Here is a 71,035-nt window from a genome sequence, read left to right on the forward strand (position 1 = left end):
CCTGGGCTGTCCCCGCATAGCCCTAAGCCAATCTGACTGAGGCCCCATGGGAACAGACACACACAGAGGACACGGGCTCTGAGCCAATGGAAGTAGAGGAGATGGAGATGCTAATGACTTCATTTTAATTTGATCACCTTTATAAAGACCCCGGGTCCAAACCACACTGCCCTGGGAGGTGCCCGGGGCTCAGCTTGTCACGAGGCTCACGGGAGGGTCTAGCCTGGGCACCGAGGGCTCCCCTCCATGCTGGCCTGGGAGCAAAGGGTGCGTTCTAGCCTGGGAAGCGGAAGGGGTCAGCGTTCCCAAGGGGACCCGTGGAGATCAAATCCTGATCAAACTCGAAGGACAAAGCAGGAGTCCCATAGGCTTCTGCGTAAGCCGAGGCAGAACATGGGCGGCGTCTCACCTTGCGGAGGCAAGAGTCACTGGTGGTTTTGGAGTGCAGCATGCACCGTGGGGCAGAGGCACTGGCTTTGGCCTCTGGGGAGGGCAGATGGCCGTGGGCAGTGACCTGGCGTATCTTACACGAGGAGGGGGGGAGGGGGAAGTAGCCTAAACACCTCCCGCAGGCGCCCCCTCCCCCAAGTCCCCACGGGTGGCGTCTCCCTGGGGCTGCACCTTCCACATACGGGTTTGCAGGATACATCCAGACCACAAACTTTCCACAAAGCAATGGGCTGACAAGGTGTGGGCCGTTTGTCAGCGAGAGGCAGAGACAAGGCGCTGACGTGTGTGAACAAAGTACCCGGAACGGCGCCGGTCTGGTGCGGCCACACTGAGGATTAGCGACAGTGACGGTAACAATTACCATCACGAATGACACTGGCTAAGGCCCCAACAGTCTCCCAACAAAAGGGAAGGCGCTCCACGCCCATTGGCCAGGACTCAATCGCGCGGCCATGCCTAGTCCGAGGACTGCTGGGAAATGTAGTTTTGTCCTGGTTAGAAATGTGTCCAACAAGAACTAAGTGCTCTGTTTACGTAAACAGGGCAATGGATTGAGCGAGATGTTGACCGCTCCATTCTTGGAGGCTAAACGAAGAAACCCTGAGACCCAGGACCAGTTTAAGGGCGGTGCGGAGGAAAGGCCCTGGTGAGACAGTACACAGAAAGCCTACACACAGCCCTGCTGGGCAGGAGGCAAGGGTGGATGATCAACCTAGGAAATAGGGAGGGAAAGCATCCTTAAACAGAGAAGAAAGCCACCCAGAGAAAAGACACAAGAAACAGGAAACAAATCGAAACAGTAGCAAGCATTAATCAGCTCTAGTCCTGGCTCTTTCAAAACGACCACCAAGCAGATATACCTCTTTTGTTGTTTTTTTGGTTGTGGGGCTTGAACTCTGGGCCCGGGCACTGTCCCTGTGCTCTTCAGCTCAAGGCTGGCGCTCTACCACTTGAGCCACGGCGCCACTTCTGGTTTTCTGGTGGTTTATTGGAGATAAGAGTCTCACAGTCGTTTCCTCCCCGGGCTGGCTTTGAACCGCGATCCTCAGAGCTCAGCCTTCTGAGTCGCTGGGATTACAGGTGTGAGCCACCGTGCCTGGCCCAGATCGAACTCTTAAGCAATGAGGAGGAAAGAAATAAAGAACAAAGGAGACAATGAAGAAAAGAGATGTCACTGAAATGTCACAAGGAGTTGAAAGGTTGTTTTATTTCTTTTTGGCAGGAAAAGCTCATATAACTATGTCACTTGATAAACCTCTTAAAATACAGAAATAGAAACGGGCAAACTGGACCCTAGAAGACATAGATAACAAGGACAAAAGGTGAGTTTTATGTTCTGTGGCTGTTATCTCAACGAAGGACAAAGATTCAGAAAGTCTCCTCCAAAGAGGCCGGGCAGAGCCCCTGGGCTGTGGAGGTAGAGCCAGGCGGTCTATGATGGCTGTCAAGGGGGACTTGATGGGTCATGGGGGAGGGTCTGGTGGGCATTGAGGGGAAGCGAAGGTTTCCCTTAGTTCTTGCTTACCACGTGGTGGTCTCTGCGTGGTCTTGGGCTTGCTGGGGGCAGTGGCAGCGTACGTGCGGCTCACTCTGCATCCAGGGTCCTCACGGGAGCCAGGCCAGCTGCCGGTGTTCACCGGACGATGAGTAAATGACTGGCTGGATGGACGGATGGATGAGGACACGAGGAGAGCTGGAATGGTTCCTGACTTGGGTGGAGTGGGCATCTCACTGCTGGGTGGCTGAGTGGGCAGGACACTGTGAGGTGATCGTGCGGGTCAGAGAGGCTGGCACGATTCCAAGCCCAGCACACAGCACACAGCAAAAGGGGTGGGGCCCTCCGTGCTGGCTGCGCGGGGGCCAGGGGCGCGAAGGTGTCTGGGAATGGGGTGCTGCAGCCCCAGGAACTGGCAGGTGGGAAGTGGAGACTCTGGTTGCGCGCGCTCTCTCTCCTCTCCCCCTCTCTCTGCTTGTGAAGTTGGGGGTCATTTGCTGGGAGGGAAGACCAGCAGTGGACCCAGAATGAGCAATACCCAAAGCGAGGGACCTTGGTGGGGGGCTGGTGGCGGTCACCCCTCGTCTGTCCCTGAAGTCCTGTGCTGGCTAGGGGGCTCTGGAGGGGTCTGGACTCTAGATTCTGGAAGAACCTCGAACGTCATCTAGGGACCTGTCTTCCCTGAGCCCTGGCTGTAGGACCCACGTGTTTGCTTTTCAGCCCCAGGAAGGGGCTCACACCCCCTCGCCAGCCTGCTGCCACTGTGGGCATTTCTCAGCGTGAGGAATGCCGCTGCCGCCTCCCCCTCCTCCTCCTTCTCCTCCTCCTCCTCCATCTTCTCCCCCTCCTCTTCTTCTCCCCCTCCTCCTCTTCTTCTTCTCTTCCTCTTCCTCCTCCTCCTCCCCGTCCTCCTCGTCCTCCTCGTCGTCGTCACCCTCCTCCTCCTCCATCTTCTACCCCTCCTCCTCTTCTTCTTCTCCCCCTCCTCCTCCTCCTCCTCCTCCTCCTCCTCCTCCTCCTCTTCTTCTTCTTCCTTCCTTCTTCTTCTTCTTCTTCTTCTTCTTCTTCTTCTTCTTCTTCTTCTTCTTCTTCTTCTTCTTCTTCTTCTTCTTCTTCTTCTTCTTCTTCTCCTTCTTCCTCTTCCTCTTCCTCTTCCTCTTCTTTCTTTTCTTCTTCTCTGCCCACCAAGTGCTCCCTCTGAGGTGGCCCAGCCAGGCCTCTCTCTATTCTCTGTGACGATTCCTCCAGCATCGGGGGCAGAGCCAGTACCCCCCCCCCCCCGCCCCTTCTCCTCTCTGTGTCCATCCACGTCTCCTCTTCTCGATGGGCGATGGGCGGGGGGGGGGGGGGGGAGCCTGCCACCGGGGCCGGCCTCACGTCGCACCAGCCACAAACCATAAAGCACTCTCCCAAGACTTTATGAGAGTCATTTTTCTCCTTCCATTTTCATATACAAATCTAATCTTTGGAGAACCTGCTCCCTTCTAACTCACATATTATGGGCTTTCATCAATAATAATATACGATCAATTACTCAAATGGAATTGATTGGTGGAGAGAGCCACATCTCCCCCGGTCAGTCTGTATCTAATTGGACGGAAGCCTGGCGATGGCGGTGACACTGGGCCTTGCCCGTGGCTCTGTGCTATCTACCTTTTAGCTGAGATTAAATTTAGGTACAATTTACTAATGTGAGTGTAAGAAAAACCCAAAAGGGCACTTTATATCCCAGCCCCACGATGACACCACCCTGGGATGCGATAAGCCACCGTCAGGGAGGAGGGACCGGAATGGCCTCTTGAGTTCATCTGAGCGTTCTTCTTCATTTGACCACACAGATCATTTTTTTTTGGTCACCAGAAAGCTGAGTTCCATAAATCCAATATCACCCAATTCAATAAAGACAATCTAAGCCTGTTTTGACCAGTCTGCCTCCCTCTCTCTCTCTCTCTCTGCTCAAACAAAACAACCATGAGGCATTACAAAGATGGTGGCGACACCATTTCTGGCAAAGCAGGGCTGGGAACTGTAGGCCGGGCCCAGGCTGCAGCCTCCTGAAGGACAGGGGTCATGGTTCCCGCCCTGGGCTTGGTGTCTACCACTGAGCAGCGTCTCCATCTCCACAACAGGTGTCCAGTGCCTGGAGTGCAGCTCACCACGACGGGAGGAGGAGGGCCTGGGCTGGAGCCCGGACAGCTCTGCTTGCTTCCTGGAGGAGGAGTTCTGGGAGAGCGGTGTTGGGGGAGAGGGTGAAGGAGGCAGGGATGGGGGATCTCAGGCATGAAGGAGGTGTGCGGGGAGGTAGGGGGCTGGCTGGCCGTCAGGTCAGGACTTCTGGAGAAAGCAGGATTGAACTAAGGACTCTTTGCTGGGCACTGGTTGTTCAAGTGGTAAAGCTCCAGCCTTGCACATAAAAAGCTAAGCATGTTAGGTGCCGGTGGCTCACGCCTGTCATCCTAGCTACTCAGGAGGCTGATCTGAGGATCGCAGTTCCAAGTCAGCCCAGGCAGGAAAGTCTGTGAAACTCTTATCTCCCATTAACCACCAAAAGCCAGAGGTGGAGCTATGGCTCTAAGAGGTAGCGTGCTCACCTTGAATAAAAAGGCTCAAGGACAGAACCCAGGCCCTGAGTTCAAACCCCATGAGCAACCAAAACCAAACCAAACCAAAAAAAGCTAAGAGTGCAAAGTTCTGAGTTCAAGCCCCAGGACTGCTACACACACACACACACACACACACACACACACACACACACACACACACAAAGGCCGGCCTCCCTCCCCTCCTGTTCTTCCTGCTCGGTGGCCGGCATGGAGCTGCCAGACAGAGAGGAAGGGGCGCGGGAGGGGCCCCCGCGTGACCTCCTGTGCTGCGGGCTCTGCGCGGAGGCCAGAGGCGCTGTGTCTGGCCTCCCTTTTGCGTTCCTGGTCCACCTGTGAGGGTGAGTCCCCGTGAATGGCCCAGCCCCCATCACCTGTCACCGTTTCTTGGGAGCTGGCAGGAAGGGGGTCCTGGGTGGGACGTGAAGATCGCTCCACACATGCCCAGCCCAGAGCACGGTTGCTTCTTGCTGTCTTCTGATCCTGTGGCCCCAGGTGAGGGGTGGCTCAGACGTGCATGGCCGGAGGGCTGGCTGGCTGGTGGGTTGGACGTGCGTGGCCCGAGCTGGCTGGTGGGTTGGGCATGTGTGGCCCCAGAGGGCTGGCCGGCCGGTGGGTTGGACATGCGTGGCCTGGGCTGGCTGGTGGGTTGGACATGCGTGGCCCAGTGGGCTGGCCAGTGGGTTGGGCGTGCGAGGCTCCAGTGGGCTGGCCGGCTGGTGGGTTGGACGTGCGTGGCTCGGCCGGGCTGGCCGGTGGGTTGGACGTGCGTGGCCCAGTGGGCTGGCCGGTGAGTTGGACGTGCGTGGCTTGGGCTGGCTGGCCGGCCGGTGGGTTGGACGTGTGAGGCCCCAGGGGGCTGGTGGAAGCCTGGAGCAGGCCTGTGCCTCGTCCTCGGAGTGCTCTCCCTGTCCCCACGGACCATGAGCGGTGTCCTGCGCTCAGCCTGGATGCAGCGAGGCCGGGACTGGCCAGCATGGACACAGAGGACGATGGCCCATGGTGGACGCCGCTCCGGCCCTTGCAGCCCAGCCGTGAGCTCCTCGCCAGGTCACCGGGGCAGCCGGCTGCCCGACTCACCGGCCGAGTCCCTGCGTTGATGCCCCCCACGCTAGCCCCCACTCCCCAGTGCTCCTGCTGCTCCTTAGTCCCTTCCAGCCCTTCCTTCCAGGGGAACCAGTCCCCCCTCCCTGCCTGGCAGGCCACCACAGGCGGCGGGAGGGGTCACCCCGGGAACAGCAGCTCCCCGGATTCCTTTTCTGAGAAGGGGAGCGCTGTGTGCGGTGCCCGTGTGTGAGGGTGCCCTGATAACCCGCCAGGAGCAGGAGGTGGGCCCTCAAGTGCCATCTGGGGGACATCGGGCTCCCTGGGGACAGAAAACACCCCTTGGGCCTCCAAACTCTCTTCTGTCAGGGCCAGCAGAGGGGTCCGGGGGTCCCTGGAGCGGCTGCCAGGCCCCCCTCCATGCTTTCCCTGGGTTCATGACCTGAAGGCGGTGTTACCCCGATTCCTGTGCTCAGCCCCAACCCCTGAGGATTCGGGGGGAGGAGAGATTGGCTCCATGTGGGACCCTGACCTCTAGGGTGGCCCCAGAGGGCTTGAGTTCTCTCCTTACGCGTGGATGGGCCAGGAAGGAGGCCCACCGGCGCCCAGCCGGCCAGCACCGTGACCTTGGCTTGCAGCCGGCCAAACTGCGACTTGAGGGGCCACTGTTCATGTGGCCAGCGGTGGCCCAGCTTGCTGGAGTGCAGGACTCCTGTGGCTAGCCAGGCCGATTCCCCGGGGGGGGGGTGGCTGCCACACTGGCCGTGCCCAGTCTCTAGGCCAGACCGCTCTGCACGGCATTTGCCCAGGGAGGGGCAGGAGGTCTGGGGGCGTCTTGCACACAGTGGCCGGTGCCCCTAGAAGAGCAGAGCAGCTGGGCACGGCCAGCAGCCTCTGCAGATGGGGTCTTGTTGTGCTGACCGAGACCTGAGAAGGGGCTTCCGGATCCCAGCCTTCTCCCCGTGATTCTCAGGTTGTGGCCAGGTGAGCAGGGGTGCAGGGTCCTGGCTCCCTGGCCCGACCGTGGGAACCCCCTTTCAGCCCTCCCTTGGCCCTCAGCCTAGGGTCTGGCCAGTGTGGGACCCTAACACAGACCCACGACTTCCAAAGCCACTTGGAACTCTGAGCCACTGACGTTCTAGGTTTGCTGATTCGGAGGCTGCTGGGTCAAGGCCTGGGCCTTCCCCTCCCCTCCCATACCCACTCCTGTTCTGCCTGGCACTCCCAAAACCGGCCCTGAACCAAGGCCTGTCTCTCGGGCTGCTTCTGTGGCAGGTTCCCCTGTATGTCTGGGTTGTGGCCGAGGAGCTGGTCCCTGATGGGCATCCGGACAGACAGAGCTGCTCCTCCTCCCGCCCAGGTGCGCAACTCACCAGGACCCACGGGAGAGTGGGGCTCCAGGGACCCCAGCTGGGGAAGACAGCCACGCAGACCTGTGGCTGACCTGTGGGTGGCAATGCGTCCTCAGGGGGCTGGGTGGATGTCCTAGCCTCAGCTATCCGGAAGGTGACCTTATTTAGAGCTATCATCTTTTTTTTTTTTGGGTCCGGTCATGGGGCATGAACTCTGGGCCTGGGCGCTGTCCCTCAGCTCTTCAGCTCAAGGCTAGTAGTGCTCTACCATTTGAGCCACAGCGCCACCTCCAGCTTTTTTCTTTTTGCTTATGTGGTGCTGAGGAATCGAACCCAGGGCCTCAGGCATGCAAGGCAAGCCCTCTACCACTGACCCACCTTCCCAGCCCTAGAGCTATCATCTTTACAGAGCAACTTAAGGTGACTTTATCCTGGATTTAGGGGTGTCCTCATGAAGAGAAGGGACAGACACACTTGGGGAGGAGGGTGGCTTAGACATCAAAGACAGAGATGGGAGTAATGTGGCCACAAGCAAGGGTTTGGACAGGCTGCAGAGGTTGGAAGGAGCTCAGGGCGGGGAAAGGCGCATTCCTGTGGCGTTAAGGCACCGTCTGTGCGACGCTAACACAGAACCCACCACACAGGCCGAGGGGGCCCGCCAGGAAAAATGGGGTCGGGGGCTCTTGTCGGGAGCTGGGGAACACTGTCTTTCTACCCCGAGGCGGCCATTTGCTAAGAGAGGAGGAAGACAGAAACCCCCCTTGCTCTAAACCCATCTGAGTGCCTGCCGCTCAATGGGGCGGGCACTAATTTGTTTGCTTTGCAATTCTCTCCCCTCAGTGGAGACAAATTGATTTATCTGTGGAAACGGCTGGGCTGGGAGGCGGCTGGCTTTGTCGGGTTCGTTGAGGGTGCGGGCAGGCCGGCAACCGCGCACTGTGCGGCCGAGGACTCCACTGTGACCCTTCCCAGGGCAAGAGCCAAGCTGTCCCCATGAGGTCTCTGCCGCCGTGCCCCCCGGGGGCCACCCCAGAGGTGCCCCAGGCCCAGGCCCTCCCCACCTGGCCGCCGGGCAGCTGGGCGCTGACTCGAGCAGCTGGAAACGCGGCTTGCGCCACCCTGACGGGCCTTGGACTTGGCACGTGCATGAGAGGACCTGAGGCCCCGCACACAGCAGGCCCTCCCAAACCTGGCTAGCAGGCCAGAGCTCGCTGTGTGCCCTCCCAAACCTGGCTAGCAGGCCAGAGCTCGGAGGGTCACCGCCTGCTCAGGCAAGCTCTGCCCAGCCAGGCCACCACCCTGATGAGGCCGCCCGGGGCCACGCCAGGCCCCGCTGACACCTCTCATTCAACCCAGCCTCCCGGGGCTTTGATTGTTTTTTGTTTTTTGGTTTTTTTTTTGGGTCCAGTCGTGGGCCTGAACTCTGGGCCTGGGCACTGTCCCTCAGCTCTTCAGCTCAAGGCTAGCGCTCTACCACTTGAGCCACAGCGCCACTTCTGGCTTTTTTCCTTTTTGCTTATGTGGTGCTGGGGAATCAAACCCAGGGCCTCAGGCATGCAAGGCAAGCGCTCTACCACTGAGCCACCTTCCCAGCCCTTTCCCGGGGCTTTGAGTAAGCACATGGCCCCTTCTGGGTTCTGAGATAGCTACCGGGCTGGCCAGGGACACCGGGAGCCACCAGCCCACGAGGGATTTAGACAAGAAAAGCAAAGGAGGGAAGGTCAGATGGCGGCCAAAGGAAGGGCGACGCAGAACTCCAGCCACGCTCCGCCCAGCCCGGGAGCCGCGCTGGCGTGCCGGGGGAAGCAGGCCCCTGGCTCAGACCTGAGGTCCAAGCAGTCCGTGGGGCAGTGGGCGCTGCAGGACTGTGCCCGACAGGTGGCCGATGGGCTCTGTGTGCCCTGCAGGGGTGGGGGGCACTCTGCCCGGGGCCGGACACGGGCTGCGCATGCGCTCACATCTTCAATGTCCTCCACCCGCCACCTGTCCCCTGGGTGGCGTTGTCAGCTAAGACCCAGCGCCTGGCAGGGGACGGGGTCAGAGCCCACACTGGAGCCTGGCTGGCCGGAGGGGAGGCGTGGCCCGCTGTGCGGGCCCAGGCAGGCTCCGAAGGAAAGCTCGCCGGAGACCACGGCCGAGCCCGTGTTGCAGAATTAATGCGAAAGATAAACAGAGCCTGGAGGCGGCACCCCACTCCCAAGCCGGGTCAGAGGTCGGGCCCTGAGGTGTGAGCAAGGCTCAGGGAGGAGGGTCAGATGTCCCTGGCCCAGACAGGCCGCCCCAGGGCGGCTCCAGCCCTGGCCGTGCGCGTGGGGAGCTGGGAGCAGGGAAAGGGGGGGCTGCACGGGTCTGAGCTTGTCCCTGTCACCCCCTCCCGGCCAGCGCCCCTTCCGCACCCGGGGCCTCTGCCCGACTGCCGCCTCCAGTGCCACAGCCCAGACAGGTGGTCGCCAGCCCGTGACCTGCAGCCCTCTGTTTCCGGGGTTCGCTGGGGGGCCCTGGCCGCTTAGGGTCACAGTGGGCTTTGCCTGACCTTTGCCCTCCTCTGGCTGTGTTCAGGGTTGGGATCCAGTGGTGACAAGATCTAGAGAGAGGGAGGCATTTGCCTGGATTGATAGCTGGGGCTTTGGCCAGGCCTCGAAGTCCCTGGACCCCATTTCTCAGCCACGAAGCCAGTGAGGAGGGGCGGGGCAGGGGGACGGGAGTGGGGGACAGAGGGACAAGTTGGGCTTTGTGTGTGATCTAAGCCGTCCACCTACCCCACATTCAAGGGGCCTTCAGCTCGCAAATGCCTTGGGCCAGACTTGGTGCCTTTCCTTCTTTTTATGTGTGTGCCTATCCTGGGGCTTGAACTCAGGGCCTGGGCACTGTCCCTGAGCTCTTTTCTGCTTAAGGCTGGTGCTCTGCCACTGGATCCTCAGCTCCACCTGCAGCTTTTTTTGGTAGCTAGCTGGAGGTAAGAGTCTATGGACTTTCTTGCCCGAGCTGGCTTTGAATCTCAGCCTCCTGAGTAGCTAGGATTACAGGCATGAGCCACGGGTGCCTGTCTTTTGTGTTGTCTTTGTTGCTGCTTCTGGGGCTTGAACTCAGGGCCTCATGATAATCCCTTGGTCTAGCTGCCGGTGGCTGGTGTTCTGCTACTTCAGCCATGCATCCAGACCAGCTGTTGGAACTCTCCTGCAAGCCTTTGGGAAGCTCTAGGCGTGCAGTTCTGGGGCATCCATGCGTGGAAGCAGGACTTCCCACAGGGTTTGCGGTTCTCTAATTTTAAGAAGATTTTGGCGTCTGATGCTTGTGCCCGCATGTCATGCAGGGGTCTGAGCTGGGCTTGGTTTCGCGTGTCCACAGCGTTTAGGAACACCTAATTAAGTTAAAGAGAGAGAAACACACACAGAGAGATTTGTGGTTCGAACTATACTGAGTAGAGATCAATTTAGGGAGATCAGACATCTTTACCTTCATGAAGCCCTGTCTCTCTCTGGCCCTGGGATATTTCTCTGTGTTGCAGGTCTTCTTGGAGCTTGCCAAATTGCTTAACGTCTTCTCCCACAGAGGCCATTCCAGACTGGCTGCGACGTGCTCTTCTCTCTGTTATTGCTACTGTAACAATTAGATTTTCTCTTTGTGGCTGGCTTAATCTGGTTTTTAAAAATATATTGATCTAGTGTTTAGAAATACTACTGATCTTTTTTCTGTCCTCATCACTTATCTGCAGACAATTTGGGTTTTCTACAAAGAAGAAGAAGAACAAAAACTTCCACCAAAATTATTTCAGAAAGAGAGAGAGAAGGTTCCAATAAAAAGACCCCTTGGGAAGGAGGGACTGCGACTAGATGAGGCAGGGGCTGCAAAGGGCACGGCCCGGGCCTGGCACTGTGACTCACTTCTGTAGTTCCAGAATTACAGGGGAGTGGAATTGGAGGCTTGTGGTAAGGGCCAGCGTTGCAATATATTCTGAGGGCCTCATTTCAACCAATAAAGCTGGATGTGGGGTGCTGGACTGTCATCCAGCTACCGTGCAAAAACTTCAACAGGAGAACTTCAGTTTAGGTTAAACGAAGCAGAAAGTGAACCCCTATCTCACAAACAACCAGAGCAAAAAAGGGCTGGGCAGTAGCTCCCCTGCCTCATGATCGCACAGGCTCTGAGTTCAAATCCCAGAAACAGTCCTGCCCAGCTTGTGCCGCCGCCCGGCTCTGTGCTCAGCTCTGTGCCGCCGCCCGGCTCTGTGCTCAGCTCTGTGCCGCCGCCCGGCTCTGTGCCGCTGCCCAGCTCTGTGCCGCCGCCCGGCTCTGTGCCTGGCTCTGTGCCACCACCCGGCTCTGTGCCCAGCTCTGTGCCACCACCCGGCTCTGTGCCCAGCTCTGCGCCACTGCCCGGCTCTGTGCCCGGCTCTGTGCCGCCGCCCGGCTCTGCGCTGCCGCCCTGGGAGGGTGACAGGTGCAGGCTTCTCCCTCAGAAACATACACAACCAGAATCTTGCTGAAGGAGTAAAAAGGCTCCTGCTGGGGAAGGGGCCCAGGCGCTGGTGTGAACGTGGCCCTGGCCAGCCACGAACGTGTCCCGGCCGCACACACAGCTGCCGCCTGCCCTCTTGGGAGGAGGAGGCCAGGGGGCGTGAGACCAGGCTGGGTGCAGAGCCCTTCCCATCCCAACCAGAGGTCTTCAGAAGGACTGGTGTTTCCAGCTCAGCCAGGGACAAGCAAGGTTTGTCACAGCAGAGATGGGGTGGCCGTACCTTAAAGAAAGCATCTAGCTAGCACCGGTGGCTCACGCCTGTAATCCTAGCTACTCAGGAGGCTGAGATCTGAGCATCATGGTTCAAAGCCAGCCTGGGCAGGAAACTCCGTGAGACTCCTATCTCTAATAAACCACTAGAAAACCGGAAGTGTCGCTGTGGCTTCAGCGATAGAGTGCTCGCCTTGAGCTGAAGAGTGCAAGGAAAACGCCCAGGCCCAGAGTTCAAGCCCCATGACCAACCTAAAAAAACAAAAAAAACAAAACAAAAAAAAGAAAAGAAAAAAAGAAAGCATCTATGGGCATCACATGTTGGAAGGGCCCTGTTCCCGGAGAACCCTCCCTGGGGGCCACACAAGGCAGAAGGAAGCTGACCCAAGAATGTAGAGACTCTGATGACATCGGAATTTAAATTCTTTCTGGACAAAAACGAAGATAAAAGTCAGGCAGCAGTCAGAAGACATCTGCAGCGAATGAAACACAAGATTCACACCCGGAATGAATGAGGGCCTCCGTCGGGGGAGCGCCAGAGGCCAGCAGCAAATGGACATAGGGCTGGTGGGGGGGCTGTGGGACAGGTGGGGGAGGGGGCAGGGATGGCCGTGCTGGGGGCAGGGCCTGCTGGGCCAGCTCCTGCTGAGACCCGAGCGGCACACCGGAGCGGAGCGGTGACAGGGAAACAGCGAAAGGCATTCTCCGTACAGGGCAGATAGGGCAGTGGAGGGGCTGGTGCCAGCCGGCGGCTCACGCTGCCATCCCAGCTACTCGGGAGGCTGAGATCCGAGGACCATGATTCAAGCCAGCCTGGGCAGGAAAAGCCATGAAGCTCTTATCTCCATTAAGCACCAGACAAACAGAAGTGGAGCTATGGCTCAAGTGAGTGCTAGCCTTGAATAAAAATGCTCAGGAACAGTTCCCAGGCCCTGAGTTCAAGCCTAGTACTGGCGTGCACACACACACACACACACACACACACACACACACACTATGCTCTTGAAACCCCAACTTAACCAATAAAGCCAGGCATGTTGGCACGCTTCTGACACCCAGCTCCTTGGGAAGCATAATCAGAAGAATTGCAGTCCAGGTCAGCCTGGGCAAACAACCTGACATCTTATTAGGAGAAAGATCGAGAGCACCAGAGGCATGGCTCAATCGAGGAGGCCCGCCTGGCACATGCAGAGCTCTACCTGCTGATCCCAGTGCGGGGTGGGGGGTGGGGGGCTTCCCTCACTCTGGTGGAGACAAGCATCACCAGGCTGCCCCCTGTGGCTCCTCAGGGTTCTGCTTATCGACTGGAGGTCTCTCTCTCTGGCCACAGGCTCCCGGGGCGTCTGCAGGACGAGCTGGGAGTGGGAGGAGAAGGGTTGAGCCAGGAACTTGAGGTCAGCCATTCCCAAACCCAGGGGCACTTGAGACCTGCTGGTGGCTGGGCCGGCGATGGGCCCCATTGGGACAGGGCGGGGCTGGAGGACTCTGGGGACTGTTCTGAGCCCCCCACCCTCAGATGTGTTCATCTTCTTCCCATGGTCAGAACGCCGTGGAAGACCTAAGAAGGGAGCATTTGCATCGGGTCTTGAAGGCTGGGTAAGAGGTTGCAAGACGGCAGGAAGATGGGCACTAATATTGTAGTAAAGAAGAGGGAGCGGCAGGAAGGGGCCCCACTAGCCGGGAGTCGGTGGCCAGGCCTCAGGGCTTAGCCAGCCAGCCCACCAGTCCCCACTCTCACAGGGGACGCAGGCATGTTCAGTCTGAGTGAGAGCCGGCTCCACGCACGCAGGCCGCACTCCGGGGTCTGGGCCTGCGCCCACCGAGGTGAGGCCCCTTCCAAGCCCTGCAGGGAACCAACAGCGGAACCACACGGAAACCCCGATGTGGGACCCTGACCGCCGTCGGCTTCTCAGAGGTGGACAGGGCTGGGAGGACAGCAGCGCACGCTCACCCTGCTACCATTCTGAGCCAAATCAATATGGAGACAGCCCAAGTCTAGACGCATAAACGTCAGACGATTAAACAAAAGGCAGCCCGCACAGGAAAAACACTTAACGGACAACTGGGGGGCTGATGAGCCTGTGAGTGGCTTCCAAGGATTTATGGGAGCTGAAGATGGTTTAACTAAGCCTGGAGCCCAGCCCCGAGGCCCACAGGGCTGAACATTCCCTGTGCCAGGGCTCATCGCCACCACAGACCTCCAGCCCCCCACCCCCAACACCGCACAGCAGGGCCTAGGAGGATCCTTGATTGTTCCTAGAGACACAGAGCAATATGTGGGTGTGGGGGGGGGGGAGGGGGCCCACGCCTAGCCACTCAGGAAGTTGAGATCTGAGGACCTAGGTTCAAATCCAGCCCAAGCAGGAAAGTCCATGAGACCCTTATCACCAATAAACCACCAAGAAAGCCGAAGTAGAGCTGTGGCTCAAGTAGTAGAGCACTGGCCTTGAGCAAAAAAGCTCAGGGACAGTGCCCAGGCCCTGAGTTCAAGCCCCAAACACTCCTTCCAGGCCATAAATAAAGGAAGTCTCAATGAATGTCAAAGAATGGCTACCAAGCTGACCACATTCTCTGCCCACAACAACAGCAAATTAGCATCCATAAAAAAAATCAGACCTGGGAGCCTGCAGATGCACTTATAATTAGTGCAGAAGTGATACAAGAGATTGCAAAGACTGGAGGCTCAGAAGGAGCCACTCCGGGAGGACAGATACACTCAGAAAATCTTGGTTCACGCTGGAAAAGAATTAAAATGGATGGATCTAGACAAACCCAAACAAAACAAGCCATGCCAATTAGGCTAGAGGGAAGGCCGGGCCTGAGGCTGAGCTCTGTCACCAGGGCTCTGGATCCTACCCCACTACTTCCCTCCAAATAAGGAAAGCAGTATACGAAGGGCACTTTAAGCAAAATGCCAGACTCTCTTCAGAGGAAGTGGACCTTGTATTCAAGAAATGGAATTTTTCCCAGAAAGAAAAAAGCCAGTGTGTGTGTGTGTGTGTGTGTGTGTGTGTGTGTGTGTGTGTGTGTGTGTGCTGATCCTGGGGTTTGAACTCAGGGCTTGAGCGCTGTCCTTGAGCTTTTCTGCTCATAAAAAGAGCTGTAGCTCCACTACTGGCTTTTAGTGTTAATTGGAGGTAAGAGTGTCACGGGCATTCCTGCCCAGCCTGGCTTCAAACCATGATCCTAGGACCTCAGCCCCCCGAGAAGCGAGGAGGACAGATGTGAGCCACGGGCACCTGCAAGGCCAGCATCGAAGGTAAACACAGCCACATTGTCAAAGAAAGAGGAACACTGGTATTTCACCAACGCCTCAGAGGGCAGAAAAGCAGCACACATTCCAACCGTGTGCAACTCAAACTTGGCCAAGTAGGGAACGCACTGAGGGCAGAGACGTGGGGGTCCAGCAAAAAGCCAAAGGAGGCAAATCCCACCACAGTTACAAGTCGCACCTCATCCCCGAAGCAAGGTACGGTTACACTTCAAAGGGTCCTGGACATAATTCGCTACATAGATCAAAGGAGAAAAAGCTTCACCTAACTTGTAACCTGTGTTTGTCAATAGGAGTTCATGATGAAAATTGTTCTCCAACAACTCACAACACTGGCAATGAAGGTGACAGTTGAAATGCATTGGAGACTCGTCACAAAACCAGATCAGAAGCTGGGCACAGCAGGGCACACCTATAATCCCGGCACTCAGGAGCTAGGTCCTGGGCTACTTGGAGAGGCCCTGTCTTGGAAAACCAAACCAAACCTCCCAGGATGAAGTTCTTGTGCACGTGACACAGTTCTGTGAGGTGGGCCTTTTCTTTTATTTTGTTGTGTGTTTCAGTGCCCATACTAGGGCTTGAACTCAGGGCTTCAAGCTCTCGCTTGGCTTTTTCTGCTGTTGAAATGTGACTTCCCCTCCCACCCCTGGGGGAGAGCTGGAAACCAGAGTTGGGGTTCCCAGGAACCCCAAGGCCGCCGGAGTCCAGCCCGCCACTCCACTGTCTGCTGGGCCCTCAGCCCTGCTGACGGCCAGCCCAGGGTGATGGGGTTCTGTAACCATGGCAACAGCAGATCGTGGGGGTTCTTCAGACTGACTGCAGATCCACGCTTCACAGGGCTGCCCACGAGGGTCAGAGCCAGGGCGGCCAGTGGCCGCTGGGAGAGCACCCTGGCTGGAAGGGAGAGCACCCTGGCTGGAAGGGGGGACAGGCCGGCAGGGTTAAGAGAACCACCCTGCCCACCTGTTCCGGGAACAACCTGTCTGCGGCATCGACCTGTGGCTGGGGAAGCCGCGGCCCCACCGGCTGCCCCACCCCCTCCCGGCTGTCGGTTCCTGGCAACCCCTGCTCTTCAGGCCTCTAAACCCCTGCCTAAGTTTAGAAGCTTTTCTGGGAAGAGAGAGAAGTGTGACCACCGGGCAATGCTGGGATGTCACCAGCCACCGCCTGCGCGCCATGCTGCGGATCCCTGGGGACACGCCATCCGTCCACCACCTCCACCTGCCGGCCCCATCCACCACCTCCGCCTGCCGGCCGGCCACCTCAGCGGCTCACGGTGGGAGCAGGGAGGGCGCGGGGTAACTCCGGAGGGAGAGGGGCGCAGCCTGGAGGGGGCACCTCCAGGCCCACACCCATGGGTGACACCAGATGGGGTGGGTGTGGCTGGGGCTGGGGGAACCAGCCCAGGTGGGCAGGGGCTCTGCAGTCCTCGATCCCCAGCCAGCCCCCTGGCTGCCCAGCTTCTCTGCAAACCAGAAAGCACACTTCTAGATGTCCGTCTAGCTGGCCATTCTGGTGTCCTGGGCCTAGGCCCTGGCCACGCCCAGCTCTGAGTCCTGGCCTGCCTGTTGCTGATCAGAGACAGACAGAGACAGAGTAGAATACCTGCCAGGCCGCTGATGCGGGCAGCAGCAGGCAGAGGCCCCTGTGGATGGTCAGCCCAGTGGGCAGGTGTGACCGCCCAGGGGTGGCTCTAGAATCAGATGGCGGCCTTCTCGGGGTGGTGGACCTCTTCAAGGGCTGCCCTGCCCTGCGGTCCCTGCCCCTGGGGGGGTGGGGAGGAGGGAGCAGGTGCTGGGAGCTGTCCCCGGTGCTGACCTCAGGCTCTGGGTCGCCAGGCCCCTCGGGCGCACTGGCCACTGAGCTTCCTGGGTGCCCAGGGTCCCGCCAGCCCGCGGGAGGTTGGTTCCACCTCAGGAGCCTCAGCAGTCGGAGCAGCGGTGTGCAGGCGGGAGCTGCTGGACAGAGCTGGCACGGGCCAGCTCTCCTGCCCTCCTCCCCCCGCTGAGCCAGCGTCCCAGCCGCCCGGCCCCTCTGGCCATTCCTGGGGTCCCGTTCCCTCCTGTGCCTGCATCTCTGGCTGAGCAGCGCCCCGCTGTTTCCTCATCTGGCAAGCGGAGAGACAGACGCGGCTGGCCACGGGGAGGCCCGCTGGAAGGCCAGCTGTGAGCGGGCAGCAGGGAGGGGTCAGCACGCGGCGAGCAGCGGGCCGGGCGTCCATGGAGCCTGTCATCCCAGCCACTCAGGAGTCCGAGAGCCAGCAGATCACAGTCAAAGGGGTCAACCTGGGGCATGCCCATGACACCTCACCTCGACCAGAGGTGGGCCTGGGGTGGGCGTCTGCCACCCTCCCTGCGGGGGGATGTGACTAGATTGTGTCCATGGCCCAGTGTGTGGGAGGGGGCGGTGCAGGAGAGCGCAGGGAGGCGTTCACCAATGGTGCCGGAAGAGCCCAGAGGATGGGCATCGTACCAACAACCTCCGCTAGCACAGTCGGTGACCTGAAGCCAGTGACCCCACAGTCCAGTGACCCCACATCCCAGTGACCTCACACCCCAGTGACCTCACACACTCCAGTGACCTCACACCCCAGTGACCTCACACACCCCAGTGACCTCACACACCCCAGTGACCTCACACCCCAGTGACCTCACACCCTAGTGACCTCACACCCCAGTGACCTCACACACCCCAGTGACCTCACACACCCCAGTGACCTCACGCCCTAGTGACCTCACACCCCAGTGACCTCACACACCCCAGTGACCTCACACCCTAGTGACCTCACACACCCCAGTGACCTCACACCCCAGTGACCTCACACACTCCAGTGACCTCACACACCCCAGTGACCTCACACACCAGTGACCTCACACCCCAGTGACCTCACACACTCCAGTGACCTCACATACCCCAGTGACCTCACACCCCAGTGACCTCACACCCCAGTGACCTCACACACCCCAGTGACCTCACACCCCAGTGACCTCACACACTCCAGTGACCTCACACCCCAGTGACCTCACACACCCCAGTGACCTCACACACAAGTGACCTCACACACCCCAGTGAGCTCACACACCACTGACCTCACACACCCCAGTGACCTCACACACCCCAGTGACCTCACATCCCAGTGACCTCACACCCAGTGACCTCACACACTCCAGTGACCTCACACACCAATGACCTCACACACCCCAGTGACCTCACACACCAATGACCTCACACACCCCAGTGACCTCACACCCCAGTGACCTCACACCCCAGTGACCTCACACCCCAGTAACCTCACACCCCAGTGACCTCACACACCAATGACCTCACACCCCAGTGACCTCACAGACCAGTGACCTCACACACCCCAGTGACCTCACACACCCCAGTGACCTCACACACCCCAGTGACCTCACACCCCAGTGACCTCACACCCCAGTGACCTCACACCCCAGTGACCTCACACACCCCAGTGACCTCACACCCCAGTGACCTCACACCCCAGTGACCTCACACACCCCAGTGACCTCACACCCCAGTGATCTCACACACCCCAGTGACCTAACAACCCAGTGACCTCACACACTCCAGTGACCTCACACCCCAGTGACCTCACACACTCCAGTGACCTCACACCCCAGTGACCTCACACCCCAGTGACCTCACAACCCAGTGACCTCACAGACCAGTGACCTCACACACCCCAGTGACCTCACACACCCCAGTGACCTCACACACCCCAGTGACCTCACACCCCAGTGACCTCACACACCCCAGTGACCTCACACCCCAGTGACCTCACACCCCAGTGACCTCATACCCCAGTGACCTCACACACCCCAGTGACCTCACACCCCAGTGACCTCACACCCCAGTGACCTCACACACCCCAGTAACCTCACACCCCAGTGACCTCACACACCCCAGTGACCTCACACCCCAGTGACCTCACACACTCCAGTGACCTCACACACTCCAGTGACCTCACACCCCAGTGACCTCACACCCCAGTGACCTCACACCCCAGTGACCTCACACCCCAGTGACCTCACAGACCAGTGACCTCACACACCCCAGTGACCTCACACACCCCAGTGACCTCACACACCCCAGTGACCTCACACCCCAGTGACCTCACACACCCTAGTGACCTCACACCCCAGTGACCTCACACCCCAGTGACCTCACACACCCCAGTGACCTCACACCCCAATGAACTCACACCCCAGTGACCTCACACACCCCAGTGACCTCACACACCCCAGTGACCTCACACACTCCAGTGACCTCACACCCCAGTGACCCCACACACCCCAGTGACCTCACACCCCAGTGACCTCACACCCCAGTGACCTCACACCCCAGTGACCTAACACACCCCAGTGACCTCACACCTCAGTGACCTCACACCCCAGTGACCTCACACACCCCAGTGACCTCACACCCCAGTGACCTCACACCCCAGTGACCTCACATACCCCAGTAACCTCACACCCCAGTGACCTCACACATCCCAGTGACCTCACACCCCAGTGACCTCACACACTCCAGTGACCTCACACCCCAGTGACCTCACACACCCCAGTGACCTCACACCCCAGTGACCTCACACCACAGTGACCCCACACACCCCAATGACCTCACACCCCAGTGACCTCACACCCCAGTGACCTCACACCCCAGTGACCTCACACACCCCAGTGACCTCACACCTCAGTGACCTCACACCCCAGTGACCTCACACACCCCAGTGACCTCACACACCCCAGTGACCTCACACCCCAGTGACCTCACACACCCCAGTGACCTCACACCCCAGTGACCTCACACCCCAGTGACCTCACACACCCCAGTGACCTCACACACCCCAGTGACCTCACACACTCCAGTGACCTCACACACCAGTGACCTCACACACTCCAGTGACCTCACACACCAGTGACCTCACACACCCCAGTGACCTCACACACCCCAGTGACCTCACACCCCAATGACCTCACACACCCCAGTGACCTCACACCCCAGTGACCTCACACCCCAGTGACCTCACACACCCCAGTGACCTCACACCCCAGTGACCTCACACCCCAGTGACCTCACACACCCCAGTGACCTCACACACCCCAGTGACCTCACACCCCAGTGACCTCACACCCCAGTGACCCCACACACCCCAGTGACCTCACACCCCAGTGACCTCACACCCGTGACCTCACACACCCCAGTGACCTCACACACCCCAGTGACCTCACACCTCAGTGACCTCACACCCCAATGACCTCACACCCCAGTGACCTCACACACCCCAGTGACCTCACACCCCAGTGACCTCATACCCCAGTGACCTCACACACCCCAGTGACCTCACACCCCAGTGACCTCACACACCCCAGTGACCTCACACACTCCAGTGACCTCACACACCAGTGACCTCACACACCCGAGTGACCTCACAAATCCCAGTGACCTCACACCCCAGTGACCTCACACACTCCAGTGACCTCACAAACCCCAGTGACCTCACACACCCCAGTGACCTCACACCCCAGTGACCTCACACCCCAGTGACCTCACACACCAATGACCTCACACACCCCAGTGACCTCACACCCCAGTGACCTCAAACACACCAGTGACCTCATACCCCAGTGACCTCACAGCCCAGTGACCTCACACCCAGTGACCTCACCCCCCAGTGACCTCAAACACACCAGTGACCTCACACCCCAGTGACCTCACACCCCAGTGACCTCACACCCCAGTGACCTCACACACCCCAGTGACCTCACACCCCAGTGACCTCACACCCCCGTGACCTCACACCCCAGTGACCTCACACACCCCAGTGACCTCACACCCCAGTGACCTCAAACCCCAGTGACCTCACACCCCAGTGACCTCACACACTCCAGTGACCTCACAAACCCCAGTGACCTCACACACCCCAGTGACCTCACACCCCAGTGACCTCACACCCCAGTGACCTCACTCCCCAGTGACCTCACAAACCCCAGTGACCTCACAAACCCCAGTGACCTCACACACCCCAGTGACCTCACACCCCAGTGTCCTTACACCCAGTGACCTCACACACCCCAGTGACCTCACACCCCAGTGACCTCACACTCCAGTGACCTCACAAACCCCAGTGACCTCACACCCCAGTGACCTCACACCCCAGTGACCTCACACACCAATGACCTCACACACCCCAGTGACCTCACACCCCAGTGACCTCAAACACACCAGTGACCTCACACCCCAGTGACCTCACACCCAGTGACCTCACACACCCCAGTGACCTCACACACCCCAGTGACCTCACACCCCAGTGACCTCAAACACACCAGTGACCTCACACCCCAGTGACCTCACACCCCAGTGACCTCACTCACCCCAGTGACCTCACACGCCAGTGACCTCACACCCCAGTGACCTCACACACCCCAGTGACCTCACACCCCAGTGACCTCACACTCCAGTGACCTCACACCCCAGTGACCTCACACACTCCAGTGACCTCACAAACCCCAGTGACCTCACACACCCCAGTGACCTCACACCCCAGTGACCTCACACCCCAGTGACCTCACACCCCAGTGACCTCACAAACCCCAGTGACCTCACACACCCCAGTGACCTCACAAACCCGTGACCTCACACACCCCAGTGACCTCACACCCCAGTGACCTCACACCCAGTGACCTCACACACCCCAGTGACCTCACACCCCAGTGACCTCACACCCCAGTGACCTCACAAACCCCAGTGACCTCACACACCCCAGTGACCTCACACCCCAGTGACCTCACACCCCAGTGACCTCACACACCAATGACCTCACACACCCCAGTGCCCTCACACCCCAGTGACCTCAAACACACCAGTGACCTCACACCCCAGTGACCTCACACCCCAGTGACCTCACACCCAGTGACCTCACACACCCCAGTGACCTCACACACCCCAGTGACCTCACACCCCAGTGACCTCACACCCAGTGACCTCACACACCCCAGTGACCTCACACACCCCAGTGACCTCACACACCCGAGTGACCACACACCCCAGTGACCTCACACACCCCAGTGACCTCACACAGTGACTTTGCCTCCACCTCCAGGTCCCACACCCCTCTCCCCTCCTTCTCCACTTGCAGCAGCACAGGCAGGGCCGAAGGCCCGGGCTGGGAGGGGACCGCTGCGCTGGCTACCGCAGGGCCTGGCTGGCCCGTTTCGGGCTGCAGCCCGGCCAGGACCCACCGTGGCCCCTCAGGGCTCTTGTGGACTCCCAGACCATGGCGAGCGGCCAGTCCGGCCACCTGTGCACCTGTGCAATGCTGCCCTTCCGCAGTGGCCACAAAGGCCAAGGGAGAAGCAAGTGTGGCGAGGTTGCTAAGCAACGCTGGGCTGAGTGTGGTGTGAGCCTGAGCTGCCGATTGGACACAGCGCACACCTCAGTGTGGGGACAGGGCAGCATCCGTCCGCGCAGTCAAGAGTTTGGGCAGCCGGGCACCAGCGGCTCCCGCCTGTCATCCTAGCCACTCAGGAGGCTGAGATCTGAGGATCGCGGTTCAAAGCCAGCCCAGGCAGCGAGTCCTTGACGGACGTGGAGCTGCAGCTCAAGTGGTAGAGCACCAGCTTTGATGAGAAGGCTCAGGGACAGCACCCAGGCCCCGAGTTCAAACCCCAGGATCAGCACACACACACATACACACACACACACACACAGGTGCACATACAGACATGCACACGAAGTTTGGGAGCTCAGGCATTTGAAAAACATTTCAAAACCTCTAAAGAGCTACAGAGACACGTGGCTTCGCTTAGGCCTGCCCGGGGCCGCTTTCTTGTGGGATTCGGCCCGTCCCATCCCGGAGCCCAAGAAGCCAGGAAAGAAAATGAAAAACAAAGTTTGCCCTGCGCGCCATGGCTGCCCCTCTCCTTCCTGCCGCCTCTCCTTCCCTTTCAAGTTGACCCAGCGGAGCTCGGGGTCCCCCCCCCCCAACTCCCAGCTTTTGTGCAAATGTGAGGAGGAGGGTTTTCGCCACATTTGATTCCGATTTGTGCCTGGCTGGCGATGACAAGCACCGGAGGCTGATAATGGACGAGGACGGCACGGTGAGGCCCGGGGCTGCCATCGGTCTTGCTGCTCTTAGCTGTCACGCCGCCATCAGTGCGGCAGGGCGTGGGCACGCAGCCAGGTGAGCATGCTGGGCACAGCGGCCGGGTCAGGGGGAAGACGCGGACACACAGGGCGCCGCGTGAACCAGCAGGAAGAGCTGAGGGCCTCTGCCCTGGGGGACAAGGAGACAGACAGACAGCGGCCTGAGGACAATGTATCCTTCCTTTCCTCCCTGAGCCTTTTGCAGGTCCTGGAGATGGCTCCCATCTCTCCTCCGCCAGCTCAGGACTATTTCTCCAAGAACACAAGATAGAGGCCACACCTGTTCTGCTTCTCAGCCTTCTGAACCTTCTGGAGCCTTCTGGCTTTGCTGCACTGTCTGCTCCTTTGCCTCTTAGCAAGCCTGTGCCCGAGCCAGCGTGCTGACGGAGCGCAGCCCGGTGGCACGGAGCTCAGGGTCCCGGGGCAGTGAGGTTTGTGGAAGCCCAGGCTAGCCCCCGCTGGCCAGCCTGTGTGGACCGCGGGGCCTGGCTGGTTTGGCTCTGTGGCAGAAGCTCTCGGGCCACTGTGGTGTTGTCACCCAACAGCCTCAGAGGTGCAGCAGTTGCCGGAAGAGTTCCAGGAGGCCGGGATGGAGGAGGCGCGGCGGGGCGCACGGGACCGCAGCCCCTCTGTGCCAGGAGGCATCACCTGCGTGGGGTGGCTCTCCCTTCCCTCCAGGACAGTGAGCAGCAGTCTCTGCCAAGTGAAAATTTGATAACCAGACACCGTGCTGGGGCCCGCGGACAGCCCAGCCTGCCTTTGATCCCGGCTGTCGGGGCTGGCGGCTCGCTCCCAGCCGCCCCGAGTCTGTTTTCCATTTGGGTTCGGCTGAGCCCTCCTCTGTGGAAGATCGGCTTTCAGACCCCAGCAGACAGAGCAGGGTCAGGAAGGAAAGGCCTCCTCCTCCGGGGTCCTCCCCCGCCCCCAGGACAGGATGGGCCTGAAAATCCCACGTACACTGGTAACCTTGCTGTGCGGTGGGGCCCAGGGCGCCCGGGGCAAGGGGAGGACCCAGGGCAGCTCTGCAGGGCTCCACGTAAGCACTGTGGCACGGTGCTGCCTAGAGAGCCACAGGCCGCACGTCTCCATTACAGTGAGCAGCCCCCAGAGACTGGGGGCCGGTGCTAACTAGGTGAAGGAGGTGGATGATCGTGACCTTGGTGGTCACTTGGGCGTCTTCACAGAACAAACACACTGAGGGCGTAGAGTAGTGGACAGGTGGGTAAGTGTATTCATTGATGTGTGGGTAGATTCATAGATGAAGATGAATGGATGGATAATAGATGATGGATGGGTGGGTGGGTAGATGAATGGAGAGATGATGGATGAATGAAAGGGTGGGTGGATGGAGAGATGATGGATGAATGATGGATGGGTGGGTGGATGGAAGGATGGGTAGATGGATGAATGGATGGATAGGTAGATGGATGAATGGATGGGTGCATGGATGATGGATGGGTAGATGGATGGATGGATGGGTGATGAATGGGTGGATGGATGGATGGGTAGGTGATGGATGGGTGGATGGATGGATGGATAGATATGGATGGATGGGTGGATAGATGGATGGGTGGCCAAGATGTCCTTCTCTATTGAAGATAATGAAGTTGGCTTGGCCTTCTCTGTGGCTGGAATGATGTGGTCACTTGAGTCAGGTAACGTGATGATACAGTTTCTTGAGAAGAAGCAGGAAGTTAGGATCAGAAATGGAATCCTGATCTAAACATGGTTAAACTTGGGCCTGTTCCCAGGATTCCAGCTCCCCTGGGGCCTTGTCCCTGGGGTCCTGCTGCTCCTGTGGCTTCCGTGGCCTGGAGGGTGTCTGCCCCGCGCCTGCAGTGCCGCTCGCCTCCCGCTGCCGCTGCCTGTGGGAGGCGGCCGGGTTGGCGACTTGTGGTGGGGTCAGTGCCCCTGAGAGGAGGAGTGGACGCCGGCGTGCCATCTCCCGTGCCAGGGCAGGGCGGGAGGTGGCTGTGCACAGCCCGGAGCTGTCTGCCATCTTGACCTCGGGTGTGGAGCCTGCAGAACCGCGAGAAACGTCCTGTCTCCCTCTCGGGATGCATCTTGGCTGGGGGGAAGAGGGTAAACCCTCTAATCCTGTGTGTGTGCGTGCACATGTGCTGGTCTGGGCCTTGAACTCGGGGCCTGGGTGCCATCCTTGAGTGTTTTTGCTCTACCACTTGAGCCACAGCTCCACTTCCAGCTGCTTTTCAATGGGCAATCAGGGATAAGAGTCTCAAAGACTTTCCTGCCCAGGCTGGCTTCAAACCGCAACCCACAGGTGGCGTGAGCCAGCAGCACCCGGCTGGGGACCCTCTAACTGCATCTCAGTGCAGCTGCCGTGTTTCTCCTCCGCGTGCCCAAAGACCTGCCCCGCTCTGCCCATCTCATCTCACTACCATGACCACGTGGGGCGTGGCTCTCTGGGACCACAGCCTTGAGCGACCTGCACAGAGACAGACTGGGGAGACAGGGCTGCCAGGGCTGAGCGTGCGCTCACCACGCCCCTCCACGCAGGCAGCATCTATACCCACATGGTGCTTGCTTTTGAGATAGAAGATCCTAGTCTTGTACAGCTGGGAAACAGAGGCACAGGGCTCCAAGGGCATGCTGGGTCTAGGAATCCTCTTGGCAGTGTCTGCAAATGTGGGCGTGTCTGCAGAGAAGCCACGGGGACGCCCAGACGTGGCCCAGACGTGGCCCAGGGCTCTGGGCCTTGGTCTGGTGGCACTCTTCCCAGATGAAAACCACTGGAGAAGCTGAGTGGGAAACCCATACTATGTGTCTAGCCGGGGGCTCTCTTTGAGAGCTCTGGGGACTCACCACAATGGTGGGGGAGTCCCTACGTCCCCCTCCCCCCATGGCTGGAGATCAGGAAACCAGATACCTCGCTGCCCCCATCTCCAGTGTGTGTGTGTGTGTGTGTGTGTGTGCGCTCAGTTCCGAGTTATTTTCTGCATGTGTGGATTCAGAGTTCACCCTGGGGCTGAGGTACAGTGCCCTGTTTATGAAAACCAGCACCATGAGCTGCACCACGGAGCTCAGGGGAAGGCCGGGCTGTGAAACCCTGCAGCGCTCACTAGATCAGACCTCTCCACCGCTTCATCCCCCCTCCCCCCCAGCCCAGGGCTCCTCCTGCCCCACAGCCTCCGTGTTCAGATCACAGAGGCGGCTCAGGGAGACCAGGCGGGGTGGGGCCCCTGCCTCTGGGTGGGGGAGGCCTCCGGGCTCCCTCTGCACCCCCTCCAGGGACATTGGGGACCCCAGCAAATGGCCCTCAGGGAAGGAGGGCGATGCCAGCACGGGGCTGGGGTCTCCCTCCTCTGCCTCTGTCCCGAGAGGCCTGACCTTCCGCTTGGGTCTCTTCATAGGATGTGCCACAGGACTCTGGAGCGCGGGTGGTGGCCGGGGGAGAGGTCGTAGGAGAGACTGCTTCTTCCGCAAAGTCCTCCGCTGGACACTGCCGCTTCTCCTACTTGTGTCCCGGGTCCGCTTCTGGGCTCCTGGCCCAGCTGGAGGGCTACACTTCTCCACATAGCCACTGTGGGGCGTCCTTCCCACCGCTGAGCCACCATGGGGCCCTCCCCGAGCTGGCCTGTGGGAGCTGTGGAGGAAGAGACTCCATCTTTCCTTCCAGCGCCTTCCCCTGCCTGATCCCAACACCTCCCGTCATCTGCCTGAGCCACCCGCAGGAAGGCCCTCCGCAGAGTCCCTGGGGCCAGCCCTGCTCTGTGGCCTGGCAGGGAGCAGAGACCTGAGGGGACAGGCCCAACGTGGGTGTGGATGATGACAAGTCCAGCCTGGCCGGACCCGGGAAGTAGAGGTGAGGAGGAGGTGCGGGCTCTGAGCCTCCTGCCACCTGGAGGTGGACAGCCAGAGGGTAGCTCAAAGCCCTGATCATGCAGAGATCCTGCCGTGTGCGCAGCCCCTCCCTTCCGCGCTGGGGACGGGAGGAAGGACAGGCTGGGACGCTCCTGCCCTGCGGGGACAGGCAGAGGGGTCTCTACTGGCCAGTATGAGAATCCCTCACCCACCCGAGGGGGGCGGGGCTTCCTGGACACAAGGGGGATGTGAACACATGTGGGGCGCTGCCAGGTCTGGAGCCCAAAGGCTGGTGGGACCTGGGAGCAGGTGGAGACATCCCGGCTCCTCCTGGTCAACCACAGATCTCAATTTCCCCATCTGCAAAGTGGGGGTGATCCTGGCTCTCTCTCCACGGCACGTACACCGTGGGAGGCTGGTCCCCATACAAGATCCCAGCACTGATGCACCATTGCTCTCCTCCCCTTGCCCTGAGTAACTGGTCAACCCCGCACTGTCATTTCTCACCCCAACCTTGCTTCACATGCAAGTCCCCCTATGGCCTGCAGGGTGCACTGTGATCTCTTCACCTCCATGCTGAGCGGACCATCGCTGCCCAGGTGAGGTGAGGTGAGCAGGTGGACCCAAGTCAGGAGCAGGACACTACCCAAGGCTACCGCAGGGCGCCGCGCACACCAAGCATCTTTAGACCGCCTGCTTCCCTGTGTCCACCCAGCATCTCCGAGCGGCTTCTTGGTTTGCATGCGTCCTGTCCATGGCGATCTCCAGTTGATTCACGTCGAGTGTACCTACCGAAGGTCGTATATCTATTACCACGTGCTTCTGTTCCATCTTTCGGCCTGTGTTATATGCCTTTCCTTGTATCTTTATTGTCTCTTCTTAGGTTATTTTCTATTCCTCTTGACACTGCTTCTGACTGCTTCAAGGCTTGGTGAGAATGAGGCTCGAATGACCCATGGCAGCAGCGGAGGCGCTGAGCTCTGCGGCCGGCGTCTGGGGAGCAGACCTGCGCTTAGGGTGGTCTCTGCAGCCAGGCTTGCTTTGGCTCACCCTAATTCTAAGGCCTACCCCCGGGGACCTTGGCTGGGGCTTGGGTGTCTTTGGGGGTCTGGGTCTCTTCAGGACTATGGAAGGAAACACCACTCTGCTTTCCAGCAGAAAATTCCTCTCCTGGTCTCTCCCCTGAAGTAGCTCAAAAAGCTGGCAAATAAAGCCAGGTGTGGCAGCTCATGCCAGTAAGCCCACTACAGAGAAGGCTGCAGGTGGGATGCACGAGGTCTAGGCAAAACTTAAGACCCCATGTGAAAAACATCTAGAGGAAAAGGCGGGGCCAGAGAGCACTGCTGCAGGAGCAGAGCAGCTGAGCCCCAGCAGTGGGTGAAAGGCAGCCAGGGTGGCGCTGGCTGGCCTGCGGCCACGGGCCCGCCCGGCCACAGAACCCTGGCCCTCACACCTCACACCGGCCCTGGGCGTCCTGGGCCTCCAGCAACAGGTGTTTGCAGTTCTCAGGTGTGGGGCTACTGTGAGGTGACAATCCTTGGCCTGCGGTTGGTCCTAAGCCGGCAGACAGCTTCAAGTCACTGTGTCACCCAGAACCTTTGGTGACTGTCCTGTTCACGGAGACCCCTCCCCCAGCACCTCCCCATCAGGCTTTCTTCTTTTGTTAGGGTCCAGATAACCTTCTCTAGGTGGAGCTGAACTGGAGAGGGCGATCGGAGCCATGGGAGAGTCCAGAGCATGGCGAGTAGGGAGGGGAGGAGGAAAAGGAAGGGGAGGAAGAGGAGAGGGAAGGGAGAGAGGGAGGGGGAAGAGGAGGAGGGGGAGGGGAAGAGGGAGGGGGAGAGGAGGGGAGGAGGAGATGGAGGGGAGGGGGAGGAGGAGATGGAGGGGAGGGGGAGGGGGAGAGGGAGGGGAAGAGGAGGAAGGAGGGGGAGGAGGAGGAAGAGGAAAGAGGAGGAGGAGGGAGAGGAGGAGAGGTAGAGGAGGAGGAGAAGGGGAGGAGGGGAGAAGGGAAGGAGGAGGGAGAGGAGGAAGGAGAGGAGGAGGGAGAGGAGGGAGAAGGGGAGGAGGAGGGAGAGGAGGAGGAAGGAGAGGAGGAGGGAGAGGAGGAGGAAGGAGAGGAGGAGGAGGAGGAGGAGGGAGAGGAGGAGGGAGAGGAGGGAGAAGGGGAGGAGGAGGGAGAGGAGGAGGAAGGAGAGGAGGAGGGAGAGGAGGAGGAAGGAAAGGAGGAGGAGAAGGAGGAGGGAGAGGAGGAGGGAGAGGAGGGAGAAGGGGAGGAGGGAGAGGAGGAGGGAGAGGAGGAGGGAGAGGAGGGAGAAGGGGAGGAGGGAAGAGGAGGGAGAGGAGGAGGAGGAGGAGGAGGAGGGAGAGGAGGAGGAGGGAGAGGAGGAGGGAGAGGAGGGAGAAGGGGAGGAGGGAGAGGAGGAGGGAGAGGAGGAGGGAGAGGAGGGAGAAGGGGAGGAGGGAGGAGGAGGGAGAGGAGGAGGAGGAGGAGGAGGAGGGAGAGGAGAAGGGGAGAAGGGGAGAAGGGGAGGCGGGGAGGCGGGGAGGCGGGGAGGCGCAGGCGGAGGCCCCGGGCCCGCCCAGCCCGCGCCCAGGTCGGCGGGCTGCGGGCCAGGGTGGGTCGGGCCTCATCGGGTTTCAAGGGCCGACTTCAAAGGGGCCGGGGCAGGGCGGGCCGGCCGAGGAATGCGCCGGCCAGCGGGCGGCGGCGAAGCGCCTTCCCCCGGGCGGCCGGGCCTCGGGGCGGCCCGCACCCGCGCCCCGCGCCGGCCGCCAGGGCGACCCCGGACCCGCCCGGCTCCCAACCGCGCCGGGCCCGAGCCCCGCTCGTGGCACCCGCGGGGAGGGGCCCGGGTGCCGGAGCCCCGCCCCCTGCCACCGAGGGCGCGTGCGCAGGCGGGACGCCCCGCCCCGCGGGCCGTAACTGGAAGGTAAGGGGTGGGGCCTGCCGGGGGCGGGGCCTGCCGGGGGCGGGGCCTGCCGGGGGCGGGGCCGGCGGATGGGCGGGGCCGGCCTAGGTCCCGCCCAGCATGTGCGCGCGCGCGGGTTTTGCCTTTGTAACTATGTTTTTATTGTAAAGGCACTGTACAGAGGGTTGCAGGCACGTAAGGTAATGAGCCCATTTCCATCGAGCACTGTTACCTCGCCTCTGTTTTTCCCCTACCACTCAGGTTTTCTTAAAGCATTGATTGTAATGTTTTTTCTTTTTTTTTTAATTTTTTTTTATTGTGAAAATACTGTACAGAGGGGTTACGACTACATGGGCAAGGTAATGAGTACATTTCTTATCAAGCATTGTTGCCTCCTCCTTTGTTTCCCCTTCTCATCCTACCTCCCCATCGAATCCTCCCCCCCACCAATGTTGTAAAGTTCATTTTTCCACATAACGAGTTGTATATCTCATTGTTGCAATGGGTCCACCTGTATCCCTATTTAAACGATGTTTTTTCCCTTCCCCTCCACAAAGCATACCAACCTCAAATACAGTGAAAGCAGGGGTTATACCATGGGGGAGGGACATACAAAGCAACAAAGAAAGATAGTAATTTTTTGTTGGTCTTGGAGCTTGAACTCAGGGCCGACTCTGAGCTTTTGTGCTCAAGGATGGCGCTCTACTACTTTAGCCACAGCTCCAGTTCCGACTTTTTTGCTGGTTAATTGGAGATAAGATTCTCCGGGATGTTCCTGCACATGATCCTCGGATCTCAGCCTCCTGAGTAGCTAGGATGACAGGCGTGAGCCACCGGCACCTGGCACTCGTTTAATTTTTTAAGCATTCAATTAAAGACAAATCAATGGCTAACACAATCGGTTTCAACTCTAGGAGGAGGGGCAGTATGGATCTGTGCGGCCTCTGCTCTTGGCACGGTCCTGTCCTGCACATTCTGGACACCGCCATAGGAGGGCAGCAGGAAGTGTCATCCAGGCCACCTGGAGAGGCCACAGACAAGGTTCTCAGTGGCTTCCCACGGTCGCCCATCTTCTCCTGGTCTCCTCTGCGTGTCTCCTCTGCTTGTCTGACCTGTGTTCTCTCCTTAGACCTCTGCTCACCCCAGCTTGCTCAGGGCAGCACCGGTGGTGGACAGCACCCCCAGGCTTAAGAATTCATCATGTCCCTCTTTCTTATGGACGGCATACCAAGGTGGGAGGAGGCATGCCTTCTCCGCAGGGACCCCCCCACCCCGCAGCAGCTGGACCAGCTCGGCTATCCTGGGAGGCCATCCCAGGAGGTACTGAGCACCAGCCAAAGGCCATCGTTGGGCAGCTCAGGCCACTGGTTGTGTGAGAGACAGACCGGAGGCCCCAAATCTAACTATATCACTGCCTCCCGGCCCACATGCCTCCCTCGCCAGCCAGCGCTCCTCCAACTTAGGGGCATTTCTGTGCACTCCTCGGCAGTCCTGACCAGGTCTCTGTCACCTGGTGACACTGTCCTCTCCTAAAGTGACAATCCACAGACACCAGCGGCCATGCCCGCAGCCCGCACACACACCCAGCCAGCACCCAGCCTGTGGCCTCACCCTTGCTCCATCCCTGCCTTTGCGGCGGCCCCCGGTGTCCTTGGTCACCCCCGGCCTGTGCATCTCCCTCTCCACGACCATGCTGGAGTCCATCTTGCTCGTCCACCCGGCGCGGCGGACATTTGGGCTTCCCCCCTCTCGGCTGTGTTGGTCGCTGACGTGCGGGCGTACTCTCCTGTCTTTTGAGCATGCACTTCTCCTATAGTTGGAATTGCTGATCGTGGCGGACTTTGCTTTCCAGAGTATCTAATCTGCCCTTCCAGCTCAAAACAGAAGATTTACGGTCCGTTAAGAAGCGGTTCCCAGGCCCTCACCCCGCCTCATGCAGGGCTGGGATGCGTGGAGTGCACGTGCGTGACCTCTGAGACACTGTGTGTGTCCAGTGTCCCTCCTGCCTGGCTCTGAGGCGCCCACCAGGACTGGGGGACCCCAGGCCTGCACATTTACACAGCATCCCCAGTCCACGGGAGTTGGCCTTGGAGAGCCTCCAGCGCTCCCCAAGGACCCATGGGGGAGAAAGGACTTGTGCAGGGCCACAGAGTCATTTGGTGGCCAGACCAGGACACACAACGCATCCCGGGCTCTGGGCCGGCTGGCCTTTTCTGGAGTCACATGCTAGCAGAACTGCGCCCCGGTCCTGTCCCGCCCCTCCAGGCTCTTGAATATGTTCCAAGATGCCCCCCCCCCCGCCCCATGGATGTCCAAAGCCACAACACCACAAAGCCACAACGCCACAATGCCACAAGCCCTCTCCCTGCCGTTGCTCCCACACAGGCGAAAGTCCGGTGATGGAAGCGGCTCAGCGTATAATTAGGCACTGAAGAGAGAAGCAGCATTAATCACAGTACGGCACCAGTGCAGGAGTTATAGGAAGCTGCTTTCTCTCTCCAATGTCTTGCTGATGTTCTTGCTTCAAGGGGATCCTTAATGGTGTCTCTTCACAAGCGTCCGTCACCAGTACGTTACTGGTAGCATAAGGGAGATGAGCTCGAGCCCTGCCATGCTGGTTATAGAGACCGCTACTAAGTCAATGGCAGGCGGGCAGCATGTTTAGTGTGGGCACAGCGGGTGAGGGGCTTCCCTTCCCTCCCTTCCTTCCTCCCTTCCTTCCTTCCTCCCTTCCTCCCTTCCTTCCTTCCTTCCTTCCTTCCTTCCTTCCTTCCTTCCTTCCTTCCTTCCTTCCTTCCTTCCTTCCATGCTTCCTGCATGCCTTCCTCCCTTCCTTCTTCCGTCCCTTTCTCTTTCCCTCTCTCCCTCTCTCCCTTCCTTCCTTCCTTCCTTTCTCCTGGAGCCCCATTTACTTGCCTGGCACTACCTACCTGGAAACGCGTGGAGGAACAAGTGCCCTTGGGACCTGTCCGGGCCCTTGGGGTCTCTCCCATGCCGGGGACAGAAGGACCCCAGGGCCCCTGCTGGGTCCCCGGGGACTGGCTCCAGGGGCCTCTGGCTGGCTGCCCTGACAGCGGGGTTGAGCTCCTGGGGCTTGATGTAAAATTTTGATTTAAAAACAATTTAAAGGAAGGAGGGAGTATGAAGGAGGAAGGAAGGAAGAGAAGAAAAAAGGAAGGGGAAAAGACCAGACGGGGCTGGGCTAGTGGAGAGTGTGGGCCGGGCGGGAGGCTGGCTGGGCACTGCGCAATTATCCTTTGAAATGAGGATATCCAAGCAGATGTTTCTATTTTCACCCCGTCCTGCTCTCTTTCCAATCCGGCGAAATTAGTTACCAAGTCATTATTCGCCTAATCACACTAATAGTTTAACATCCGATCTGCCCTGGGCGCCGACGGGGCAGCCAAGACCCTCAGCCTCCCCTTCCCACCACGCCAATTAAGCGGCCACGGCGCTAACGCCAGTGAAAGATTGCAGTTGACTTCGGTTTCTTCCTGCAGGAGCTGGGGAGAGAGAATGTGAATTGCCCTGGGTTCCCAGGAGGGAGGGAGGAGGGGGGAGGGAGGAGGGACACAGAGCTGCCTTTCGGGAGAGTGGGCCCATCAATCATAAACTGATTACAAATTCGTCACCTTGAATCAATTTCTGTTCACAAGTTCAAAAGGCGCCATGCGCTCGGGGCTATCTGGAACTTTCTGCAGGTGGAGAGGATTAACATTCGATCCACTCCTTCTGAGGAGGAGCCAGCGGGGGAGGGGAGCGGGCGCTGAGGAGCGCGCGCTAACCTTGTGAAGTCCAGCTCAGAACCCTGGGGGGCCCCCTCCACCACCAGCCTCTCCCTGCCCCCCAGGGTGCACCCAAGCTGGGGTAGACACCGGCAGAGGCGAGAAGCCCTGTGTGTGGAGTCTAAATTCTCTAATAGTCTCCCTGACCACAGTCCTCATGAAGGATGCACCTTGAGAGACAGAGACTTAGAGGGGAAGGGAGGGGCAGGAGGGAGGACAGGGACCCTAGTGGGCCCTCCAGCTCTTTCAATGGGGGTTCAGGAGTGACCCCCATCTCTGCCAGCGGTGCCTGGCTGTTGTAGCTCCAGGCTGGAGGCTGAGTGCGTGGAGGCACAGTGTAAGTGCCGCAGCACGCAGGCCGTTGCTCGGGGCCAGGGCTCCCCGCGACCTCACCTACCCGTAGCCCTGGCCATTGCCAAGGGCCCACCCTGGGGACGTGTGGGTCAGCTCAGCTGCAAGCTTCCAGAGGGCCCCGGAGCTCGGCCTAGCATGCCGTGAGGGCAGAGGCTCCCACAAAGCCACTGTATCCCGGCCGTGACCGGGGCCCCAGGCAGGAGGAAGGCCCTGGGTGCAAACCTGGCCACACTGAGATGCAGGAGACAGGCAGCTGCCTTTCAGAGAAGGAGCAGAAGGAACGGTGGGAAGGGGTGGAGCCAAGGGCGCCCAGGCCCTGTGCTGCCTCTCAGTCGGCGTGCACCCTTCACAGGAGTCTTGTGTGAAAAGTCTTATCTGTGTGAAAAGACAAGCCTGCCCAGGAGGTGCCCACAGGCCCTGGCTCTCTCCTCCCAGGGCACAGACAGGAAGGACACACACGTGTGCATGTGCGTGCTCACACACATGGACAGCTGAGCATCTCCATGGCCTCGGGGGCGGGGACACAGGTGACCCAGTGAGCAAAACACAGGCGTGGGAGGGCTGCGAGCAGGAGCGGCAGCGGGAGAGGCAGGGCTGGCTGCAGCGGGCAGGCCTCCCCAGGAAGGCCTGAGTGCACATGGGCTGTCACTCTGACCCGTCTGTGACACCGTGGCCAGGGCTGCCCGGAGGGGGACAGGTTCCGGGACAGTCAGGAACATGGATGTGTCAATGCTCCCAGGCTGTGTGGAGAGCCACAGCCTCCCAAGGCCAGTGGGAAGCTGAGACGCCGGTTCCCAGTGCCTGGTCATAGCTGGGCATAGTGGGGCAGAGCTGGGCACAGCCCACAGGGCGGGCAGTGCAGAGAGCCAGGCTCCGGGCACACCCACAGATGCTCAGCACTTGATTTTCTTGGGCTGACTGGCTTTGTCTTCTCCAGAATGTTCAGGTTCAGATCTTTACAAAATGGCAACCAGAAAATATCCCTGTCACACTCCCTGGAGGCAGGCAGAGGGGCGCTGGAACGCGGGTCCTTTGCCCATAAGCTGGGGACCGTGGCTCAGCCTTCATGTCTGCAGAGAGAGGATGGTGTGTCCCCAGTGGTCAGTTCTGAGGGCTCAGAGGCCTCCTGGCCGGCTCTGATGAACTTGAACATCCCAGCTCCTGCCCCAGTGAGGCGTCTGAGACAAGCAGAGAGCTTGGATCTGGGCAGGCTTGGTACAAACTCTGATATGGAACAGGTACAGGGTTGATTAGTGATGTCTGCAGGGGCAGGAAGCGGCAGCAGGATTGACTAGTGATGTCTGCAGCATAGACAGCAGGGTGATGTCTTCAGGGGCAGGGTAAAGGTAGCAGCACCTGCCCCAGCCCACTTTCCTTCACTGGCTAAGAGGCTGGCTCTGGAAGGAACCCCACAGGACACTCACCCAGTGTGAGGAGCCTACCGCTCTACCAGGCTCTGTCCCATCCCGGACTCCTGGACACCAGATTCGCTACCATGTCCTTGTTACCAGGCTGAAGCCACTCCTGAGGTCCCACCCCAGGGGCCTCTGGGCATTGACTGCCCCTGCGGCCCACTTCGATGCCCTCCCCTGACCAAAGGCCTGCTCTGCCGGCCCCCCCAGCCTCCCCCACCTCTGCACACTTCCCCCAGTGCCTCTCCGTGTAATTCCCAAACTGCACACAGGGAACCAGTGTTACTGAACCTCGGCCTGAAACTTCTAGTAGTTTCTTCAGCCCATCAACATTCTCTAGTATGGGCCCGCTTTCTTGCTGAATTTGCCTTTGGTGAGCAATCAGACTTGGGGTCAGCCAACACTTGCTCCTGTCCAACCTGCCACCGAGGGCTCCTGCCCCGGGTGGCCACTTAACCCCTGGCCTGCGACGCTCCCGCTCAGAGCCTGGGGCCGCCCACCTTCCTCGTGCCACGAGGCAGTGGCTCAGGAGAGAGGGGTTCAGATGGCACCAACACAGGGCTGCCGTGGGGAGGAGAGGGGCACCCCACGGCTTTGCCAGAGCAGAGAGGAAGCTGGGAACACCCAGCAGCGCCCCCTGTGAGTGGGGGATGGACCTTGTCCCTCTCTCCCCTGGGACCTGTGGGAAATGGGCTCTGCCAAGGCTGCTGGTCCTGGGCAGCTCTGAGCTGACCCTTGGTCTTTGAAAGGGAGGGAACCTGGCAGACCCACCGGCAGGGCAGGAGGCCTTGGGGTAAAGGCTGAGTGTGGTGAGCCTCCTGTGTGCCAGGGCACCAGCATGTCCCAGGAGGCAGGGAGGACCTGGCCCTGAGTCTGGGGGTTGGGGGGGAGGTAGGTTGGCCCTACCGACCCTCGATGTTGGACGTCTGGCCTCCAGCATTGAGAGACAGCATAGTTCTCTTGGTTAAAGCCACTCTGTCGGTGGCGTGTGGCTGTGGCAGCGCCAAGAAACAGAGACAGACTTCACACCCCGGCCCCATTAGCAGCTGTGTGAGCTTGGATGCTCACGACCTTTCTGGGCTTAGGAAGACAGAGGAGCAGCAGCGAGGTGCGCAGGGAACCGGAACCGCAGCGCTGGCGGCAGGGCCGGGTGGGAAGGGGCGTGGCTGCTTTGGGCAGCAGCCGCTCCCCTCTCCCTGGCCCGGCCCGCGTGGTGCTCTGTCCTGGGTGAGGTGGGTCTGGGAGGGGGAAGTGGGGCATTAGGCGGTTTCCTGAGTGTCCCTTTGATGTGTCCAACAGCGTCCGGGGCACGAGAAACACTTTGAGCCAGGTCAGGCAGGAGAAAGCTCTGAGAAAGGCCGGCCCCACAATTAGCTACAGATCGGGTTTCTGGACGGGTCCCAGGAGCCCCACCAGCAGAGTAGAAAGCTGGAGCGGGCCAGGGGTCTTCGGCCTGCACACCCTGGTTCTCATGCCCGCCCCTCGGCGAGACTCTGTTTAGTAAGTATTAGTTTATCCTCAATTACTGCTGACAGTCGCCAGGGCCTTTCCCAGCCACGGGCAGGCGTGGCCTTCAAAGCTGGCACGCAGCAATTAGCCTCATGGCGTCTGCAGGCCGGAGGCGGCAAGGCTGCCCCGGTCCTGCGGCCCGGGCCCGGGAGCAGCCAGGCTGGGGGAGAGGCGGCAGGAGGGGCTTCCTGGCCCCCCGTGCACCGGCACTGGGAGGTGGCGGGGGAAGTCACAGCAGGTTGTCATTGCGCTGTGGGAGCTGGGCACACAAACTTCATGCTACGTTCACAGCCAGCCAGGGCACCCCTGGGCCTCAGTTTCCCCAGCTGTGAGGTGGGAGAGTTAGCACTTCCTTAATGAGACCGTGGTGTGCAGCGTGGGCTGGCCAGCAGGGTGAGCATGCCACACGCAGTGTCCCAGGGTCCCACGGGGAAGGGTGGACGGGAGGCCCACGCCCGAGCATACACACATCGTACACGTACCACACATGTATGTACACATGCTCAGCACAGGCACAGTCCCCAGCCACGGGACTCAGCCTGCAGATGAACCGGCACCCGGCGTGGGGGGTGGGGGGCGCTGGACACCTGTGTCCTGTTCCCGGCCGGCTCTCTGCCTGGCACTCTTCTGCCAACTCCTGCCCACCCAATGCAAGTTGGTTTGGCAAGGGTGTCTTTGCAGAAGCAACGGAGGCAAAGACAGCGACCAGACCTGCATAAATAAGAGCCGGAGTCTGAAGACTGATGTCTTTATAGGAGACATGCAGAGGCACAGACATGGAGGAGGAGCGGGTGCCATGGTCCCAAGACACCAGAGGCCCAAGTAGGAGGGACCCGCCCCGCACAAGTGAGACCTGTCCAGAAAATAACCAGGGCAAAGAGGGATGGGAGGATGGCTTAAGTAGTAGAGCACCCACCTAGTAAGAGCAAGGCTCTGAGTTCAATCCCCAGTACTGGCAAAAAAGAAGAACAAAAACCAACAAGATTCCAGCCTCTCGGACCCTTTTTGTAGGAGGAAACAAGCCAGTAGGAAATGATGAGGTTTTGTTGTGTTGTTGTGTTGTTGTGTTTTTAAAGCCTCAGGATTAGGAACATGTATGGAAACCAAAGGCGGAAGGTGAGCTTAACACGCGTGGACTCAGAAGAGCGCTCGGTGTGGTTCACCCTGGCGAGCAGAACCCATAGTTCAGTGAACAAAACCCTTGCTGCTGCTGCTGCTGCTGTGTTACATAGCTGGGACTACTTCACTGACAAAGATGGCCAACCTTTTCTTAAAGGGCCAGGCGGTGTGTGACTTACACCTTGAGGACGCTGCCAGGGTCTCTGTAACAAGCAGCTAACGCTACCCCTCAAGCACAAGCCTCCAGAGACACCCATGTTTACTCAGCACTGTGCACAGCTGCCAATGGTGGAATCCACAGTGGCGCATGGGAGGAAGACGCGATACACCCATGCCACGAGCTGAGACACAGCTGTGAGGCAAAAGGAAGTCGTGCCATCTGCAGGAAACCGGATGGGATGGGAGAAGGAAGCCAAGCTGAGGGTGAAGCCGTGTGCAGTGCGTGTTCTCCTCTGTGGAGGCCAGACCCAAGAGACAGACTTGTTCCTGGACACACACAGGTGCACATGTACATTTATAAATGCACACACTCACAGGCATGAAACGTGATTCTGCCTGTGGGACTATGCAGGGTGATGAGGGGAGGGGAGGAGGGAAGGGAAGACGGAGGCCGGATCACTTCTACCACCGCACAGGGCTCCAGGAACCCCCCTGCAAGCTGGGGGTCGGTACGGGGCTGGGAGGGGCAGGGAAAGAGAGAGCGAGATGGAGTTATTCTGAGCAAAACACACTACCTGCACATTGTTTCCTTCCCTTTCCTAGATGGGGAAAACTCCTATCAAAGGCGAGTAGTCCAGCTGTCCAAAGCCACAGAGCTCATAGTGCCGGCCCGCACTCGGGACCCAGGCCAGTGCCGGGGACCACTGCCAGGGAGCACAGCTGCCCCCAACCCACAGCCTCTCTGTTCCCTTTGAGAGCTGAGCCCCCAGCGGGCGGGGCCGTGCCCCTCCCATCAGTGGGACAGACACAGCAATCAGGAATGGCTACTGCACCCATCAAAGCTGGCCCTGTGTGAGCCCCAGCCCCGGGGGGGGGGGGGAGTCATTAGATGGCTTCAAAATCCATCAGAGGTCAAAACAAATGAGGAGCCAGCCTTAGCCGATCCAGTCAGAGGAACAAGAGGGACTGGACGTGCAGCCCACAGAGACCCGACCCGTACACAGTAACCCCCCCCCCCCACCATGACAGGTGGCAGGCATACCGGCCCTGAGGACCAACTCTGGGATGCTTCGCAGCCTGGATCTAACTGGCCACCAAGTTGGCCTATTTCATAAAGATTTCAGAAAAGAAAAGCACTTTCAAATGTCCCCAGGCGTTCCTGCGTCTCTGGGTGCCAGGCGTTCCGGAGACTGGGCTGAAAACATCCCTGTCCAGAAAGATCCACCGCTCACTTAGCTCTGTTGCTGGGAGAAAAGGGAGCTTCACCAAGAGCTCTGGCTTGGATGTCAGGCCAGAGACGGAGTCTCACACACACACACACACACACACACACACACACACACACGCACGCACGCACATGCATGCAACATGTGCTCGCACACGCACTCACTGTGCTCACATGCACAGTCATACTTGCACACACACTCATGCACACACACACACAGTCTCACACACACACACGGACGCATGCACACACTGGACAGGAAAGGACGCAGATCTGAAGTACCTCTCTATTTCACTAGCATTGTCCTGCTCCAGAGATTGCCGAATGGGTGGCTGGAATTGGGAAAGAACAAAGCGGAATGATCTCTGATTCAAGGGACTTGGACGCCTGCTGCGTGCTTTTCCATGAAAGAAGAAAGCACCTCTTAGCTTAGTCCCATGCCCTCTTCCACAGTGCTCCGTGCTGCTACTCTGAGCAACAGGACGTGGCTGGCCTTGCCTCCAGGGATGTAGTGGACACTCAGTAAAAATCCCTTGGCTAAACAAGTGCGTAGCTGTGATCTCTTCAAAATTCAGGGGCCATGAAGGGCCTAGTGCGGCGTTAGCTGCTCCCTGGACCAGAAGTGAGATGGAGCTGGCCACGCCCACACTCTCCTCCCCCAGAGAGACAGCCACAGGGCCAGGCCGCCAGGACCCGAGCTGCTGCCCCACGCCACCTGCCCCCACGTCCCTCTAACCAGGGCAGGCCCAAAGCAAGGCCTGAGCAGGGAGAGCCATCCAAGAGACAGTCCACCAAGAGACCACAGGTGGGGTATGCTCTGAGTGGCAAGGGCTTACTCTTCATCCAAAGGCTCCAGAAATGAGTATTGAAAAAACAAATGGCCAAGTATAGTTAATGGCCAGTTATTACCTTCTGCTTCTTTTACTTTGTCTTGAGATCTTTTTTTTTCTTTGAAGGATGGTCGAGAGGCCAGTTACACACTGTTCTATAAGAACTACACATAGAATGAGGTGGGGGTTAGTTTAGTGGAAGAGCAGTTGCCTGGTAAGTGCAAGGCCCTGAGTTCAGTCCTCAGCTGTGGGGGAAATAAAACTAACTAAATAAAAAGTAAATTAGAAAACAAAACAAAACAAATTGCCAGCGCTGGTGGCTCACACCTATAATCCTAGCAACCCGCAGGCTGAGAGCCAAGGACTGAGATTTGAAGCCGTGAAAGAAAGAACAGGAGTAGAACTGTGGCTCAAGTGGTAGAGCATGAACCTTGAGCAAAAACAGCCCAGGGACAGTGCCCAGGCCCTGAGTTCAAACCATAGGATGGGCACGCGCACACACACACACACACACACACACACACACACACACACACACACACACACACACAAAGAACCTTTGTCCCAAATCTAAGACTTCATAGAATATAGGAAAATATTTATAAGCCTATTAATATTTAATATATTTCTTACAATGTTCTAGTGGGTTTATTCATTTATAACAAAGCATACAGCACATATATAACAGTTCACATATTTATATAGCTTATGTTTATTTATATATAGGCTTATATATTTTACCTCTGGCTTGACATTACTGATATTGCAAGTGTTTATATGTAAGTTTGCTTGTTAATGGGTTTATTTTGTGTGTGTATGTGCCTGTACTTGGGCTTGAACTCAGGACCCAGGCACTGTCCCTGAGCTTTTTCTCTCGAGGCTCTGCTCTGTCTACTTCTGGCATTTTACTGGTTACTTGGAGATAAGAGTCTTTTGGATTTGTCTGCCCTGACTGGCTTAGACCCGTGATCCTCAGATCTCAGCCTCCTGGGTAGCTAGGGTTACAGGCGTGAGCCACTAGCACCCTGGTTATTTATGTTTTTTTCAGTGCTGGGAATTGATCTCAGGCCTAACCATGTGAAGCAAGCTCTCTACGCCTTACCAAGCCATATTCCCAGCCCATAAGTCAGTTCATAAAGCATATAATATACTATTTGATTATTGTGTAATCTAGGACATATGTCTGTGTATTATAGGTCAGTTAGCAATGTTTATTTAGAGCTATGTAACATATGTTAATCTGAATGCAGTATATGAAGATGTTTCCTTCCCTCCTGGCAGAAATTAGACCATTCTACCAGTTTCCACTGGTGTAACTGTACTGATTGGATAATCTCTTATATGTAATGTGAAAATGTGGAACTGAGAAAAATTTAGCAGAAGACAGAGGCTTCCTGGAGCTCATGCAAAGGTGCAAATTCAAACCAGACCGCCAGCCCAGCACCCCAGCCGCGGTCTGTAGTATCAGCCATCACGACTGGAGAAGACTGGGTCTGCGGCGCCTAGCTGCCCTCTGTGCGGTCCGTCTTCGTCTAAGGGGGACCAGACACTCCTCAGCGGTAATGGAAACACCGACATTTTTCTTCCTTAGGGTCATTGGAGTGACGTACGCATAAATCATAGCTCACGGATGCCCCATCTCTTAGACCCCTTTAATTCTAAACATTTGTTCCAGACGTCTGACAGCCTGGTGTGTGCGGGCCGCTCGCTGTGGACGGCTCCTCTCTCCTCCTCGGGAGACAGATGCCTAGGCCTGCGTTCATCAAGAATGGGTGGCGCGCGGCTGCCTTCCCGGGGCTGCGGCTAGCTCTGCAAGAAACGCCGAGGGCTTGACGCGGCATGTGGCTTACGCTCATCGCTCCCTCGTCTTCACAAGGTCACAAAGCTCACCCTTACGTCTTCTGGAGCCGGCTCTCCTGGAAGAGTGTAACTGAAGGTCCAGAGCACCGGGTGTGAGCAAGAGAGCCAGGCAAGCTCCAGGGCCTGAGTTCAAGTCCCAGCACTGGCAGAAAGAGAGAAGCTTAGAATGCAGGGCCTACGCCGCTGTGAGGGCCTTAGCCACTCAGCCCGGTCTGCGGGAATATCTTTTTGTTTTTTCTGAGGATTTTTAATAAATGTCCAGAAGGTCACAAGCCAGGCGTTCTGAGGGTCGGTCCATCATTGTAAAGCCCCGTGTGCGGAAAGTCTGGAAGGAAATACTACCACTCATATTTCATTAAGAGCGTCCACTCCAGCTGGTGCTGATTTTCCCGCGTATCTATTGATCTGCCCATGTATTGTTTATGGTCTCCGTGTGCATGCCGCGCGTGTCTTCCATAGCCGCAGTGACAAGTGGCACTCTGCACAGGGCGGCGGGGTCAATGCAGCCATCCATCTTTGGCTCTGGATTCCCCACCTGCATCTAGGCCTCTGGGAGTGAGAGGAGAACCACGGGAAAGGAGGTATGGAACATTCTAGAAAGTGAGCAGAAACCAGGGCGAGTGCACAGAGCCAGGTCAGAATCACCACCCCTGACTCCCAGCCTTGAGCTCCATCCATCTGTCCGTCCGTCTGTCCGTCCTTGCACACCCTGCTGGTCCCGCTGGGATCCTGCGATAAGAGCTGGCCTGGGTCCTCAGCTGGCACGGGCAGGTCGGAGGGACGGCTCAGCCCGCACACTGCCGCGTCAGAGCTCAGCAGAGGAGAAGGCCGGTTGCGGGGCTGCGGGGGGCAGCTGTGCAGCCCGGTGTACCTGGGGGGCGGGGCGGGGTGGGACAGCTTACATGAGCTCATCTTTCTGGGTGACAAGAAAGGGGGAGGGATACAGGACAGAGCCTGGGCCCCGAAACCTACAGGTGAAATTATCTACTTAAGAGATGAAATGTTTATTTGGCCCCCAGTGGAGTCGGTGATGGAAACAAACTGCCCACCACCAACAGAAGAGACGGGTCTCCTGACCCCTCTGAATGTGCCTTGACCCCCGCTCCTCCCCTCCCCCCCAACCCGCTGACCTGGACCCAACCTCTGAAGGCGCATGGGTCATTCAGGACCTTTAAGATCCAAGCCATAGCCAGGCAGTGGTGGCTCACACCTGTCATCCTAGCTACTCAGGAGGCTGAGATGTGAGGATCCAGGTTCTAAGCCAGCTCGGGCCTATAAGACTCTGATTTCCAATTAGTGAGCAAAAAAATCAGAATTGAAGCTGTGGCTCAAGTGGCAGAGGGCCAGCCTTGAGCAGAAAAACAAGGCCAGGGACAGCGCCCAGGCCTCCCAGGACCAACACACAGACACACACACACACACACACACACACACACACACACACACACACACACACACAGATTCAAGCCTCACCAGGCAGGGCCCTGCCTTGGACACACCGCTGGTATAGCAGTCAGTTCAGGGCTCTCTACACATGGGCAGTACACATGGGCAGGGAGGCCCCGAGGGGTGGCAGAGGCTGCGGGAGGAGGCTCCCAGGGGCAGAACAGCCTACCCCTGTGTGGGCCGGGAGGGGCGGGCGCTGCCCTGTCAGCGTGCTGGTGCCAACGCGCAGGGAGCAGCAGCTGGCCGCTGGCACCTGCCTGAACCCCAGAGGCCAGGGCTGGCGTGCCGGGCCGGCCCAGGTGCCGAGGACCAGCCGGCCTGCGCAGTCAGTCTGAGAGCTGAGGAAGAGCAGGCCGGCGGGAGCGGGCCTCGGCCTAATGAGAGCCAGGTGGAGCCACACCTCGGCCTGTCGGCGGCACCGCCCCGCTTTGATCAGCGATAAGGGCCTAAGTGTTCCCAGGACCCCTGCCCTCCCCCACAGCCGCTCCGGCCGGCCACCACTTCCCTTCAAAGACACCTTTCATCACCCCTGCCAGGGGCAGACAGAGATCAGCCAGAGGCAGGGCAGCGCCCCCTCCTGCGATCTGTCCCCCGCATGCCTGCAAACCCCACGTGCCCAGACCTGTGCGTGCACCCACCCCTCACAGCACAGACCCGAGGACACCCCATCCTGACTCACAGCTCTCAGGCAGCACCCCAAAGTGCTGGCTCCGATGCCTCTGTGTGGGAAAGGGCCATCTCTTTCCTATCCAACCCTCTCCATTCTGCTTTGGTTCATCTTGTGGATTAAAAAAATTGAACTTGAGCTGGGTGCTGGTGGCTCACACCTATAATCCGAGCTACTCAAGAGGTTGAGATCTGAGGATTGTGGTTCAAGGCCATCCTGGGCAGGAAAGTCCACGAGACTCTTTAATTAACCAACAAAAAGCTGGAAGTGGAGCTGTGGCTCAAGTGGTAGAGCACCAGCCCTGATGGGGAAAAGCTCAGGTATAATGCCTAGGCCCTGAGCTCAAGCCCCAGGACCAGCAGAAAAAAAAAAAATAGAACTTGAAATTCAACTCTGCCCCAAAGTGGGACCCATCCAGCCACTGCCCTCATTTTCCAGTTGGGCAGAGGCTGCAGAGCAGGGGCCCCACCCCCTCGACCCTCCCCCTCCCCCCCCCCCCAGATGGAACTCAGGAGTGGGGCCGGCTGGGGCACGGCCTGGATGCACGTGGTGTGGCTCACACTGCGGGCCCAGGTGGACCTTGGATTTATCAACGAGCATTTAAACGAGATCTCACCAGGCTCACAAAGCCTCCTGCAGGCTCCGTGGCCCCTGGTCCAACCTGCGTCTGGCTTCCTGTTTCATTCACGCCCCATCTTCTCAGATTTGATGATCCCCTACAGGAAGTACTAAATTCATTTGTGTCTATAATTAATTTGGCTTTGGCTATTTAACAATGAAGAACTTTATATTAAAAACAAACAAACCAACAAGCGCGCCCTATCCCTCAGGCCTCTGCCGTGGGTGGCCGGTTTCTGCAGAGAATGTGCTGGGCCTCCCTGGACCTGTCCCCGAGGCTGGGACCGATTCGAGGCCACCTCCCTCGGGTGCTGGGGCAGGCTAAGTGCCGCTAAGCATGTCAGACACTAAGTACCGCCAAGTGTTATTAGAATATTAGTTCTGTGTGAGCTTTTGTTACGCCTTTATTATAAATATCCTTCTGCTTTCTGTGAGTAATTGCAACTGTCGAACGCAGGTCGTTGGACAGCCATTCTTTGACACCTGGCAGCCTTAACGGGGAGCTGTCCCGCCACGTGGTCACCGCTCGCTGGCCACCTGGTCCTCAAGGTGGTGGGTGGACACGGCACGCTAATGCTGAGGACTCACAGCCACAGCTGCAGAGTGCTCCGGTCACGCCGCCCCGGACAGCCTGCCCCACAGCCCCCTCAGCAGCGCGGCCGCGGCCATGCGGGATGCCCTGTGGCCGTTTTCTCCCAGGTGGTAGGGGAGCACTCCTCCCGGCGGCTGGGCAGAAGGCCTGCGATTGGTGTCACATCCAAAGAGGATGGAGGGCAAGGGGAAGACGCAAAGAAAGAGAGCAATGTGACACTCTGTTCCCGTTGGCCAGGAGCTCGCGGGAACCCAACCACACCCCGGAGCTCATCAGCTGCGCTCTAGCCTCTGCTGCTCCTCTGCCGCCGCCTCTGCGTCCTCATAATCCCCGTTCAGCCCACTCCACTCATGATAAAGATCAAACGTAGGCAAGAAGCCGCTCAATGGTCCCCATGTTCAACACCAGGGGGCAGCCCGGCAGATGTCTCCTGACCAACTCCGAGAGGGGCCCACAGCCTCCTTACACAGCCAGCTGCACAGATCACGGCACAGCCTGCGTATAAACGAAGGACTGTGTTTACACCCTCCACCTTACAGCCCTGCCTGTATACTGGGAACAGAGAACTGCAGGGTGACCCTCGTCCTGTTACCACCCTGACTCTACCCATGCCCTGAACTTCCTCGGCCCTGCTTGGGCCCGGAGGCCATGGTGGACTCAGGCTCTGCAGCAACATCACCATTTCAAAGCCATCATCTAACAGCACAAGCCCGGGGACTTCCCCTCTCCCAAGCATGGCTCCCTGGTCCTCGTGGGACCGGGGAGGTCCTGGTCCAGGCCCCAGCCTCTGCTCACTGGGCTCAGAACTCCCGTTTTCTGATGGTGGTGGTCCCAGGACACACGCAATGTGACGTCAGGAAAGACGTGTCAAGGTGGGAGGAGCCTGGGCAGAGAGCTGGGGCCCAGCCTCCTGGAGCAGGCACCTGGGGAGCCTGGGCCTGAGCAGAACACACCCCCACGCTGTCCTGCCCGCGGCACCCGCTGGCCACGGCCTCTCGGTCACTGACTGAGGAGCCCAGGACTGGACCCCACCCCCAAGGCTGGGCCAGCTTGGGTGAGAAGCTCTGTGTGTGAGAACTTTACACCAAAGGAAACCAAGGCCCAGGTGGGCAAAGGACGCAGCGGCCCACAGCGGGCTGGACGGCCCAGCCTTCCAAGAGTGGGCATCCTCACCACACTTCTCCCTTGAAGGGGCAGCAACTTCTGATGCTCAGAAACCACCGCCCCTCTGGCAAGGTGCCCCCGCCGCCCCTGGCTGTGATGTCTGGTTGGCGTGGGAAGAGCGGGGCTTGCTTCCTCTCCAGCTCCAATGACGGCGTCCAGGTCTCCGTCCACTGGAAGCTTTATGGCCGTGCAATTCATCAGAGGAGCGGTCATCTCCGGCCAGGGCAGTGGGCTGCCCCCGAGAACTTAACCAACCCATTCATATGGGGAGACAGGAATGAATGGTTGCCTTAATGAGCCCCTGTCTGGGAGCTGCCACCCCCCCCCCCCCGCTGCGTTATTAGTGATAATCAGATTGTTATTAATTTATATGCTGCCTCTTCCTGGAGAATCCATACGTGCAGAGAGCGTTAGACAGTGTCCTGCTGCCAACCTGGCTAAATTATTCAGGCCGGCTAATGAATTTGTCTTGTCCAGCATGCCTGCCGCGTCTAGACAGAATGCAGGGCGATTACAGCAGAGTCGATCCTGGCCGGCCCGCCCAAGATAGCTGCACATAATTACACCGCTTCCTAAAGAGGCCATTTCCTGGCTGGACCCCGGTAAGAGGCCGGGGTGTGTGCTCATTTGCATTTTTCTCACGAAGGCCAGCACTCTGCCGGAGCCGGGCGGGGGACTCCGCCAGAGCATCCCACTACATTTCGAGGAACAACTGCAGAGAGTTCGTTTCTGGAGCAGAGAGGCATCAACTCCAGAGGACGGAAAAGCAGAGGGGGCCACCGGGGGCCAGAAGGAAGTGTGCCAGCGCCAGCCCAGAGGTGCCCGCCTCTCTGGGGCCTCCCAGCACACCCGTCCACCCGGAGGATCCCCTGTGGTGGATTCCAGCACCGACGGCAACCGCACAGGCCGGACGCTGTGAGCAGCACGCTGGCCCCGGGCACGAGGCCCACCCAGGCCGCCGCTGGCATTTCTGAGGCCCTGAGAAGTTTTCCTGGAGCCGATAGTTCCAGGGACAAGCACACAGTCTCGGGTCTCTACATCCCTGCAATGGCCAGGAACAAACCCCCGATCCTCGTTCAAAAGACCCAAAAGACGGGCTCTGTAGGCCGGTCTCCAGCACCTCTGCAAACGGCTGTTTGGAAAGAGCAGTCTTTGCAGTGGTGATTTAGTGAGCACCAGGTCGTGAGCTGGCCCGAGCGTGAGTCCGCTCTTCCTGGAGTCCTCAGGAGAGGCGCACAGTGAGAGGTCAGGCAAGGACACAGGGAGAAGACGCGGGCCCCGACGCCCAGCCACGCTCCCCGTCTCCCGGCACCGGCCCTCCCCAGCTGAGGGCCCGCGGCGGCTGGAGGGAGGAGGGCTCCCTGGGCACAGAGCTCCGCGGTGCTCCTGAGGTGAGGGGGAGCCTGTAGCTGCTGTGCCTGGAGGAAGGCCACCGCCCATGCCAGTCACGCGTGGGCCCCAGGTCAGCAGGACTGGGGCCCCCCACACCAGGCTTGTGGGCAGGTCCACCAAGTGGAGGCCGGGTTTGCAGGACCGGCCTCCACCTACCAGCTGGGGGGCTGGAGCTCCCACTCATTTATCCATCCGTCCATCCATTCCCAAGCCACAAGCAGGGCGCGGCGGGCCTGGCACACAGTGCCTCCCTCCCTCGCCTCTGGAACTTGGCCTCGTGCTTGCTAGGCTGGCGCAATACCACTGAGCCACGCCTCCAGCTCTGTTTTTGCCCTGGTGATTTTTTAGGAGCCACGTGTTCACCTGTGGTTGCTGAGATCACAGGCCTGTGCCTCCCCTCGCCGCTTCCTTCTGTGGAGATGGAGGCTCAAGGACTCTCCCGCCCAGGCTGGCCTGGCACCGAGAGCCTCCCAACCTCAGCCTCCCACGTCCTGTACACCATGGCGCCCGGCTAAGGCTTGAGATGAGGTCTCACAAACTTTTCTATGGTCCACCCTCAGAGCCTTCGCTGGCACCTGCCTGTCTGCAGAGCTTGTAGTGACCATTCTTAGAGAGGTTTGTTCCCTGACCACTGCCACCTGAAGCGGCTGCTGCCTGTCACTGTCAGGCCTCGACTGACCAGCGCTTGCTAGCTCGCTCCTCCTCCCTCCCTCCCTTCCTTCCCTCCTTCTTCCCTTAAGTCTTTCCTTTCTCCCTCCCTCCCTCCCTCCCTTCCTTCCCTCCTCCCTCCCTTCCTCCCTCCCGTAGCAAGGCCTGCCCGAGCTCCTGGAGAACCAGCACCTCCAGACCCTTTAACTCGATGTCTCAAACAGAATTTCAGACTCTTGTCTCCGGCTGCTTTATTTCCTGCTCTGGGATTTAGGAATTTGATTTAGATTTGCTTTTCCAAGTCTTCACCACAGATTCCGGCCTTAACAAACAAACAAACTGGGAGCTCAGGAAATGAAGTAGTCCCAGAAAGGCCACGTGCAACCATCCTGGCCTTTGAGCAGGAGAGGAACGGGAGGGATCAAAGGAGGTTCAGGGGCTGTGCAGCCACCTGGGGAACACAGACCCTCTCTGGGCACAGTCGCCCAAGATGGGGTGGGAACCCCAGAGCCAGGCCTGTCTGAAGGGGCATTTAGGTCTACAGCCAGACTTGACCAGGAGAAACCCGGGATGGGGCGGGCCTCCTTGGCAGAGAGCGAGGAGGGCAAGGCCAGGGCGGGTGGACCGCTGTGCCGGAGGGGGACTGGCGCGGGCAGGGCTGGGACCCAGCGTCACGGAAGCCAGGAGAAGCAGCCGTGAGTCTGCTCTGCGGGGAGGGTGGGCTGCAGGCACCCGCTGAGCGGTGCGGCAGGGAACAGGACCAGGGTGCCCGCCACCTCCCAGCTCCACTGTGGGCTCCACTGTTCACCAGGGGGATGCAGGGGGCCGCAGTGTCACCCCCAGTGACCCTCCCTCCTTTTCTCTGCGGCCCTGACGCTCACTCATCCTGGGCTCCGAGCAGGAGTTGCTGTGCCACACGCTCAGAGCTCTGGTCACTGGCAGGATTCAAATCCAGGCCTCTGCTCCCAAGGCTGAGCCCCACCTCCCAGTTCCTCCTCCCGCTTCCAGATGCTGAGTGGATACGCAAATGAACGGCCGCCCGCGCTCCTGCTAGGGCTCAGAAAGCAGCTCTTCTTTAATTAATGACTCTCCCTGTAATTGCCGGTGCGGCGCTCGGCTGCGCACCGCCGTCTGGGATGGGCTTTCGAGACGATTTTGGCGCCAGTGGCCTGATGTGGGCACGCTGTGCCTGGGCGCTCGGGGACCGCGGGCTCATCCATCAACCCCGCCGTCCCCAGCCCACAGCAGATCAATACTCCCACACCCAGGCCCTGAGCGCCCCCCCCCCCCCGCCCCGCTCCTCGCCACCTCCCTGCCAGTCCATGCTTGCTGAGATTATCTCCAGAGCCATTGCTTTCCCCGCACTCAGAGTGGGGAGTCTTGGGAGGGTCCACTCTGCACGCGTGCTGGTCAGGGGCCTGGCGGTGGCCCTCTGAGATCACAGCCCGTGGACCACGTACAACCCCAGGTCCCGGCCCCCGGTACTCACAGCTCGCTCCTTTCAGAGGCCTCTGGCTCTGCCCTGGCTCTGGGGAGCATCCGCTCTTGTTTTCTGTCTCTGGAGGCTCAACGTGTCTCCAGAAGGGTTCCCTTGTCCCCAGAGGCCGGCCTGTCACATCAGCACATAGCTATGACTGTGTGTACGGTTGTCCGGCAGTGTGGGGCCCGGGACTGGGGTTCGGTGGGATCTGTGTGTACGGTTGTCTGGCAGTGTGGGGCCCGGGACTGGGGTTCGGTGGGATCTGTGTGTACGGTTGTCCGGCAGTGTGGGGCCTGGGACTGGGGTTCGCTGGCAGATGAATCACTCAGCAAGCACATGCAGACCAGGCACAGGCCGCCCAGCAGAGTCTCGCAGGGACCTGCCCCCAGCACAGGGCAGAGGTCAGAACCATTGTTCTAATCCCCTGCTGTGGCCCCGAAAGACAGCTTCAAGCTAGGATCCTTGTCCCTCATTTAGAATCGGGGCCCCTGAAGACGTGGCTAAGTTGAGATGAGGCCCTTCTAGATGAGGGTGGTCCTAGACCACTGGCTGACCTAAAAAGAAAACGCAATTGGACAGACACACAGGAGCAGAAGGGATGGACCAACCCCCCACCCCACCCCCGCTATAGCAAATGTGCGGCACAAACAACTTACGTGGGCAGGGTCTGCTTCACTCACGTTTCGGAGGGTTTGGTCTGAGTCAGAACATGGTGCTGGGAATGAGAGGATGGGAGCATTCACCTCATGGCAGACAGGAAGCAGAGAAACAGGAAGGGGTGGGGACAAGATGCACCCAACCACTCACCCCCAAACCCACTTCCTCCAGCTGCTGAAGTTCCCCAAATAGTGCTAGCAGCCAAGAACCAAGCACCCAACACCAGCCCAACAGCCTGGTTTATGGAGTGCAGGAGGTAGAAATGGCTGGTTTGCTCCTGCCCAAGCCCTGCTTAGTTATTTACTTAAGGTTATTTATGTAGGCCATTTTACAGCATGCCTCTTCCCAAGGGCACCCAGGACAGGGCCAACCCTTTCTTCATACTAGTAGCTGTGGAACTCCAGAAACTTAAGAATGTTCCTGGGTTCCCTCCCGCCCTGCCACAGCGCACCATGACTGTGTGTGTAACACACACACATACGCACACACACACCTACCTCCCCATCACACCCTTCCCAGTCCCTGGCCCTGAGCTGGCACACAGCAGCGTTCCCCCACCCCCAGGCCTCCGGAAGGGCGGGTGACAGTCGGGCCTGGCCTCTGTCCCTGTGTCCCCTCAACATTCAGCAGATGTCAGCCGCCCGTTGCTGATCCGGGCTGATGGGGTTCCACACGGAGTCAGCCAGGAACGGATTTATCAAACTGTTAAATGTGCTTATTGCAAATCATTTTAATGATGTGTTACCGTTTAATTAGATCGCTACCGAAGGCTTCAGATTACCCACACAGCCCGTGGACCCGACCGTGAGAGCCCCGAGCCACAGCAAACAGGACTTGGCGTGGCCCAGGTGGGGCAGGAGGCCTGGGGCTTCTCAGCACGGTCACATGCCTTCCTTCCGCCTCACACAGCAAACGTGCCCGTGTTGGGGGGGGGGGGGGAGGAGCCTCCCTGAGGGACGGAGGCGGGGCCCAGCAGGGAACAGTCCTCAGCCCCACCTTAGCCAAGAAGCCTTCTCCCTGCAAGTCTGAAACGGAGAAGTCAAGGCTGAACAGGCTAGCTTTGTTTTCACTGCCTGCCGGCAGGCCATGGAGACTGCGGGGCTGAGGCTCTGCCCTGCGTGTGGAAGATGGGGAGATGGACAGGGGGCTGAACCTAATTCTTTGGAAGTAGCAAGTGCGGGTCTTGCTTTGGACATGCAGGTGTTTCATGTCTTGTGGAGTTGGTGCCAAACGGCGTCTTCAATGGCCCATGCCAGCAGCACAAGACGGACATCCTGGGCCCTCAGGAGGCCGGTGGCAGGCGCACCTGCCAGGCTGTGAATATACCTGGAGAAAGCCCTTCCTGTCCTACCCACAGGTGGGCCAGTGCACACACACCTGCACACACCCACACATGATCAGTGATTCACATTGGTATTTTATCCCTGCACACACTCATACACACCCATCCTGTGCATATTTTTGTGTGTACACACGTACCTGCTCACGAATACCACATGCACACACATGTGCCCTGTGTGCAGGCAGAGCTACACATGCGCACAAATGCAAACATGGATGGGTACGTTTATTCTTACACCAGTCCCCCCGCCCACACACACCCGAGCACACCCACTCGCTGGACCTGGCTGTCCTCGCCGATGCCCGTGTTCAAAGGGTGTGCCCACGGCCCGCCGCTCCGCCCCCCGCGAGGCTCCCTGGGCCGCACCTCGGCCGCCACAGGCCAGGGAGCAGCTGTGCTGCAAACGCCGCCCCGGCTGTGCTCAGTGCCAGCCGGCCGCCCCGAGAAACCCTTAGTGATGTGACAGGACCAGACAGGCGCGAGAAGCAGACTGGGCAGTCATGTAAAATGCAGGAGACACCCGGGCCTGGGTGCGGTGAGCCGGCCCGGCCCCAGCACGGCCTGCACTCAACTCCTGGTTTCAGGGCATTTAACCCCAGCCCGGCGTAAAAGAGCCTCATTATTTAGAGGACCCCAAAGGCTTTGGGGAGCCGTGAGGTGGTGCCACGCGGCCTCGGGAGTCAGCCCCGCCCAGCGGCCAGATGGGAGCCTCAGATGAGCTGGCCCCAGCCCGTGGGAAGAGAGCCGACTTTGTTCAGCTCCAGAGCCTGGGGCGGCTGGGGGTGATTGAGCGGGAGGAAAATCGCGCATCTTTAAACCGTGAGCCCTGGGCTGCTGACAAATTCCACACGGGTCACCTCCCCGACACAGATTAGCACGGTGGCGCCCTCTGCTGGGCCGGGGGAGGGGCTGGCCGGTGCCCGGATGTGCCATTCCCCCGCCTCCCAGGGGGCATATGCAAAAGGCAAGTTGGAAGGACCGGGGTTCAGGGGACCAGCCGCACAGGATCAAACGTGGCTCCAGCTGGGTGAGCACCTTCGAACAAGCCCCTCAACCTCTCCACACCTCACTCAATTCCTCATCCCAGAAATGTGAGTCGGAAAGCCCAACTCCACCACAGCCAAGCTAACGCTGTTCAAGATCAAGACTCGATTGCACATTGCCTGTAGAAAATTCCTTGAAGTATAAAGATATAATTACAAAAATAAGAGGAATTAAAAAGACACATCATGCAAACACAAAGCAAAAGGGTGAGGGAGGGACTTCATTCGCAGCAGACAGGGAAGACATCAGAAACAGGAGGATCATTAAAGAGGACGGACAGGACATCGTGACAAATGAGCTGGTCCTGCAGGAGCACGTGGCCGTCTTCATGCACATGCAACGAGCAACACAGATCCAAACACATAAGCTGGAAAGTGATGGAAGTAGAAGGAGGAAGAGGCGTTGGAGATGGAAGCCACCGAGAGGAAGAACCCTGAACAAGACAGGCAGGGATACGGCGCCTCTGCCCGGGCGCATGCAGAATACATATGGAAAAGAACACGTCTGGGCTGGAAGACAAAACTCAGCGACTCTCCATGAACAAAAATCCTTCCATCTGATACTGTCATGACAGGAAGCTACAAATCAATAACAGAAAGGGAACCGGACAACCCAAGACTTAGAAACTAAACAGCACACGTGCAATAACCTGGAGGTAAAAGGGCAAGTGGAATCTTAAAATATGTTAGGAAGTGGCACTATGGCTCAGCGGTAGAGCGCTAACCTTGAGCAAAGAACACAGGGACAGCAGCTAGATACTGAGTGCAAGCCCCATGACCCAGAGAAAAAAAGGTGGAAAATCCCAGCTTCCAGAGATTTCACTGGAGAACCCCACTATGAGCTGAAAGATAAAGCAAAGTCAAATGTCAGCTCAACACAACCTCCCTGCAAGGGATGAGGAACATCACAGACAAAGCAGCGAACACAGGGCTGTGTTGCTCGTGAATGTGGACAAGTAAACCCTCCAAACCACATCGGTGCACTGAGCACAGAAAAACATCTATCTTTAAAAACTCCTGTGACCAAGTTCTAACCTAGAATCTGAAGAATGTGAAAACACAACAGACTCACAATAAAACCAATCAATGCAATGAGCCATACATATTCACTGGCTAACAAAAGGGAAAAGTCGTATGATTATCTCAATCAATGAAGCAAGAACATTTGACAAAATTCAAAAATCTATTCGTGAGTCTAAAATTCCTAGAAAACAGCACCAGGAGGCTGGTGGCTTATGCCTTTAATCCTAGCTGCTTAAAAGGCTGAAATCCTTTTAAGGATCAAAGTTCAAAGCCAGTCTAAGTAGAAAAGACCTTGAGACTCTGTCATCCACATAATCAGCCAAAAGCTGGGCTGGAGTCACGGCTAAAGTGAGTGTCAGCATGCGTAGGACAGCAGAGTGTGTGCAAAGCTGGGAGTTCAAACACCAGCACTGCCCCAAAGAACATCCTTAGATGTTCTACCTTAACCTGAAAAAGAACATTCGGAGCGCGCTTCAAGCTGGAAGGTGACCATCTCCCCAGAGCCAGGGAAAAGGCAGGTACCACGCTCCCCACGCCTCCCCACTTATTCCCACCAATGCAGCAAGACAAGAAAAAAGAAAGAAAAACCACACCGATACAGATAAAGACCATTGTCTGGGGAGAAAAAATTCCAAATAATCACCAACAAAAAGTTCCAGAACTAATAAGTGAGTCTACTAAATTCGTAAAACACATAACTGGCATGCAAAAATCAATTTCACTGCTATGTGGTGGCTGTACTGGCGTTTGAACTCAGGGCTTCAGCCCAGTGCTTTTGTTTTTCTTTTCCTTTCTTTTTCTTTTCTTTTTGGTTGGTCAAGGGGCTTGAACTCTGGGCCTGAGCGCTGTCCCTCAGCTCTTTAGCGCAAGGTGAGCATTCTACCACTTGAGCCACAACGCCACTTCCAGTTTTCTAGTGGTTTATTGGAATTAAGAATCTCATAGACTTTCCTGCCAGGGCTGGCTTTGAACCGTGATCCTCAGATCTCAGCCTCCTGAGTATCTAGGATGACAGGCGTGAGCCACCAGTGTCTGGCTTGCTTTTGTTTTTCATTTGTCTAATCTACTAGGTCTCATGCTAACTTTTGCCTGGGCTGGCCTCAGATTTCAGTCCTCCTATCTCTACCTCCTGATTATCTGGGATCACAAGCATGTGTCCTCATGCCTGGCTCTTTGATTATCCTTGCATACACATACTCATAAAGAAGGATTGAAATTTTAAATGAAAAAGTAAACTCCGAAACAACAACAGCAACAGTTAAATGTGTATAACTATAGAAATTTAAGTATGCAAACACTAGATACTTGAGGCTAGTGTAGTAATGAAAGCCATGAAGCAAGACTAAACAATAGGCAGGATCTACGGCAAGAAAGACCATAGTGTAGTTAGGATGATATTCTACCCAGTTGTGTCTGTAGACTTAATACCTGTGGGTTGTTGTCGTTGTTGCTGTTGTTTTATGGAAAAGCAAATTAACTAATAAAGCCACAAATAAATCGGCATGAAAAGAATACTGTTAGAAGACACTCCCCGTCCCTTTGGTGTCCCATACCAAGCTGCCGTGCTCAGGATGGCAGGGCTCCGGTGGGAGGTGAGGGGCCCGCGCATGAGGCCGAGCAGAGGCCGAGCGTAGAGGGACAGAGCTGCTGACCGATGGTTCTTCATAAAGAAGAGAGGTCTCGGTCTTTTCAACAAGCCATGGGCACCCACGTGTACGCAATAACCAGCCCTTCGCCTATGCCTCAATCTCACAACAAAAATCAGCCTCTCCTGGAGCATCTGTGCAGTGCGTACACACATGAACCTCCTCCAGGGGACGAGGTGAGCTGGACCTGTGGGGCTTTGCGTTGGGCCCCGACGGCAGGACCCAGGAAGGACAAACTTGATCCCAGCTGGGTCTTCCACGTCAAAGGCAAGCGCACCTTCGGTCTGGTTTGCTTGGCACTGGGGCTTGAACTCAGCCCTGTGCACTGGCTCAGCTTCGTGCTCTGGCACAGGAACGCAGCGAGGCCCCAGGAAGGCCCGCACAAGCACAGGCACGGGTGCCACGCCTGCTGCTGCACCTCACGCCTCTCGGAACGTGAGCTGAGGCAGGCCAGGCGGCGCAAGCCGGCCCTCCCAGCCTCCTGGGAAGCTGCGGCGTCACTGGAACTCAGGAGTTCAAGGACAGCCTGGGCACATCTGAGATCGTGTCCCCAAAAGAAAAAACAAGACAGCATCCAGAGTAGATATTTTTAAAGAAGAATAGATATGCTGAGCAAAAGACAGCAGCCGAGACCGCACACCACCGGAGTCCATCCACGTGATGCTCTGGGCGCAGAGGAGATGCGGGATGCCAGGGGTCCCGGGTCAGGGAGACCTTCACTGCCAAGGGCATTCAGCTGGGGAGGGGTGGCGGACGTGATCCGCACTTTTCACTGTCGTGGGTATGTGCGCACGTATGTAGTTGCCAAATCTTGTCAAATGGCATGCAAAAGAAATGAATTCTGAAGTATGCGAATGAAAATCACACTTAAATAAATTTCACCCCCACTGTCTAGATGGGGGTCTTCCTTTGTCTACAACCCAAAGCCAGCATGTCCCCACCCCCTGCACCCCGCCCAGACCCTCCCCCAGGTCCTCGAGGTGAACCTGCAGCTCACCTTTGAGAGCAAGCCCTCTGCAGTCCCCTGGGGCTGCCCGCCAGGCCCACCCCGGGCCCGCCTGCGTGGACAGGTGACCTGGCTGGGCCTTGGCACGCGGTGTCGTACGCAGCACCGGGAGAGGAAGAGGTGGGCTGTTAGGTGTAACAGGGAGGGAAGCTGCCACGTCCCCGGGCCCCGGGGAGAGTCCAAGGGAGCCTCCGGTGGGGGGTCTGCGGCACCTCACAGCGTTGTCATTGAGCCTGACATGTGGGTCCCCAGCACCCTGCGATGCCACCCCCCTCCGTTCTCTCCCTGGGCTGGCTGGGGTTCCCCAGATCCGTGTCTCTCCCTCCCAGCGGCTCCCCAGGCCTGAGACCGCTGGGTCTGTGCTGCGCCGCCTCTCTGAGCAGGCCACGTCCAGCGAGATGCTACAGAGTCTGCGGGGAGAAGCCAGAGGCCAGGCGCAGCACGGAGTGACCCAGACTGGCCTCGGCTCTTGGCAAGAGCCGCTAAGCTCAGATGGATGGATGGACAGACGCCCAGCTGCCGTCTTCCCCAGAGTCCCACTGCGCCCCCCTTCCTGACCCCATTAATTGGGCCACATCTGGTGACTAGAGATCCCTCCCACTCCCGCCTCCTTCCGGGCCCGCCCCCACCGGAATCCAGCCAATCAGGATTGTGCGCTTGCATCCACACGCCTCTGCTCCTGCTGTCCCCCCCCCTGTTCCCTCTGGACCAGCCGGGGGCGCTGGGTGAGACAGCCAGCCCGGCCACCTCGGTCCAGGCTGCCCGTGTCACACACTCGCCCAGGCAGGCAGTGACCACGCGTGCCTCACAGATTCCTGTGTGGGATCCCCTCCCCACAACTGTTTCCACCCAGTGTGCCCAGTGTGGGCCTCACATTGCTAGCACTAATCTGGGTGAGCTGCCACCCAGAGGGCCCCAATGCCTGGGGTCCTCACAGCTCTGTCACTGACTGTACTTCGTCTTGGGATGGGGAGAAGGTAGAAACAAACAGTGCCAGAGTCAGAGGATGGTGAGGATTATATCTGCAAAAGATGGCAGGGGGGGGCACCTGGGTGGAGGGACGCTGAACTCTGGGGAGGGGCACCCGGGTGGAGGGACGCTGAACTCTGGGGGGGGGGCACCCGGGTGGAGGGACGCTGAACTCTGGGGGAGGGCCCGGCCCTGGACAGCAGAGCCCAGCCTGGTTCTCAGACCAAGCCGGACGCCCTGCCCTGGACTTCTCCGGAAAGACGCTTCCCAGGACAGCGCTGGGGACTTGCGAGGAGGGTGAGGCCTCCCTGGGAGCCAGCGTGGCCCGCAGGGGCCTGGAGCCTTGCAGCCTTGTCTGTCCGGCAGGCAGGGCCCTGCCCTCAGCCAGAGAAACCCCACAGGACAGAGCAGCCGGCTGGATTCTTTGTGGGGGGCGCTGGGCTTTCATGGTAGCGAGAGGCACAGACAGGAGGAAATTCCCCAGAGAGAGAACAGGCCCGGCACCTGTTCCCAGTCCTGTGGGTGCTCCTGGGAGCACTCCCATCACCCCACAGCCCACACCAGGCTGGTGCGGACCCCACTGCACCCCAACCACGCACCTCAGCCAGGGAGCGAGGCGGAGAAGAGGAGGGGGGACGTGCAGGCAGACCCAGATGGTGGGGGAGAGGCGGAGGTTGGGTGAGGACTGGGGCGGGGGGTTGGGGGTTGGGGGGAGGCTGCGGGAAAGGGGACAGCTGGGACGGATGGAGGGCCACGGGCAGATGCCTGCCGTGCGGGACAGCCCTGGCAAGACACGCTGCTCTCCATGCTTTGCAAGGCGGGCTCCGGTGCCCACAGCCTCCCGCCTGCAGCAGCCTTCGCTGGCATCCTGGCACCGTGCCCTGGTGGGGGGGGATCAGCAGGTGAGCACCAGGGCCCCTCCACGGGAACGCAGTGCAAGGCGCATCGCCCTGAGCGGCCCCCCCCCAGGGCACCACGGGGCTGGGCCGGTGCCAGGCAGGGCTGGGCTGGGGGCCTCGGGCTGCGGGCAGCACAGCTCCAGCAGCTTCAGCGGATGGCTGTCACACCCAAGGCCACTGCAGCCGCCCTGCCCAGGCCGGAGAGCTGCCCTGCGTCCCAGATGACACTTCCCCATGAAAGGAGAGGGTCTCCCTCGGTGTGAACTTCCACAGTGGCCACGCATTTCTCCACGCACTCCTCCAAGGCTGGGAGCCTGGCTTTGACCCTGAACGTTTGGAGAATAAAGCAGGGAAGTCCTAGAGGGGACGAATCGTCAGGGCCGCCCTGCACGCGGGAAACGCACGCAATATAAAAGGCTGCACACGTCTCATGGGGTGTGGCCGACACCAGCGTCTCATTAAACTCTAGGAAACGTGCCTGGAAAGGTTCGTCCAGACGCAATCTGAACGGCACTGGGAGATGGGAAGGGGCCTCTTCTCTCAATTACAGAACACAAAGAAAACGCAGCCGCTCTCCCCTCCCAGCGCCCAGGCCAATGCCATGTGATTTGGGTGTCAAAAAAAAACCCAAAACCAACCCAATCTTATTTTTGTGTGGTGAGGTGTGGAGAGAGAGTGGGGGTCAGACGCGGCACGGGGCCCCACACCAGGGAAGGTGGAGGGAGGATTCTGCCGGGACGCGGTGTGGTGTGGTGTGCACGTGGGGACCATGGCCCATGTAGGGTTTGCGGTTGGGGGGTTGCGTGCGCCCCTGGCCGGTCCCCAGCGCGGGCCTGGCCGCAGCCCTCCTGCCTCGCCTCCTGCGCGGCTGCAGTCTGTGATGGAAGCTGAGACTCACAGCGCTCCGTGGAGGGAATGTTGACAAACTTGTTGCTGTCCCCGGTGGGGCCTTGGGGTCCTGAGCGTTGGCCTGCGACACTTAGCAGGGGAAGCTGGGCGTCCCCGGGGAGCAATTGGACACTTCTGAGCACTTTGGAGACCTGTCCCCTCCTCTGACACGAGCCTCTCTCCTGTGGGCTGGCGGTGGGGTCTAGCACTCGGGTGTGCATTAACACAAGGCCGAGCGAGCGAGCGAGGGGGGGGGGCAGAGGGGCGGGGGAGGGGCGGGGGGGGAGATAATGTGCTCTCAAGGAAATGAGATCGATCCCGTCCCTCACGCTCACCGGGGCTGGGCTGGCTGGAAGAGAAGTCCAAGGCTAGGGCTGGGGCCCTGCTGGCCTCAGAATCTCCATGAAGCTGCGGGCTTCATACAGAAGGGTCACAGGTGCCCAGGAGAGGCCTGGTCTCCCGGACTGCTGCTGGTCTGCCTCCCAATTGCCCCCTGTCTCCTCCCCTCCCCCCACGGCAAATACCCCACTGCGTCTGCCTCCGGGGGTCACCACCCCTGTGAGCGGCCAGGGGCTGTGTGTGCCTCAGATTCTGGGGCTTCTGGGTGGGGTGCCCAGCCTCTCTGCTCCTCCATGGTCCCAGGCTGGGCAGTGTCTGCAGGAAGCAATCTGAATAAGCACATGTGGGCACGTGGTGGGTGAGGAAGGGCATCAGGAAATCTCCCTGGGAAGCAAAGCTCAAGAACCAACTGTGGCCCAGCCGGGGGAGGGCACCTGGGCTCACAGGTCACCAGCCGGCCGGCCAGCACCAGATCTCAGGTCTCAGGGCAAGCTGGGACTTGCCACACCCCGTCCACTTCCACAGCCCGAGGATCTACTGCCCTGTGTGTGTGAAGGAAGGGTGTGCTGGTGCTGGACACCAGCCTTCCCAAGCGCCCACTGCCCACAGGCAGGCTCCCGGTGCCCGGCAAGCACAGACTCCCTTCTGCCCACACTGGAGGCAGAGGTCGGCCAGTGACAGAGAGGGAGCAGACAATACGGACTCCTCTCACAGACGACAGGGAGGTTTGTGAGCATTTACTGAGTACAGCCGCGCCCCTGCAGAAGTAACGGAGAAAACATCACACCTGTTCATATCCCCACTACCTCACTGTGGCTGCCAGAGGCCGCCTCCTGCACTCGGGGCCCCTGCTCGGCCGAGCCGCTGCATGAGACGCTTGTCCCTCTCCTCTGTGCGCCCATCCCGCCTTCCCGTCCCAGCTGACCAACCAGGGCGTCCTCCTCCCCCACTCCCTGCCCCCAATTCCCAGGGCTGGTCACACCTGCGGAGCCAAATTCTCCAGGCGGGACAGGTTATTTTCCATCCGCTGGGGTTTAGCATGATTATGAGATTTACTAGCGCTAACCCCGAAGTTACGTGTTCAAAAAGAAAGCCCCTTGTTCAAGCCAGGAGTCTCATTTTATTCGTGGAGGCAGCAAATGTGGAAGGCACATTTCATGTGTTCCTTAATTAGCATCTGAGCCTCTGAAAATAATGAAGACACCACTGGCTCGCTCTCACACATAACTAATTCAGCCTTTCAGCTGAATGTATAAAAGTAACATTATTAGAGGGGGTGGTTCTCCCCTCACCCCCCCACAAATGAACCCACAAAACCTTCCAATGCCTGAGTGGTCTAGCATGCCAATCTTACCAAGCAGTCAGTCCCTGAAGAACAGCGACAGTAAATCACGGCCGGCGTCACTCGACTTGGACATTCATTTGAATCCTCTGCTTGTTCCACTGTAAGTCGCTGTGACTTGAAGACATGCTGCCTTTTACAGTGGCCCCCAGCATCCTCGCCTTCCCGCCTCCACCCTGCCCCTCATCCAGGCTCAGCCCTGACCCCACAGATCGTGGGGGGTCCCGAGGATGGGGTCCCGGGGCCTTCTCCCGCTTCCTCCTGCTCCCCACGACACGGCCGGCACCCCTCCCCTCTGGGCGCTCATGGTGGGTCTACTCTCTGCCCACATGCTCTTCCCCAGACGGCTGCTCACCTGCTCACCCCAAGTCATTCCGGCCTTGGCTCAGAGGCCCCTGGCTAGGGAGGCCCTCCCGGGCTCACCCGGCCTCCCGGCAGGTGCCTGGCATCTGGGGCTGGCTGGCCAGACGCTGGCACCCATCCTCCTGCAAGAAGCCTGCTACCCCGGGGAAGTGCATCTGCCCCAGGCCGCCCACGGGGTGTCCCCAACAAGGGGGGCGGGGGCGGCAGGAGTGTGGGCTGGATGAGTTCATCAAATGGTCAGCTGATGGGGGGCTGGGAAGGTGGCTCAGTGGTAGAGCGCTTGCCTTGCATGCATAAGGCCCTGGGTTCGATTCCTCAGCACCACATAAGCAAAAAGAAAAAGAAGCCGGAAGTGGCGCTGTGGCTCAAGTGGTAGAGTGCTAGCCTTGAGCTGAAGAGCTGAGGGACAGCACCCAGGCCCAGAGTTCAGGCCCCACAACCGGTCCCCCAAATGGCCAGCTGATGGGTGCTGACCGCTCTGGAGTCTTGGCACATTATCATCTCCGCTCATTGCTTCCCAGGCCAGGCAAGGAAAGCGCCCCCTGTTGGCAGGGTGGGGGCAAACCTGCCCGTCAGCCAGTGGTCACGTGGTCGGGGTCAGGGACACAGACCCCACGGGGCCTGCTTCACCCTCGTGCCCCAGGCTTCCCCCACGGGACCCCAGCTCACCCCTGGGGGAGGGTCTGGAGCACACTTCCCCTGGCATGCTGTCCTGTGACCCCGGGCACCTCTCCTGCCCTGTTCTAGGGTTTTGCTTGAGCCATACCCTGGCAGCCCGTGTGCCCTCCCCTTCCCCCCGCCCCCCTCCCCTGCACCGTCCTTTCCCAGGCTGGCTGGGGCCTGATGTCTGCCGTCCCTGGAGCCTCCACTGGGAAACAGGACAATGGCCGCCTTCGCGGGGGATGGGTGCCCCAGGAGTAAGGCCGGGTGAACAGAACTCAAGCGCCTGGTAGGCCGGAGGCCCCTGCATCGGGCTGAGGGCCAGGGAGGAGGACACGGGCCACGTGCACCATGCTGAGCACAGTTCACTGTTAGGCCACATTAAGAATTACTGTTTAAGTTATTATGAGTAATCACAGGGGCTGAAGTAGGAACCTACCTAGTAGCACTCAGCCTTCGCGGGGGATGGGTGCCCCAGGAGTAAGGCCGGGTGAACAGAACTCAAGCGCCTGGTAGGCCGGAGGCCCCTGCATCGGGCTGAGGGCCAGGGAGGAGGACACGGGCCACGTGCACCATGCTGAGCACAGTTCACTGTTAGGCCGCATTAAGAATTACTGTTTAAGTTATTATGAGTAATCACAGGGCTGAAGTAGGAACCTACCTAGTAGCACTCAGCCTCAGGTTTCCGGGACCCCCTGGCACCAGGATCTCAGGTTTGGAAGGAGGAGGGGCGTAAGATTCTGCCTTGGGCGTGAGATTGTTGGGGTACCCGGTCTGGAGTGGACGTGTAGGGAGGGCTCTCGGTGGAGAAAAGCCAGGGCTTACTGGTCTCTTCCCCACCAAGCTGTGCAGGGCAGGGTCAGGGAGGCCCGAGGGGCCCTGTCAGCATGATGCTGAGGATGCCATCTTGTGGGCCCTCCCAAAGTGAGAGGGCTACTCGTTCCTTCCTCTGTGGAGATGGGGAAACCGAGGCTCAGGAGGAGAAAGGAAGGGCTGGGGGCAGCCAAAATGGAGCCAGGTGGAGGAGACTAAGCCCTGGGGGAAGCGAGGCTGTCCCGGCATCCTCCGGCAGTCACAGCCCGTCCCAAGAGGTGGGACCTGGGCGCTGGCCAGCGAGTGTCTCCCCGAGGCCTCCACAGGCCCCCATGGGCCTTCGGGCTATCATGCTCAGCCGTGGAGCGCCGAGATCCGATTAATTGTTCCGAAAGCACTTAGACGCTCTCAGGCGACAAGAGCCCTGTCACAGCAGCATTATTTCATTACCGTCCCACAGAGACAGAGCCATCAGCCAGGCCTGAAAACAGGACTCAGAGCCAGCGGCTGGGGCCTCAACACTCACGAGCGGCCCTGGGGAGCTGTGGGCAAGCCACTTAACGCCTAGCAAAACCCCAGCCCCCAGCGGAGAGATCCAGGCAGGGCGGAACACCGGGGCACAGGACCCTCGAAGCACCCAGCCTTCAGCCGCCCTGCTGTGCTCTGTGGGGAGGGGACGCAGGGACCCCTATGTGCCCCGTAGCTGCCCTGAGCCAGGCCAGGCTACTTGTGTCTGTGTGGCTTTGCCCCAACCTCTGCTGTCTGTCAGACTCATGACTGGACCCAAGGACAGTACAGATGTACTCACACTGTGTGAGTCACCCACAAATCCAGGGCACCCACCGGGCACCTGGTGACACGTAACTCAGCTGCCTCCTGCATGCATCCACTCACCCATTCACGCATTTTCAGCCACTGGCAGACATCACCAGCCAGTCCCAGCCAGGCCCAGGCAACCTCGGGTGAATGAGTGTGAGGCTGCCCACCAGACACTGGCCTTTTGTTTGGGGAGCTAGCCCCCAGAAACCACAGCCTCAGTTGAAGTGTGCCTTGATGAGGGGCGGGAGAGCCCAGGCCATGTGGTGAAGGCTGGGTAAGGCCCAGAGAAGCAGGGGCTTCTCTAGAAGAAGGAGCTGCAGCTGGGCTGAGGAGACTGGCAGTGTGTGCAAAGGACTTGTGCCCTCAGCATCTGGCCCAGCGCCTGCGCCAGGCTGCCACACCCTGTGCATGAAACTGAGGGTGATCTGTACGCACATCATCAAAGTTGTCTCGGCCTGGGCATGTGGCCCTGTGGTAGAGACCTTGTGTGTCCTGCATTCCAACCCCAGCATGGGGGAGAGGGGAGGCGAGAAGGAAGGAAGGGAGGGAGGGAGGGTCCCCTCCTGGTCCCTTGCTTCCTCAGCCTCACTGTGCCCTGAAAATAAAAGGGCTCAAGTCCTCAACACTACTCAGTTAAGGCCACCAAGCCAAGTGGCTCTGGAAACAGAACAGCCTGTGGCAGGAGCTGCAGCCCCGACCCCTTCCCTGTAGCCTGCCCCCTTCCCCCAAGTCCCATTCCACAGTGCCCGCCCTTCCCACATGCCTGCCCCTATCCACGCGCCCCACAGGACTGGTGGGGCACCACCTTTGGCTCTACCAGCCCCAGAGTTTGGTAGTGCTGCGGAGTACATGGGACATCTCTAAAACCCAGCAACAGTGCTCCACCCTTGGGAGGAAGTACTGATTTCTTCTGATGCCTTTCAACCCTCAAGGCTGTTTTTGTGAGCATCTCTTGCATACATTATTGCAGGGCATCAGTTCTATGATGCTAGCAAGTGTGAGATACACCACGGATTCAGGAATAGCCCTCTGAAGAATTGCAAATAAAACACTACCATAAATGTGTACACTGTCACTTGCTTAGCGTGTACCAGGATCTGGGTTTGACCAATACCACTGAGGAGAGAGAGAAGGGGGAGCAGAGAGAGGAATGAGAGAGAATTTAGGTTAAATCAAGGCACAGTATACAGAAAGGAAAAATGTAGTAAGGATTCTCTGTTTCTCCTACTCAGAGTCACCATTAACATGTCCGCTTGTTTGTAACTGTCCTTCCAAACATTTCCTTCCACAGCCCCACCCTTCCAAGGCCCCGCCCTTCCGTGTGCCCCGCCCCCTCCACAGGCCCCACCTTCCACAGGCCCCGCCCCCTCCACAGACCCCCCCCATCCCTTTCATGAGCCCTGCCCCCACGACTCCGCCCCCTCCAAGGCCCCTTCCCTTCCATGTGCCCCGGCCCAAGGCTCCGCCCCCCAAAGGCCCCGCCCCTTCCACAGACCCCTTCCCTTCCATGCGCCCCACCCCATAGGTCCTGCCTCCACAGGCCCCGCCCCCTCCACAGACGTCATCCCTTCCATGTGCCCCGCCCCAAGGCTCCACCCCCAAAGGCCCACATCCCTTCCACAGGCCCCTTCCCCTTCCATGCACCCCAACCCACAGGCCCCGCCTCCGCAGGCCCCGCCCCTCCGCAAGCCCCGCCCCCTCCTGGTGGGGAGAAGAAAGCACTTTACAGTCAACCTCTCAGCCCCGTCTCCCGAGGCTGTGAGCTTCCTCTGCTCCTCTGCAGCCCCCAAGCATCAGCGCTTCCGTGGGGCCTTTAGGGAGCCCCCTCCTCCGTTGCGTCCCCTAAGGGGGCTTTGAAACTCTCTAAGCCTTTGCCACACGGGAGGGGCTGCTGCGGGGGGGGGGGGGGGGGATGTCTCTGACCCCTGGCGTGACCCTGCGCTGCCCCCTGGGGCCTCTGCTGCGGGAGGACTTCCTTCCCTCCTCTCCCTGGAGTCTGCCTCCACCTGCAGCTCCCCATCCCAGGTGGAAGGAGGGCGGAGGGAGGCCTGGAAGCCAGTCACCTCCCTCCTGCTCCAGGAGACCCTAGTGGGCAGCAGGCCGCGGCTCCCCTGCCCCTGGGAGGACCCCTCCCCTCCCAGGACCCCCCTCAGAGGTCCCCCTCCGCCACTCAGCCTCGCGCAGTAGCTCAAGCAGCTCCTGCAAGCCTTCAGGCTGCGGGTTGACTGGGTGAGCCCCACAGTGGCAGCGGGACTCGACTGGGTGGGCAGAGAGGAGCGCAGGCCTGTGCCCCTCAGCAGGTGCTGCTTCCTGAGGACAGAGTGGGTGTGGGCTGGCGCTGCCCCGGGCCGCTCCTCTCCTGACTGTGTGCCGTTAACCCTGGGGTGAGCGGCCCCTCCCGGTGGGCTTCTCCTGTGGGCTGGGACCAGAGGCAGAAGGGCAGCTCTACTGGACCTCCAGCCACTGGTGACTCCAGATGGAGGGGGTGTGAGACCCAGGGTCACCCCCCTGTTCTGCACGGCCCTCTCCCTTCTGAGAGCCCATTGAAAAACCTGTGTTTTCACGGGTCCCAGTTGTGAGCAGCCGCTGGGGGGGGAGGCGGAGCGTGGAAGGGGGTCTTGCAAGTGGGTTGGGGAGAGCCACTCCGTCACTGCCGGCTCCTGCTGCCATCCGTGACGGCATCGGGACGCAGCCAGGGGGAGCACAGGTAGCTGAGGCCCGTGATCGGCCGTGCCGGGGTCCCTGAGCCCTAGCTCACCTCCTCCCACCCGTCAGGCCACCTGGGAGCAGTTCTAAGGACCCCCAGCGCGTGGGCGGGGGCTGGCTGGCACCTCCAGCAAACCCAGCCTCGGGGAGGCTTCCTGTCCTGTCCGTGAGCAGTGTGCGCCCCGCAGCCCGGCGAGCGTCCGTAGACAGCGATTAAGTAAAGCTTTGGAGGGGCTCTGCACTCCCAGCCACGCGCCGGCCCAGTGGCTCAGGTGCAGCCCTGGCCAGTGGCGCCCATGGGTCCCGGTCTGTGACCCAGCCTCGTGTTTCTGCACAAACCAAATCAGCCACTGCCGGCAGCCCCAAAGCTAGCACAAAGCCCTAGAATTTTCCAGGGGCTGCCTTGGGTGTCTCGTTGAGCAGGGACCCATCCCCACGGGATGGCTCATGTGGCCCCGTGGACAGCAAGCAGTGCGCAGACCCCCGCTGTGCCTGCACCTGAGCCCAGAGCTCCTGCCTGTGTCCAGGGACTCCGACAGGCTGTCACCACCCAGCAGGCCTGGATGCTGGACTTCTGAGATGGGCAGCACTGAAGTCCAGTGCTGCCCGGGGTGGAGGAAACACGGGGAGGCAGGGCCCGAGGCCTGTGCACCCCTCTGTCACCCACTGCTGGTGTTTTCCATGGAGACCCATGTGACCTATGCATAGCTGCCACCAGCAGAGAGGCTGTGATACACAATGACCTCTGACCTCCCCTGACCTCTAACCTCACCTCTAGGTGAGGCCTTTTCCAGTGAGCAGGGGAAGAATGTAGGACCCAGACCAGCACGAGCCCAGCTTTCTCCAACCGGTTTCTCCCTCTGCCGAGTTTTGAGAGCCATTCATCCACAGATGTGCCTTGCATTAACACCCAGGAGAGCAAAGGGCCTTGGGTCCTGGGTCCTCAGAGACAGGAAGAGCCAGTCTCCTCACACTGGCAGTAAGGATGGAGCCCAGGGGTGGACACTCTGCACGAGGGCCCAGAGCCCCGGGTGCAGCCCACGCCTTCACCATAACCCAGGCAGCTTCAGCCTAACAGGCCCCGCACGCGGTCAGTCCACTCAACAGCCATCATGAGCAGCCCCCTGACCCCTGAATCCTGCCGAGCAGACTCTGAGTGGCTGGCCCTGGGAGTGTTTGCCAGGGGTGGCCGGGCTGTGCTCACACAGGCACAGGCAGAGGGGGAGCAGCTGGTCCTGTGACCCAGAAATGCCTGGGAACCATCGCGGCTGCCCAGCAGCTGGCCACACCTCCCGGCAGGCAGGGACTGATCATTAAGAATCAGATTTCTCGCCAGGAGGGGTTGTAAATCAATAGACAACATTTTTATCACAGGACAAAAATTAATTATTTAGTGTTGAACATGTTCGTGCTCACTTAACTGCTGACAGGGGGCACTTGGCCGGGGTGGCTAGAGGATGGCAGAAATGGCCCCCAAAGGGCCCTGGGTGCAAGGGGAGACTGAGGCTCAGAGAGGAAGAAGCCCACATGCGGTCATGTGGCCATTTAAGGCAGCCCAGGGCTGAGTGCATGACCCAAGTGGGAGAGCATTTGCCCAGCAAGTGGGAGCTGGCACGTGTCTGTCTCTGTGAAAGGACAGTTAGGGGCCTCCACTGCACCCCCCGCCCCCCGCGTGTGTCTGTACAGAGTCCCGCAGAGCCTGGGGCCCACATCACAAGGCCCACACACCAAGCAGCCTGGGCAAAGCCAAGGGACAGTGGCACTGCCCTGCAGGGCTCTCACTGGTGTGTCCTGGGTGGTGTGGGAGCTGCCATGGTCCTGGGTGATGGAGTGCTGCAGGGTATTTCTGAAGATCTGAAAGGGCAGGAGGTGTGTGCATATGTGCATATGTGTTGTGAGGTCTGGAGGTGAGGTAGGCCCCAGGAGTCCCTGGAGGCAGGCTCTGGAGACCCTGGTATGGACCCCGCTGCACACCAGCGTCCCGGTACTGATCACACATTCACATTTCCAACAGGGCCATTTGCAAAGCTCTCCAGAGATGACGGCCAGGGCTGTCTGCGATCACGCAGGCGGGATAGCGTATTGATCCAGGGAGGAGGCCACTGCTTTAAAACCCAAATCTATATGACACTGAAATCCATAAACTGGGCTCCAGAGCTGCAGAGTGACACCCAACCCCGCCGCGGTCTCCCAGGCATGGTCAATGCAGTTCCATTAGGGCCCTTGCCCTCGGCCATGCCTGGCCGTCCACCCCACGGCTGTCCAGATTAATATGTGCCTTGTGTTTTAATTCTGTGTCCATTAGTGTCACATTGCTAGCTGACCGGCTATTGATCCAGGAAGGTCTGTTGGAGGACCGGGACCCTCCGAGGTCAACAGGGGACATGGTGACAGGTTTTGCTGGCCTCAGGTCAGAGGCCACCCAGCTTCCAGGGCCCCACACTTCTGGGCAGAATCTGGTGCCTTAGTGCTTCCTGCCTTGGGGGCCCATGGTACCTCAGAGGTGGGCGGGCTTTGCTTGGGCCCAGGAGGGTGGAGCCCCCAAGGTCTCGTCCTTACATTGTTTTTGTTTTATCAGTTGTAGGGCCTGAACTCTGGGCCTGGGCGCTGTCCCTCAACTCTTCAGCTCAAGGCTAACACTCTACCACTTGACCCACAACCTACTTCCAGTTTTCTGGTGGTTAACTGGAGATGAGTCTCATGGACTTGCTTGCTCAGACTGGCTTTGAACTGTAATCCTCAGGTCTCAGCCTCTTGAGTAGCTAGGATTACAGGCGTGAGCCACCTGGCTTCTCTGTCCTTATTTTAAAGTGAGAAACCAAAGAATTAGCATTTGTGTCACTTGTGACAGTCCAGTGGCTGACCTAAGCAAGGCAGGTGTGAGCAGATCCCAAACCCTGACCAAGTCTTCTCACCTCAGGGAGAACAAGAAGAGCAAAGCAAGCCAGGTGCCTGTGGCTTACAACTGTAATCCCAGCTATTCAGGAAGCTGAGATCTGAGGATCATGTTCAAAGCCAGCCTGGGCAGAAGAGTCTGTGAGACTCTTTTCTCCACTAAAACTACCTAAAAAGCCAAAAGTGGAGCTGTGGTTCTGTAATGACCTTAGAATGAGAGAATCTACCAAGGCATGGTGAAAGGTGACAAAGGAGTTTCATCAGTCCGTCTGCAACTACCCTGTCCTGGGCTACCTCAGAACTAGGAGCAGCTGCCACCTCCAAGGGGGCGAGCTTCCTGTCCCTCCTTCCTCCTACCCTCAGGTCTCACCCCTCTGCAGACCTCTCACCTGTCTCCAGGCCTCTCCCCAGGACCCTCCATTCTCCACAGGCCTCTCCTCTGGCCTCTGGCCTCTCCACAGGCCTCTCCATTCTCCGCAGGCCTCTCCATTCTCCACAGGCCTCTCCATTCTCCACAGGCCTCTCCATTCTCCACAGGCCTCTCCTCTGGCCTCTGACCTCTCCTCTGGCCTCTCCATTCTCCACAGGCCTCTCCTCTGGCCTCTGGCCTCTCCTCTGGCCTCTCCATTCTCCGCAGGCCTCTCCATTCTCCACAGGCCTCTCCTCTGGCCTCTGGCCTCTCCACAGGCCTCTCCATTCTCCGCAGGCCTCTCCTCTGGCCTCTGGCCTCTCCTCTGGCCTCTCCATTCTCCGCAGGCCTCTCCATTCTCCACAGGCCTCTCCGCAGGCCTCTGGCCTCTCCGCAGGCCTCTCCATTCTCCACAGGCCTCTCCTCTGGCCTCTGGCCTCTCCGCAGGCCTCTCCATTCTCCACAGGCCTCTCCTCTGGCTTCTGGCCTCTCCACAGGCCTCTCCATTCTCCACAGGCCTCTCCTCTGGCCTCTCCATTCTCCGCAGGCCTCTGCATTCTCCACAGGCCTCTCCTCTGGCCTCTGGCCTCTCTGCAGGCCTCTCTTCTGACTCAGCCCCACTCCAATCCAGGAGGTACCTCTTCCTGCTCCTTTCTCCCTGTCTCTTTTTTCCCCCTCCTCCCAGGAACCCCTCACCTATCTATATCCAGTGGCCTGTCCCCCAAGCTGCCCACCGCCCAACTTCCCACCAGCAGTGCATGGCAGTGATGTCAGCGTGGGAAGGGAATTCCTGTCCTGCTGGTTCTCACATTCCCCACTGGCTTTCATGTCCAATCAAATCATTAATTTTTACATCCTTCTTTTGGGCCAAATCCTAAACTATATCCCCTTTCCCCCAACCCCCATCGAACAGGGTCAGTGTGCAGCAAGTCCAGCAGATAATAATAGGCCACCTGCACAGAGGTGTGGGAGAAAAACTCTCCTCAAGATTAGGAACCAAAGGGGAATCAGGATCTCCTCCTGGCCTTGTTTGTAGTCAGCAAGGATGACAGCATTGACGTCCTGCACCTCCTTCAGCCTCTGACTCATGGCTCCCAGCTTTGCCTCATGCTCACCCAG

Source organism: Dipodomys spectabilis, unplaced genomic scaffold (assembly GCF_019054845.1).
Source record: "Dipodomys spectabilis isolate Male_0828 unplaced genomic scaffold, ASM1905484v1 ptg000852l, whole genome shotgun sequence".
In the NCBI taxonomy this organism is placed as follows: domain Eukaryota; kingdom Metazoa; phylum Chordata; class Mammalia; order Rodentia; family Heteromyidae; genus Dipodomys; species Dipodomys spectabilis.